At 47.5% G+C, this 60,948-nt stretch overlaps 3 protein-coding genes across 4 annotated transcripts; all 3 read right to left on the reverse strand.

Moving 5' to 3' along the window:
• Positions 1-16,265: 16,265 nt before the first annotated feature.
• On the reverse strand, positions 16,266-24,501 carry EDEM1 (ER degradation enhancing alpha-mannosidase like protein 1). The gene is made up of 12 exons (XM_075286261.1): positions 24,161-24,501; positions 22,297-22,369; positions 21,605-21,708; positions 21,102-21,273; positions 20,708-20,891; positions 20,153-20,327; positions 19,822-19,942; positions 19,575-19,745; positions 19,242-19,315; positions 19,066-19,162; positions 18,525-18,719; positions 16,266-17,948 (listed from the first exon to the last, which is right to left on the reverse strand). The coding sequence occupies exons 1-12, from the start codon at positions 24,484-24,486 to the stop codon at positions 17,859-17,861; spliced, it is 1,782 nt and encodes a 593-aa protein (XP_075142362.1). The 5' UTR covers positions 24,487-24,501; the 3' UTR covers positions 16,266-17,858.
• Positions 24,502-29,281: 4,780 nt separating this feature from the next.
• On the reverse strand, positions 29,282-42,664 carry ARL8B (ARF like GTPase 8B). Its single transcript, XM_075287391.1, has 7 exons — positions 42,312-42,664; positions 40,387-40,467; positions 39,997-40,070; positions 39,658-39,751; positions 39,116-39,183; positions 32,364-32,434; positions 29,282-32,287 (listed from the first exon to the last, which is right to left on the reverse strand). The coding sequence occupies exons 1-7, from the start codon at positions 42,432-42,434 to the stop codon at positions 32,238-32,240; spliced, it is 561 nt and encodes a 186-aa protein (XP_075143492.1). The 5' UTR covers positions 42,435-42,664; the 3' UTR covers positions 29,282-32,237.
• A 10,563-nt stretch (positions 42,665-53,227) lies between these two features.
• Positions 53,228-57,713, reverse strand: BHLHE40 (basic helix-loop-helix family member e40). Of its 2 annotated transcripts, none has more exons than XM_075287360.1 (5): positions 57,422-57,713; positions 56,380-56,449; positions 55,829-55,939; positions 54,831-54,942; positions 53,228-54,572 (listed from the first exon to the last, which is right to left on the reverse strand). In XM_075287360.1, exons 1-5 carry the CDS (start codon positions 57,484-57,486, stop codon positions 53,833-53,835), a joined length of 1,098 nt encoding a protein of 365 aa, XP_075143461.1. In that variant the 5' UTR covers positions 57,487-57,713; the 3' UTR covers positions 53,228-53,832. The 2 variants fall into 2 exon arrangements, with proteins under 2 accessions (XP_075143461.1, XP_075143462.1); XM_075287361.1 differs by having other exon boundaries at positions 55,829-55,936; positions 57,422-57,712.
• Positions 57,714-60,948: the final 3,235 nt, after the last annotated feature.

Below are 60,948 nucleotides of genomic sequence, written 5' to 3' on the forward strand. Positions count from 1 at the left end.
TTATATTCTTGTACATAGAGGGTAGTATTATAGTAGTTATATTCTTATACATAGGAGTAGTATTATAGTAGTTATATTCTTGTATATAGGAGGCAGTATTATAGTAGTTATATTCTTGTACATAGGAGCAGTATTATAGTAGTTATATTCTTGTACATAGAGGGTAGTATTATAGTAGTTATATTCTTATACATAGGAGGTAGTATTATAGTAGTTATATTCTTGTACATAGGAGCAGTATTATAGTAGTTATATTCTTGTACATAGGGGGCAGTATTATAGTAGTTATATTCTTGTACATAGGAGTAGTATTATAGTAGTTATATTCTTGTACATAGGAGCAGTATTATAGTAGTTATATTCTTGTACATAGGAGGTAGTATTATAGTAGTTATATTCTTGTACATAGGAGGTAGTATTATAGTAGTTATATTCTTGTACATAGGAGTAGTATTATAGTAGTTATATTCTTGTACATAGGAGTAGTATTATAGTAGTTATATTCTTGTACATAGGAGTAGTATTATAGTAGTTATATTCTTGTACATAGGAGTAGTATTATAGTAGTTATATTCTTGTACATAGGAGTAGTATTATAGTAGTTATATTCTTGTACATAGGAGGTAGTATTATAGTAGTTATATTCTTGTACATAGGAGTAGTATTATAGTAGTTATATTCTTGTATATAGGAGTAGTATTATAGTAGTTATATTCTTGTATATAGGAGCAGTATTATAGTAGTTATATTCTTGTACATAGGAGCAGTATTATAGTAGTTATATTCTTGTACATAGGAGTAGTATTATAGTAGTTATATTCTTGTACATAGGAGGTAGTATTATAGTAGTTATATTCTTGTACATAGGAGGTAGTATTATAGTAGTTATATTCTTGTACATAGGAGTAGTATTATAGTAGTTATATTCTTGTACATAGGAGTAGTATTATAGTAGTTATATTCTTGTACATAGGAGTAGTATTATAGTAGTTATATTCTTGTACATAGGAGTAGTATTATAGTAGTTATATTCTTGTACATAGGAGTAGTATTATAGTAGTTATATTCTTGTACATAGGAGGTAGTATTATAGTAGTTATATTCTTGTATATAGGAGCAGTATTATAGTAGTTATATTCTTGTATATAGGAGTAGTATTATAGTAGTTATATTCTTGTATATAGGAGGTAGTATTATAGTAGTCATTCCCCTATTTTGTACATTTTCTCGGTTGTTTCTCCACAATCTTTATATCATGAAACATTTGTAGCTTTTTTTTTTCTTATTTTTTGCAAGCTGTAGAAACAAATATTTTATGGACTTTGCTGCTTCTTGTGGTTTTATAGTGCGGTATAAACCTCTCTGGGATGTTCCTACAAACGAGGGAAAAGCCTCTTTTATTTTGCGCGGTTACTTGTCATTAGCAGTGAGGGGATCGGCATCTCTGGCTGCGTGTGAATAATTTATAGAACATACACGGTGACAGTTTGGCGGTATCAGTGAGCGGCGCTCGGATCCTCCCCGGGGAGTCGGACGCTTCTAAAGACACAGAATTTATATACAATACAGTAATAATAACAGTGTGGAGTCGGCACAAAAAGCTCATTGTCTGAATAGCGGCCAAGGAAATCCCGGTGACTTCAGGAAAAGCTACAATTAATCCTTCCACCAGGGTGGGGGTCGGTAACTTTTGGCGTTCCAGCTGTTGTATAACTACAACTCCCAGCATGTATATACTTATTTACTGTACTTGGAACCTTCATAGAAGTGAATTGAGTTTGCTGCGAGTTGTACAATGTGCATGAGATTGGCCGAAGGGTCTCTAAACAGGCTGCAGGCAACCAGAGACCTGACACTAGGGGGCGCCGCGTATCCTCACACAGTAATATCATCAAATCCTCCTAGAGATGCAAATTTATGGGGGTCATTTTCATATGCCCCGCCCCCTCATTGCTTCAAACTATAGACTGGTTAGCAGACACAGGGTTCTTACCTTGCTCTGCCCTTTTTCTGAATGACGTTACCTGACCCAGCTTTCCTTATCTTCTGAATTGCAAATCTCCCTGATACATAGTGATACATCCCAGACTATGACTGAGCAGATAGGCCATTCAGGACGCTAGGAAAGCTGAGTGTGGATCTCTGTAAATGGCAGCGTATTGCGTCTTACCTAATTTTCTCAGTAAAAGATGTACACACACAGCTCACACACAGAACACAGCGCTCACACACACATTCAGCGCACACACTCAGCGCACACATACACATACAGCGCACACACACAGCGCACACATACACATACGGCGCACACATACAGCTCACACACAGCACACACACACGGCTCACACTCAGCGCATGCACACACAGTGCGCGCAAACACACAGCACGCGCACACACGGCACGCACACACGGCGCACACACACACATTCAACGCACACACACGGTGCTCACACACACATTCAGCGCACACATACACATTCAGCGCACACACACAGCGCACACATACACATACAGCGCACACACACGGCGCACACATACAGCTCACACACAGCACACACACACGTCTCACACTCAGCGCATGCACACACAGTGCGCGCAAACACACAGCGCGCGCACACATCTCACACACACAGCGCACACACGGCACGCACACATGGCGCACACGGCGCACACACACAGCACGCACACACATACAGCTCACACATAGCACTCACACATAGCACTCACACACACGCGGCGCACACATACAGCTCTCACACACAGCGCACACATACAGCTCGCACACAAAGCTCACACACACACACACATACAGCTCACACACGGCGCACACACATACAGCGCACACACATACAGCTCACAAATAGCACTCACACACACAGCGCACACATACAGCTTGCACACACACAGCGCACACACACACACACAGCTCACACATGGCGCTCACACACACAGCGCACACACACAGCGCACACACACGCACACACAGCTTCCAATACCTTTTACCTTTGCTCTTATGCAATAAAGAGATAACTTGTATCAGGGAGTTTAATGGTTTGTGACTTCAATTCCCCGCCAGGGAATAAATCTCTCTCCCTGTTTATCCACTGTCAGATCCATCCTGCTCGCTCAGGCGGAAGCCGAGAGTGTGACCTGTCCTCTTACCTATCATAAGGAGGGACACAACCCAATCTAGAGGCTTCAGATGTGCACGGGGCCTTACACTGAAGCCGCAGTGCAGAGAATGGACAATCGCTTAGATAACAATCCCCACTATTATTATTCTCTGCTGAGTGACTGGATTCAGGCCGCCATCATCCTACAGAAGCTATGGCTCCCTTCCACCACCAGCCTTGTAGATTTACACTATATCGGCTCATTTGCACCTAAGTGAATCAGACACTGGTTCCTAAAAGACGTCCAACCCCCTCCTTCCTTCCCCTTTCCTTCCTTCCCCAGCCTCCTTAGAGGTCCGTGAGGGTGAGGCCCGCTGAGGTGTGAGGTCTGCTGTACCTCCTCTACCCTGCTCCATCCTCCAGTTGTTCCATATTCAGCAGGTGGATACAATGTAACAGTCACACTCAGTAAACATGATATGACGGGGACCTTCGCCTCATCAGTATTTTAGGGACAGCGTCACGTGGGATCTGCTCAGACGCCTCCGCTCAGCTGCAAAATGTCCCCAGAAACTACAAAAAGTGTTAACAAGTAAGAATGTCACATATGTGAAAAGAATCATCACGAGAAGATCCACAAATACAATGATGGCTTCCTGCAATCCTTCTCTGTCATCCCAGACAGACTGGACGGTGATGATGTGACATTGGCTGGACATTGGGGGTGGTTGTCCTGGAGCCCCCCAGATTCTTGTGTCACTTACCCTGGGGAGGCCGGGCGGTGCGCGGGTAACCTTGTGCCCTGTTACCATGTGGATGTGACACCTGCCATCACCTAGTACTTACCTCCATGTGGTGCTGCCCCCTAATGGCCGTAGCCCCTACAGCAGGATAATGTCGAGGAATAAGGAACAAGACGAAGATGACGCTGGTGATGGATCCAGATTCCCAGATCTCTATCCTGTCAATCGTGTCCGATCCATAGAGACATCACAGGAACCTACAGCGGTCTAGTGCGGTCCCGGCCTCGACCAGAGAGGGCGCTACACGCTACATCATATGATTCATTATGGCTCCTCGGTCTCTCAGGGTGATAAATCTGCAATAATACGGGACATCTGGAGGGGGCGCTAATATTTTTACAAATGACTGTAGAATAAAAGTGATGCTATAAACCCACCGCTATAAATATCGCTCTGACACGCCGATAATGGCGACTTTTGATTTATAGCTCCAGGTCGATGAGCGGCGCCAGTCATAAATTCAGAGGCTAAGAGGCAACTTTCCCTTTAAGATGCAGAAAACCCAACTTGCCACCTGTAATGACTGGTCTCGCTCACACCCAAAATATATTGTTTCCTTATATAAGAACTTGTAATAAGATTGGAATTTCCACCTGAAAGCAGAATCCGTCAGCGCCTGCGCGGCCGCGAGACGGGTAGAGGGGAGGAGCCAGGTGATGGACGCCATAATTAGAGGGATTTACAGCTTGGACTTGCCCTGGTGCATCGGGGGCCGCTGACAACCTGCTGAGGGGAAAGAAACTGCGTGACAAGACTATAAATGAGAGCAGCGGAGCAAACAGCCATGGCTGACGTTCAGAAGTCCAGGAAAGCTAGGTGACAACTGTGTGAGAGCTGGAAGAACCATCTTACAAACCACCCAGCTTTCCTAAAGACCTGAGGGGCAAATCTGTCTGTCTCCCCGCTCTTCCAGTCTCTAGAACTGAGATAGCATCCTTTGTATCACTGCATTCTTATCAGGACTCTAGGAAAGCTGGGTGACTACTCCTTATCCCCGCCATATTAGTTGTCATCCAGCTTTTCCCAATGTGCATAACAGACGAGTACACCCTAAGACGCCGCCTGCCCCCGTCCTGGCCCTAACCTGCTGCCCCCTGAAGCCACTCCCACAACGAGTCTGATACAATATGGATACATTTATATTCCACTAGTGATACAATGTTGCATCTACATCCGGCACCAATCACATGTAGATCTGCACATATAAAGCATGTGGCGCGTTATCTGCGTGTGAGCAGAGGACTAGAGGGACTACTACCCCCAGCAGACATCTACATCCCCCCAAGTCCTGGCTGTGGGGCTGGTATTGCACAGGCCTCCTGCACCATCTAGTGGTGATATTGTAAATTACATGGACCTGTAGGAATCAGAAAATAACAACTAGACAAAAAAAAAAAAAAAAATCCCAGTTATATAAATCTCTGCTTCGTCCTCTCTTCAGGTCTGCTCTGCTTCTGGGAAAGCTGGGTGGAAGCAGACAGTGAGACTATAGCCCAGCTACCCCATGGTGCACAGCGATAGGAGAAGGGAATGTGTTATTGCAAATCTATAAGTTGGGAAGGCTGGGGAGCATCGTTATTGAGGGCTGTAACAGTGGCCATATTGGCCGTCACCCAGCTTTCCCAGAGATAGATAACACCACCATATCACTTCAGCCTTTCCACAGGCGCCCCCGGATGACCCCAGTTCATTTACTGCTGGCTGCTGGGAATTTAATAACCTCTCCAAGAGAGCATTGCTGAATTATTCACACCCTCCAACTATCTCACCTCATAAATAATGGATTTTCCTGGATCTCTCCGGCCTGGAAGGAAAACTCCAGAGCTTCTGGGAAAGAAATAACAGAAGGAAAAGATCAGGAAGCGGCCGACAGTATACACTGTATATATGTAACCCTCCAGCTGTTGTGGAACTACAACCCCCAGTAAGTGCTCACAGCCTGGCCAGGGTATTAAATGGAGAATGTGAAAGCAGTGCCCCCTAATGGTGGTGATATTTCCCAGCGCCCCCTGGTGATCAGCTCTAGATAATTCCCAGCGCCCCCTGGTGGTCACCTCTAGATAATTCCCAGCGCTCCCTGGTGGTCAGATCTAGATAATTCCCAGCGCCCCCTGGTGGTCACCTCTAGATAATTACCAGAGACCCCTGGTGGTCACCTCTAGATAATTCCCAGCGCCCCCTGGTGGACAGATCTAGATAATTTCCAGCGCTCCCTGGTGGTCACCTCTAGATAATTACCAGCTCCCCCTGGTGGTCACCTCTAGATAATTCCCAGCGGCCCCTGGTGGTCAGATCTAGATAATTCCCAATGTCCCCTGGTGGTCACCTCTAGATAATGTCCAGCGCTCCCTGGTGGTCACCTCTAGATAATTCCCAGCGCTCCCTGGTGGTCACCTCTAGATAATTCCCAGCGCCCCCTGGTGATCAGATCTAGATAATTCCCAGCGCTCCCTGGTGGTCACCTCTAGATAATTCCCAGCACCCCCTGGTGGTCACCTCTAGATAATTCCGAGCTCCGCCTGGTGGTCACCTCTAGATAATTCCCAGCGCCCCCTGGTGGTCACATCTAGATAATTACCAGCGCCCCCTGGTGATCACCTCTAGATAATTACCAGCTCCCCCTGGTGGTCACCTCTAGATAATTACCTGCGCTCCCTGGTGGTCAGAGCTAGATAATTCCAAGCGCCCCCTGGTGGTCAGATCTAGATAATAACCAGCGCCCCCTGGTGGTCAGATCTAGATAATAACCAGCGCCCCCTGGTGGTCACCTCTAGATAATTCCCAGCGCCCCCTGGTGGACAGATCTAGATAATTTCCAGCGCTCCCTGGTGGTCACCTCTAGATAATTCCCAGCGGCCCCTGGTGGTCAGATCTAGATAATTCCCAATGTCCCCTGGTGGTCACCTCTAGATAATTCCCAGCGCCCCCTGGTGATCAGATCTAGATAATTCCCAGCGCTCCCTGGTGGTCACCTCTAGATAATTCCCAGCACCCCCTGGTGGTCACCTCTAGATAATTCCGAGCTCCGCCTGGTGGTCACCTCTAGATAATTCCCAGTGCCCCCTGGTGGTCACCTCTAGATAATTACCAGCGCCCCCTGGTGGTCACCTCTAGATAATTACCAGCTCCCCCTGGTGGTCACCTCTAGATAATTACCTGTGCTCCCTGGTGGTCAGAGCTAGATAATTCCCAGCGCCCCCTGGTGGTCACCTCTAGATAATTCCCAGCGGCCCCTGGTGGTCAGATCTAGATAATTCCCAGTGTCCCCTGGTGGTCACCTCTAGATAATTCCCAGCGCCCCCCTGGTGATCAGATCTAGATAATTCCCAGCGCTCCCTGGTGGTCACCTCTAGATAATTCCCAGCACCCCCTGGTGGTCACCTCTAGATAATTCCGAGCTCCGCCTGGTGGTCACCTCTAGATAATTCCCAGCGCCCCCTGGTGGTCACCTCTAGATAATTCCCAGTGCCCCCTGGTGGTCACCTCTAGATAATTACCAGCGCCGCCTGGTGGTCACCTCTAGATAATTCCCAGTGCCCCCTGGTGGTCACCTCTAGATAATTACCAGCTCCCCCTGGTGGTCACCTCTAGATAATTACCAGCGCCCCCTGGTGGTCACCTCTAGATAATTACCAGCGCCCCTTGGTGGTCAGATCTAGATAATTCCAAGCGCCCCCTGGTGGTCAGATCTAGATAATAACCAGCGCCCCCTGGTGATCAGATCTAGATAATAACCAGCGCCCCCTGGTGGTCAGATCTAGATAATAACCAGCGCCCCCTGGTGGTCAGATCTAGATAATAACCAGCGCCCCCTGGTGGTCAGATCTAGATAACTCCCAGCGCCCCCTGGTGGTCAGATCTAGATAACTCCCAGCGCCCCCTGGTGGTCAGATCTAGATAATTCCCAGTGCTCCCTGGTGGTCAGATCTAGATAATTCCCAGTGCTCCCTGGTGGTCAGATCTAGATAATTCCCAGCGCCCCCTGGTGGTCAGATCTAGATAATAACCAGCGCCCCCTGGTGGTCAGATCTAGATAATTCCCAGTGCCCCCTGGTGGTCAGATCTAGATAATTCCCAGTGCTCCCTGGTGGTCAGATCTAGATAATTCCCAGTGCTCCCTGGTGGTCAGATCTAGATAATTCCCAGTGCTCCCTGGTGGTCAGATCTAGATAATTCCCAGTGCTCCCTGGTGGTCAGATCTAGATAATTCCCAGCGCCCCCTGGTGGTCAGATCTAGATAATAACCAGTGCTCCCTGGTGGTCAGATCTAGATAATTCCCAGTGCTCCCTGGTGGTCAGATCTAGATAATTCCCAGTGCTCCCTGGTGGTCACCTCCAGATAGTCGGCTTGCTCCTGGCACTATCCTTCCCACACAGGACACCGCAGACTCCTCGCACGGATTCTTCTCTCAGATATTAATAATTCAGGAGATTTTTTCCGTCTTTTCACTGCTGTAAACACAACATTGCCGGAGGATGTGATCGATGGAATCACCTGACCCCAGACGTGTCACTAAACCAGACAAGCGGGGCGAGATCAATGACAACTCCCTGGTGCCCCAGCTGTCAGTTCAGGTTGTCAGAACTATGGCTAAGTGGAGACTGACAACCAGTGAAGAATTGTCACTGCCCTTCCCCCACTACTACACATTTGCTACAATGTTCAGGCTGGACAATGTATCCAGATTGTTCTTCCCTGCACTGATACATTGTAACAAGCCCTGCAGCTGTGGAGCAGGATGAGGTCTGGGTAGTATTTAACCCCTTATCCACTGGCAGGGAGATCATGTGACTATTATTAGACTATTATCTATAGACAGTGATGGCGCTGGTGGAGAGGGCCGGACAGGGGGTCGTCGCTGGGGTCTCGGCCAAGTCAGCTCTTCTATCACACACGGCCCCTCCATTACATCCTATAGATTACTCCATATATTTAGCTTTTTTTTCCCGCATTCACTTTAGGTTGATCGTCCACATCAGCGATAACGTAAACCATCTACAATGGAGGAAACGCCGCGCTCCGAGCGCGATCAATACTCCGAGCCATGAATGCAATTAAAAGCAGACAATGGTGAGTATTGGCAGCTGGAATGTCCCGGCCGCTGGCACTCACTTTGTTTCACTGGAATGTAATACAATGACGATCGATTACACATTGGTGGTGGCGTCACCAGAGTCTGACTAATGGGGAACCTGCCGCTACTGCAGCGCCATCTACAGGCAGGAATAGATCACTGCAGGATACTGAAATATAGTGCACGAGAGGGAGACAAGACACCGGGCTGTATTCTCAGTGATGTCACTGCTCTCTAGTATACGGATAGGCTGTATTCTCAGTGATGTCACCGCTCTCTAGTATACGGATAGGCTGTATTCTCAGTGATGTCACTGCTCTCTAGTATACGGATAGGCTGTATTCTCAGTGATGTCACTGCTCTCTAGTATACGGATAGGCTGTATTCTCAGTGATGTCACTGCTCTCTAGTATATGGATAGGCTGTATTCTCAGTGATGTCACCGCTCTCTAGTATACGGATAGGCTGTATACTCAGTGATGTCACCGCTCTCTAGTATATGGATAGGCTGTATTCTCAGTGATGTCACTGCTCTCTAGTATACGGATAGGCTGTATTCTCAGTGATGTCACCGCTGATCTCTAGTATACGGATAGGCTGTATTCTCAGTGATGTCACCGCTCTCTAGTATACGGATAGGCTGTATTCTCAGTGATGTCACCGCTCTCTAGTATACGGATAGGCTGTATTCTCAGTGATGTCACCGCTCTCTAGTATACGGATAGGCTGTATTCTCAGTGATGTCACTGCTCTCTAGTATATGGATAGGCTGTATTCTCAGTGATGTCACCGCTGCTCTCTAGTATATGGATAGGCTGTATTCTCAGTGATGTCACCGCTCTCTAGTATATGGATAGGCTGTATTCTCAGTGATGTCACTGCTCTCTAGTATACGGATAGGCTGTATTCTCAGTGATGTCACCGCTCTCTAGTATATGGATAGGCTGTATTCTCAGTGATGTCACCGCTGATCTCTAGTATACGGATAGGCTGTATTCTCAGTGATGTCACCGCTAATCTCTAGTATACGGATAGGCTGTATTCTCAGTGATGTCACCGCTCTCTAGTATACGGATAGGCTGTATTCTCAGTGATGTCACCGCTCTCTAGTATACGGATAGGCTGTATTCTCAGTGATGTCACCGCTCTCTAGTATACGGATAGGCTGTATTCTCAGTGATGTCACCGCTCTCTAGTATACGGATAGGCTGTATTCTCAGTGATGTCACTGCTCTCTAGTATATGGATAGGCTGTATTCTCAGTGATGTCACCGCTCTCTAGTATACGGATAGGCTGTATTCTCAGTGATGTCACCGCTCTCTAGTATATGGATAGGCTGTATTCTCAGTGATGTCACCGCTGCTCTCTAGTATATGGATAGGCTGTATTCTCAGTGATGTCACCGCTCTCTAGTATACGGATAGGCTGTATTCTCAGTGATGTCACTGCTCTCTAGTATATGGATAGGCTGTATACTCAGTGATGTTACCGCTCTCTAGTATACGGATAGGCTGTATTCTCAGTGATGTCACTGCTCTCTAGTATATAGATAGGCTGTATTCTCAGTGATGTCACCGCTCTCTAGTATACGGATAGGCTGTATTCTCAGTGATGTCACTGCTCTCTAGTATATGGATAGGCTGTATTCTCAGTGATGTCACCGCTGCTCTCTAGTATATGGATAGGCTGTATTCTCAGTGATGTCACCGCTCTCTAGTATATGGATAGGCTGTATTCTCAGTGATGTCACCGCTCTCTAGTATACGGATAGGCTGTATTCTCAGTGATGTCACCGCTGCTCTCTAGTATACGGATAGGCTGTATTCTCAGTGATGTCACTGCTCTCTAGTATATAGATAGGCTGTATTCTCAGTGATGTCACCGCTCTCTAGTATACGGATAGGCTGTATACTCAGTGATGTCACCGCTCTCTAGTATATGGATAGGCTGTATTCTCAGTGATGTCACTGCTCTCTAGTATACGGATAGGCTGTATTCTCAGTGATGTCACTGCTCTCTAGTATATAGATAGGCTGTATTCTCAGTGATGTCACCGCTCTCTAGTATACGGATAGGCTGTATTCTCAGTGATGTCACCGCTGCTCTCTAGTATACGGATAGGCTGTATTCTCAGTGATGTCACTGCTCTCTAGTATATAGATAGGCTGTATTCTCAGTGATGTCACCGCTCTCTAGTATACGGATAGGCTGTATTCTCAGTGATGTCACTGCTCTCTAGTATACGGATAGGCTGTATTCTCAGTGATGTCACTGCTCTCTAGTATATGGATAGGCTGTATTCTCAGTGATGTCACCGCTGCTCTCTAGTATATGGATAGGCTGTATTCTCAGTGATGTCACCGCTCTCTAGTATATGGATAGGCTGTATTCTCAGTGATGTCACCGCTCTCTAGTATACGGATAGGCTGTATTCTCAGTGATGTCACCGCTGCTCTCTAGTATACGGATAGGCTGTATTCTCAGTGATGTCACTGCTCTCTAGTATATAGATAGGCTGTATTCTCAGTGATGTCACCGCTCTCTAGTATACGGATAGGCTGTATACTCAGTGATGTCACCGCTCTCTAGTATATGGATAGGCTGTATTCTCAGTGATGTCACTGCTCTCTAGTATACGGATAGGCTGTATTCTCAGTGATGTCACTGCTCTCTAGTATATAGATAGGCTGTATTCTCAGTGATGTCACCGCTCTCTAGTATACGGATAGGCTGTATTCTCAGTGATGTCACCGCTGCTCTCTAGTATACGGATAGGCTGTATTCTCAGTGATGTCACTGCTCTCTAGTATATAGATAGGCTGTATTCTCAGTGATGTCACCGCTCTCTAGTATACGGATAGGCTGTATTCTCAGTGATGTCACCGCTCTCTAGTATACGGATAGGCTGTATTCTCAGTGATGTCACCGCTCTCTAGTATATGGATAGGCTGTATTCTCAGTGATGTCACCGCTCTCTAGTATACGGATAGGCTGTATTCTCAGTGATGTCACTGCTCTCTAGTATATGGATAGGTTGTACAGTTATGGCGAAAAGTTTTGAGAATGATACAAATAGTAATTGTTACAAAGTCTACTGCTTCAGTTTTCCTAATGGCAATTTGCATATACTCCAGAATGTTATAAAGAGTGATCAGCTTAACAGCAATTACTTGCAAAGTCAGTATTTGCCTAGAAAATGAACTTTATCCCCCAAAACACATTTCCACATCACTGCAGCCCTGCCTTAAAAGGACCAGCTAACATCGTTTCAGTGATTGCTCCAGTAACACAGGTGTGGGTGTTGATGAGGACAGGGCTGGAGATCAATCTGTCATGATTAAGTAAGAATGACACCACTGGACGCTGTAAAAGGAGGCTGGTGCTTGGCATCATTGTTTCTCTTCTGTTACCCATGGTTATCTGTAAAGAAACACGTGCAGTCATCATTGCACTGCACATAAATGGCCGAACAGGGAAGAGTATCACAGCTAGAAAGATTGCACCTCAGTCACCAATCTATCGCATCATCAAGAACTTCAAGGAGAGAGGTTCCATTGTTGGCAAAAAGGCTCCAGGGCGCCCAAGAAAGACCAGCAAGCACCAGGACCGTCTCTTAAAAGTGTTTCAGCTGTGGGATCAGGCTACCAGCAGTGCAGAGCTTGCTCAGGAATGGCAGCAGGCAGGTGTGAGTGCATCTGCACACACTGTGAGGCGGAGACTCTTGGAGCAAGGCCTGGTCTCAAGGAGGGCAGCAAAGAAGCCACTTCTCTCCAGAAAAAACATCAAGGACAGACTGATATTCTGCAGAAGGTACAGAGAGTGACTGCTGAGGACTGGGGTAAAGTCATTTTCTCTGATGAATCCCCTTTTCGATTGTTTGGGACATCTGGAAAACAGCTTATTGGGAGAAGAGGAGGTGAACGCTACCACCAGTCTTGTCTCATGCCAACTGTAAAGCATCCTGAAACCATTCATGTGTGGGGTGGCTTCTCAGCCAAGGGAATCGGCTCTCTCACAGTCTTGCCTAAAAACACAGCCATGAATAAAGAATGGGACCAGAATGTCCTCCAAGAGCAACTTCTCCCAACCGGCCAAGAGCAGTTTGGCCATCAACAATGCCTTCTCCACCATGATGGAGCACCTTGCCATAAAGCAAAGGGGAGAACTAAATGGCTCAGGGAACAAAACAGAGATTTTGGGTCCATGGCCTGGAAACTCCCCAGATCTTAATCCCATTGAGAACTTGTGGTCAATCATCAAGAGACGGGGGGAGAAACAAAAACCTACAAATTCTGACAAAATGCAAGCATTGATTGTGCAAGAATGGACGGCTATCAGTCAGGATTTGGTCCAGAAGGTGATTGAGAGCTGCCAGGGAGAATTGCAGAGGTCCTGAAGAAGAAGGGTCAACACTGCAAATATTGCAACGCTGCAGTAACTCCTTCTAACTGTCACTATAAGCTTTTATTACTCAGAATAGGATTGCAATTCTATTTCTGTATGTGATAAAACCATCTGACAACACACAGAAACCAGAGGGAGCAGATCATGTGACAAGAGGAGATTTGTGGCATTCTCAAAACTTTTGGCCATGACAGTCAGTGATGGCGCCGCTGCTCTCTAGTATACAGATAGGATGTATAGTCAGTGATGGCGCCGCTGATCTCTAGTATATGGATAGGCTGTATTCTCAGTGATGTCACCGCTGCTCTCTAGTATATGGATAGGCTGTATTCTCAGTGATGTCACCGCTCTCTAGTATATGGATAGGCTGTATTCTCAGTGATGTCACCGCTGCTCTCTAGTATATGGATAGGCTGTATTCTCAGTGATGTCACTGCTCTCTAGTATATGGATAGGCTGTATTCTCAGTGATGTCACCGCTGCTCTCTAGTATACGGATAGGCTGTATACTCAGTGATGTCACCGCTCTCTAGTATATGGATAGGCTGTATTCTCAGTGATGTCACTGCTCTCTAGTATACGGATAGGCTGTATTCTCAGTGATGTCACTGCTCTCTAGTATATAGATAGGCTGTATTCTCAGTGATGTCACCGCTCTCTAGTATACGGATAGGCTGTATTCTCAGTGATGTCACCGCTGCTCTCTAGTATACGGATAGGCTGTATTCTCAGTGATGTCACTGCTCTCTAGTATATAGATAGGCTGTATTCTCAGTGATGTCACCGCTCTCTAGTATACGGATAGGCTGTATTCTCAGTGATGTCACCGCTCTCTAGTATACGGATAGGCTGTATTCTCAGTGATGTCACCGCTCTCTAGTATATGGATAGGCTGTATTCTCAGTGATGTCACCGCTCTCTAGTATACGGATAGGCTGTATTCTCAGTGATGTCACTGCTCTCTAGTATATGGATAGGTTGTACAGTTATGGCGAAAAGTTTTGAGAATGATACAAATAGTAATTGTTACAAAGTCTACTGCTTCAGTTTTCCTAATGGCAATTTGCATATACTCCAGAATGTTATAAAGAGTGATCAGCTTAACAGCAATTACTTGCAAAGTCAGTATTTGCCTAGAAAATGAACTTTATCCCCCAAAACACATTTCCACATCACTGCAGCCCTGCCTTAAAAGGACCAGCTAACATCGTTTCAGTGATTGCTCCAGTAACACAGGTGTGGGTGTTGATGAGGACAGGGCTGGAGATCAATCTGTCATGATTAAGTAAGAATGACACCACTGGACGCTGTAAAAGGAGGCTGGTGCTTGGCATCATTGTTTCTCTTCTGTTACCCATGGTTATCTGTAAAGAAACACGTGCAGTCATCATTGCACTGCACATAAATGGCCGAACAGGGAAGAGTATCACAGCTAGAAAGATTGCACCTCAGTCACCAATCTATCGCATCATCAAGAACTTCAAGGAGAGAGGTTCCATTGTTGGCAAAAAGGCTCCAGGGCGCCCAAGAAAGACCAGCAAGCACCAGGACCGTCTCTTAAAAGTGTTTCAGCTGTGGGATCAGGCTACCAGCAGTGCAGAGCTTGCTCAGGAATGGCAGCAGGCAGGTGTGAGTGCATCTGCACACACTGTGAGGCGGAGACTCTTGGAGCAAGGCCTGGTCTCAAGGAGGGCAGCAAAGAAGCCACTTCTCTCCAGAAAAAACATCAAGGACAGACTGATATTCTGCAGAAGGTACAGAGAGTGACTGCTGAGGACTGGGGTAAAGTCATTTTCTCTGATGAATCCCCTTTTCGATTGTTTGGGACATCTGGAAAACAGCTTATTGGGAGAAGAGGAGGTGAACGCTACCACCAGTCTTGTCTCATGCCAACTGTAAAGCATCCTGAAACCATTCATGTGTGGGGTGGCTTCTCAGCCAAGGGAATCGGCTCTCTCACAGTCTTGCCTAAAAACACAGCCATGAATAAAGAATGGGACCAGAATGTCCTCCAAGAGCAACTTCTCCCAACCGGCCAAGAGCAGTTTGGCCATCAACAATGCCTTCTCCACCATGATGGAGCACCTTGCCATAAAGCAAAGGGGAGAACTAAATGGCTCAGGGAACAAAACAGAGATTTTGGGTCCATGGCCTGGAAACTCCCCAGATCTTAATCCCATTGAGAACTTGTGGTCAATCATCAAGAGACGGGGGGAGAAACAAAAACCTACAAATTCTGACAAAATGCAAGCATTGATTGTGCAAGAATGGACGGCTATCAGTCAGGATTTGGTCCAGAAGGTGATTGAGAGCTGCCAGGGAGAATTGCAGAGGTCCTGAAGAAGAAGGGTCAACACTGCAAATATTGCAACGCTGCAGTAACTCCTTCTAACTGTCACTATAAGCTTTTATTACTCAGAATAGGATTGCAATTCTATTTCTGTATGTGATAAAACCATCTGACAACACACAGAAACCAGAGGGAGCAGATCATGTGACAAGAGGAGATTTGTGGCATTCTCAAAACTTTTGGCCATGACAGTCAGTGATGGCGCCGCTGCTCTCTAGTATACAGATAGGATGTATAGTCAGTGATGGCGCCGCTGATCTCTAGTATATGGATAGGCTGTATTCTCAGTGATGTCACCGCTCTCTAGTATACGGATAGGATGTATAGTCAGTGATGGCGCCGCTGATCTCTAGTATATGGATAGGCTGTATTCTCAGTGATGTCACCGCTCTCTAGTATACGGATAGGATGTATAGTCAGTGATGGCGCCAATGATCTCTAGTATTTAAGTAATAAACAAACACCAAATCAAAATGCAAATAATTTTAATATAAGACTCTGTTTTACATTTAAAAAAAAACAAAATCAAACACTTTATAAAACAGACTGGATTATCCCTGAATACTTCTCTTACGTGAAGGTTCAGCCACTGACACCAAACATTCTGTTCCGATTTTCTGTTAGGTATGTAAAATAGATGTTGCAGCCTATTGTTCTGATCCCGCCACTAGGGGGCGCTCACTATATTGCATATGTTGAACTCCATAATAACACAAGTGCTTACCATATACAGAGCGCCCCCTAGCGGTGGCTGCAGGTAGGGTTATGCAGCAGGATTGGAGCCCCAAACAAGATCTATTCGGGACAGAACGGGCTGCGATGTCAGACGGCGAAGCTTCACGGTAAATGACGGCAGTGACACTGCTCAGGCACTCGAGTGACCGCACACACTCACCCACCACCACGGCTAAAGTCCTATAGAAAGGCCCGGGGGTCTCCGACCAGCAGACGACGTCACACACAAGATTTCCTCCAAATGTCAAATTGTCTTTAAAAAAAAAATAAAATTTTCTTTTGGAAATAAATCCAAAAAACAAACCCAATGCAGGGAAGAACCAAGATGGCGGCCGGGCGCGGTGGCGTCACATAATACACAGGGCTGACCGCTGGGTCATTTTGGCAAATTATTAAAAAATAAAATAAACGAATGGAGAGAAATGTCAGACGGGACGGAAGTCCGGGACCATAAAGTGCAGCCTCCGAGCAGGCGTCTGCGGCATCCATCTCCAGACCTCTGCTGCCTGTCAGTGAATGGCAACGTCCCCGTACCAAGAGCTGAGGATCTGTTACAATTGTATCCAGTCTGTCCGCTAAACCGTCCAGACTGATACATTGTAACAAATCATCAGTACAGGATGTATTTCAGGCGACGTTCACATCTTGAGGTTAAAGGTTATCTGTTTTGGGTTTATTTAGAGTAGGTCATCAGTATGTGATCGGCGGGGGTTCAACGTCCAGGACCCCCACCCACTACACCGCTGATGTCATTGCACTCAGTTGTCACATGGTACAGGAGCAGCTCAGTCCTTGTCAAGTAAATGGGACTGAGCTGCAATACCAAGTACAACCACTACACAATGTCCGGCGCTGTGCTTGGTGAGTTGGGGCCGCTCTATTGGGGTCCTGGGTAATAGATCCCACCCATCACACCTTGAGGTCTTATCCCAAGTCCCAGAAACCACAAGAACATTCCCATTCACTGAACGAGAGCAGAGATGTGAGCAGGGACGATGAAGCTGCAGAGCGTCGCGTCATAGCAGGATGAGGCCTCATGTAAGTAAAACCGGATGGAAGCGTTGTTAGGCGTTAAAGGGGAGCTCCACCTTTAATGTGACCTCACCTTTGCCTTTGATTCCCATCATGCTTTGCAAAGAGCCTAATGATCCCCTTTGGTGATTTCTGGGGATCCTATGGGGTCAGGGGTCAGCGAGCCCCCACAGGGGGACAATTCAATGACAATGTAAGAAGAGATTGCAGCAGCTTCGGAAGACACGGTGTGAAGTTCTCACAGTCCCTGAGGTTCATGAGGGGGGTCCCAGGCACGGAGCAGACGAGCCCCCCGCCCAATGTCTGTCACCACCCTGAGGCATCGGTCAGGTGGAGGACTTGGCGCTAGAGCAGGCCGACCATCTGATCTATCTGCCGCATGTAGACACTCTTCAGGGGTAAGGAGTATCTGCGCTCTGCCGGAACTCTGTAACACTGCAGCCGAGAGAGAAGAGATACAAATCACGTGACTTATCTGCTCCACCATGCTTTACCCTGCAGCTGCAATGACCCTCAACATGCTTTACACTGCTGCACTGCTCTTCATTAGGATGCAGCTGCTTGTGGTTGTCTATAGCCCCTTCCTCTTTGATCTTAGGGGTATTGATATGTCCTCTGATGCTTTATATAGAAGCACTGCTCTACTGGGGGTCCAACTAAGCTGCATCTTCTCATGTCCCATTGGAACTTCTGGCTGTTACGGTCTCATCCTCCATGCTTTACACTGCGGCTTTACTTTTTCAGTAATAAGAAACGTAAGAAGAGCTGCCTGAGAACCCCCGAGATCTGATAGACTCCTACTAAACCCCCCCGTGAGCGCCCCCTACAGCAGGGTAACTAACCTTCAGGACTCCAGCTGTTGTCAGCTACAACCCCCAGCATGCATACTGGCTCTGCTGTACTCCCAAAGAAGGGAATAGAGCATGCTGGGAGTTGTAGTTTCACAGAGCCTGAGCCATGTTTGATGGGCAGAGACGTCCTCCATATCTTACACCACGTCCTATCACTTACGTTGGTGCTGGCATTGGCCGCTCGGAGCTTCGTCTGGGACAGTTTCTCGGGGCTGACTTGTGCTTTCTGCTCCGGGGTGAAGATGTCTTTCCAGGCATTGTTCCTAAAACGAGGGTCAAGTGGGATCAGGTGCCCCTCGGTGGTGAAGAGAAATTTGCTGCCTGTCCTGTGCACTGGGTTTTCTTCATCAAACAGCTGCAAGTAGAGAAAATGAGAAGGTGAAACGCCAGGGTGTGGGGCAGAGAACGGGGGGGAGCGGGACGGGGTACAGGAGAGAGCGAGAGCGGGACGGGAGACAGATGAAAGTGGGACGGGGGACAGGTGTGAAGGAGAGTGGGACGGGGGACAGGTGTGAGGGACAGTGGGACGGGGACAGGTGCGAGGGAGAGCGGGGCGGGCTCATAGCAGGGTCATCCTCGCCTCCATCCTACTACAAAAATACTCAGTCCAGATCCAGATTTAGGGATTTTCTATTTAAGTGAACCCAAAATCTTAGAAAACCCAAATTGCCAGCCCCGGGAGGAGCGAGCGCCGCGCTCACCAGGAAGAGATATTTGCAGGTTTCGCTCAAGAAGAAGCTTTCCATGCGATCCTCCTGAGACTTGTCAACCACATGATGCAGCGTGGCATAACCGCATCTGCAAGAAGTCGTCAGAGGATAAGTACAGGAGTAGAGGCGACTGTCCTGTAAGACGGGCGGGGGCGCCGTGCACTTACTCAGCCTTGGCGTGTTTCTCCAGGCTCAGCAGAATATCCATCCCAACATGGAGGTAAAAGGGATTCTTAGTGGCCTAAAGAGAGAGCAGAGGGCTATCAGAGGAAAGGAACTGGCCAAAAGGGGGCACATCCCAAAAATAACTAGGCTTTCCCAGAAATAAGCAGCACCAGAAGTGGCAGCAGTTATATATCACCCCTCCCCCCTTCATAGAAATAGCAGGGCCAAGCTGAAGGGCGGACTACCAGGAGTCCATTGGAATCTATAGAAATGTCTATGTAGTGAGCACCCCCTAGTGGTGACTGTATGACATGACCCCATAAATGAAGCGTCACCTGGTACAGCAGGTAGGTGGACTCCACCAGTTCTGGTCTCAGAGGGTAGAAGGAGACATCGGGCGCCTGGAGCTGCCAGTTGTACCTCTCGGGCAGGGCTCCGTAGCGCTTCCAGATTGCATAGTAAAAGGCGTGAAGGCAAATGGCGTCTTCTATGTCCCCTTTCAAAACCTACATAAAAAAGAGAGAGACCCGCTGCAGAGCTGTTCTGAAGAGCTTACACTCACAACACAAGGAGCGCGGCTACCTGCAGGCCGGGGAAGAACGCCTGGAGAGAGTCTATCCACGTGTTCATGATCTGCCCATTGAACATGTTCACGTTGACGTAGAGCGGAGGGTCGCCCTCGCCTTCATTACACGATTCCCGACTGGGGAGAACAGATCATTTATAGCGTCATATAAAACCACACTTGTACTCTATTCACATCTAAAGCTGCATTGCACCTTAGAGCTCTCTGCTGCCTCCTGCTGGTGCCTTGTGGATGTGCTTACACTCAGCACAGTATCTTACGGCAGTGCAGTAAAGGGCAGGAATTTTTCTGCCCCATATTTGCCCCTTCTCGCCGCTCCGTACGTACCCTCTCCGAAGGTGGTGCTGGATGCTTCTATAAGCCTCATTAAACATGTGCAAATCTTCATCCTCCCCGAACAGAATGTAAGACTTCAGAAGATACTCAAAGAAGGAGTCCAGGCCGGCTCCCAGGCCGCTCTGCTTCCCCACCCACTGACCCGTCTGGATGTCCACCACGTTACCTGGAAGCAAAGAGCAAGGTAAGGGACAAGGAGAAATGGGAGCATCAGTGGGGTCACAACGACCCCCTAAGACTATACGGGTGACAGTGACGCTGCTAGGACTGGGCATGCAAGACACAACTCCCTGCACCAGCGGCGCACTCTGCGACTAACTGTATTCACAGACCAAGATGGGAACTAAGGCAGAGGAGACACAACCTACTCCTATACACACAGGTGTGTTACTGTGTGAGGCCTAAAGGGGGCGCTATAACTAGAGGGAAGTGAAAAACTGGGGATCCAATGATGTCTGGCCAGATGCGGCTGGAAGAAGTCATCATGGTGGTCTGGGTTGGATGGAGATGAAAAGTTGTGAATGGGCCCCCGAGACTGACCCTTACCCAGAAGGCCGGTGTTGTTGTTGCGGAGGTTCCACAGAGCTCGTACAGCACGGCGGGCCACCCACTCAAAGGTGGAGTCTCCAAGAAGCCGGCTGAGGATCCCAAACTCCACCAGGAGAGATCCAGCCCCGGCGGTGCAGGTCTCGTTCAGGCTGTCGGTAGGGACCCCCTTCTGAAGGTTCACCTGGACACAAGGCAAGCGGACACAACAGTCAGAGGACAAGTATACAGGACGGGGACAGCTGCCAGGGGGCTCGGGCATGTGCATGGCCTATATGGGACCCCCCGCCTATGGGGTCTGCACAGAGCTGCGCTGGGGACAAGGATGATGGCGGTTATCTCTGTATAGACGGTGTTCTCCACCCCTCCCCCATGTAGCAGCCCCATCACCTACTCGTGGATAAGGCATTCCCGTCCTGGTGTTTTCGAAGGCCGGGAGGAGGCGGACGGCGAGGTCGTGCGCCATGTGCAAGAGTTCATTATCATAACCGCTGATCGTCATGTTGCCGAAGGGCTGCTTGGCGTCTGTCAAGATGATATGTGCGGACAGGAGGCTCCCCAAAATCCTGCAAAGGTGATGGGGGGAGATTCAGTATCATGAGGGGTACACAAGATAAAAATCTTACACTCCAATCACATCCAGAGCTGCATTCCAATTGTACTCAATCCCTATTCTCTAATCACATCCAGAGCTGCATTAAGACTTCTTCTGGTATTCCCTTTGCTCTCAGACTGCAGAATGTCGTCCTCAGTGTCATCCTCTGATGGGTCGGACTGTATATGGATAATAAAGCTATGGGTTTACAAAGTGACTTACTACAGACTGCAGCTCTGACAGTGACTGGAGCATAGGACATGATGTAACTGAGAAGGGGTCACCAGGACTGAATGACTTACCTAATATTCGCCTCAAACACCTGCACGGTGGAATCCTTGTCAAAGGTGACGGTGTCGATCACCAGGCGCACGGCTCGCTGGAACTCGCTGACGTTGCCCATGACCTGAAGACAGAAGATGCTTCATATAAAAAGGACTGCAAGTACTGCCAAAGAAAGCTGCAGCCGGCCGCAGGCTACATAGCTCAGTGCTGCCCCCCGCAGGCGTCACTGATGGAGTTGTGTGCTTGGAGTGCAGCTCCACTTCTCTACTTCACTTTATACTTTGCATTTACTCCAGTCACATCCAAAGCTGCACTGCAGATGCAATATCTGACCAATCCCGCACAGTCAACTCCAGCTGTTCTGAAACTACAACTCCCAGCATGCACACTTACTCGGCGGGTTCTTGGAACTCCCATAGAAATAAACAAGGCATGCTGGAAATTGTAGTTCCTCATGTTACAGACACACTGATCAGTGCCGCCCCCTGCTGGTCCAGGCCCTATATAGACATCCTCTGCTGTCCGTCAGCCCAGAGCCAACTGATGCCAAGTAACAGCTTTGGAGGTGACCAGAGTAGACAATGTGATCGCCACTTTGACAGCAGCAGTGGAGGTGACTGGAGTAGATACACTGTAACAGAAGATCAGCAGCGCAGAGTATTTACAGCGTTAGAGGAGACTTGTGACTACAGCTCAGTGGGTAACTCACCGCCAGGGTGTCCAGGGCATCGATCAGGGTAAGAGAATAATTCCCCAGGACATCATTGATGTTAAGGTTCAAACTGAAACAACATAGTCAAAGGGATTAAAGGGGCGCGGAGGGCGGGAGACCCCCCAGAGGGCGGAGCAATGACAACCACTCATACAACACAGCTCGGACCACTGCTCTGTGGGCAGCACGGTGGCTCAGTGCTTAGCCTTGCAGCGCTAGAGACCTGGGTTCAAATCCTACCAAGGGCAACACCTGCAAGGAGTTTGTATGTTCTCCCCGTGTTTGCGTGGGTTTCCTCCGGGTTCTCTGGTTTCCTCCCACACACCAAAGGCATACGGATAGGGAATGTAGATTGTGAGCTCTGTATGGGACAGCGACTGACAATATCTGTACAGCGCTGCGGAATAGGATGGCGCTATATAAGTATAATAAAGAAATAAATTATAACAGTTTTGCTTTGCTGCACTGCAGGAAAATCACCAACAACAGAACTGACTTGAATACAGGGCACCAGTACCCGGCTGGGGGGGGTGTGCAGGGGTCCTATAGGTGTAAAAATAACACTGCCCCCTAGTGTCAGCACAACAAAGTAACAGGTGACTGCACTACTGGCAATGGGATCCTCAGAGCAGACATTATACTGGGGCCCCTATGGACAGCTGCTGCAAACAAGTATACATCTGTGCTGGAGTCTGTCAGTATACAGTCTCCCATCTGTCAGGTGTATATATGTATACAGTCAGTACAGTCTCCCATCTGTCAGGTGTATACAGTATATAGGGGTGTATATAGTATATAGTCAGTACAGTCCCCCATCTGTCAGGTGTATACAGTATATAGGAGTGTATATACAGTCAGTACAGTCTCCCATCTGTCAGGTGTATACAGTATATAGGGGTGTATATAGTATATAGTCAGTACAGTCTCCCATCTGTCAGGTGTATACAGTATATAGGGGTGTATATAGTATATAGTCAGTACAGTCTCCCATCTGTCAGGTGTATACAGTATATAGGGGTGTATATAGTATACAGTCAGTACAGTCTCCCATCTGTCAGGTGTATATAGGGGTGTATATAGTATATATGTATACAGTCAGTACAGTCTCCCATCTGTCAGGTGTATACAGTATATAGGAGTGTATATACAGTCAGTACAGTCTCCCATCTGTCAGGTGTATATATGTATAGTCAGTACAGTCTCCCATCTGTCATGTGTATACAGTATATAGGAGTGTATATACAGTCAGTACAGTCTCCCATCTGTCAGGTGTATACAGTATATAGGAGTGTATATAGTCAGTACAGTCTCCCATCTGTCAGGTGTATACAGTATATAGGGGTGTATATAGTATACAGTCAGTACAGTCTCCCATCTGTCAGGTGTATACAGTATATAGGAGTGTATATAGTCAGTACAGTCTCCCATCTGTCAGGTGTATACAGTATATAGGGGTATTTAGTATACAGTCAGTACAGTCTCCCATCTGTCAGGTGTATACAGTATATAGGAGTGTATATACAGTCAGTACAGTCTCCCATCTGTCAGGTGTATATATGTATACAGTCAGTACAGTCTCCCATCTGTCAGGGGTATACAGTATATAGGGGTGTATATACAGTCAGTACAGTCTCCCATCTGTCAGGTGTATACAGTATATAGGGGTGTATATACAGTCAGTACAGTCTCCCATCTGTCAGGTGTATACAGTATATAGGGGTGTATATACAGTCAGTACAGTCTCCCATCTGTCAGGGGTATACAGTATATAGGGGTGTATATAGTATATAGGAGTGTATATAGTATACAGTTAGTACACAGTCTCCCATCTGTCAGGCCTGCGGCTGCGGCTGTCACTCACGGGTTCCCGGTGTCCGGCCCTCGGCCCCGGCACAGGATGGGGTTCAGCTCGTCCTCGGGGAAGGCGTGTCTCATGTAGTTGTCGTAGCCGAAGGAGAACATGCCGCGCGCCATCTCCCGCATCTCCCTGCGGAGCCCGCTCGGGAAGGAGCTGTACCTGCGCCCATAGTCATCACCGAGGTGGAAGCGCCCATAGGACGTGCGGCACACCGGCCCCGGCCTGGCCGACCTTACCGCCCGCACGACCCCTGAGGAGATGAAGCCCCGCAGAGCGTGCAGCCCGAGCCGGAGCAGGAGCAGCCCCAGCACCGCCGACCACCAGCGCATCCCTGTCCAGACACTTCCGGGACGAGCCACGCCCCGCCGTCTGATAGGCCGCTGAACTGGACAGGACACACCCACGGCTGAACCGAGAGCTGATTGAGTGAATCTGATCATGTGATCTCCTTTGTAACCAATCAGGAGACAACATGTCAGAAAGACGGGCACAGCGGCATCACGTGTCCATAGAGACGCTTCCGGGACGAAAGCGAAACTCTGCCCTTAAGTCGTGTTTACATTTCTACAGCCCACGTGATTGGCCAGGTGTCACTCCCGGCTCCGCCAATCACGTGACACCACGGAGCGGGTCTGAAGTAAACTACCGTACACATGGGGCGTTAGAGGCACTGCATGCGTTATGGTAGCGGCCCTGATACTGAGACCCGAAAGAAGCAGCAGGGGGCGCTGCTGGAGACACCGCTGAAGAAGGAGGGACTGACTATAGCAAAACCAAGTGCCTCAGTGAAGGGTTACGGACTGTCAGCGCTCTGCACATCCGGTGTCTCATCTTATACATTGTATCTATTTGTAACAACTTTCTACTTAATTATCTATTAGAATCCATAAAAAGGCACCTCGTGTTCTGTGGATGTCACAGAGCATGCCCACTACACCCTGTCATAGAGGTCAGTAAGTGATGGTCACAGAGCATGCCCACTACACCCTGTTATAGAGGTCAGTAAGTGATGGTCACAGAGCATGCCCACTACACCCTGTCATAGAGGTCAGTAAGTGATGGTCACAGAGCATGCCCACTACACCCTGCCTATAAGTCATTACGTGATGGTCCTAGCCAGTGCTGCCTGGCCCAATAGAGAACAAGAAGAACCTCTTATGGGCCCAGGTTATAATATGACAATGGTCCAGTAGAAGACACACAAATTTGGGCACTATGGCCTATATGGTAAGTGACAATGTGAGGGAGACGGCCAAGGGTGGGAATAGTCCTGAGCCCGGGCATCAGCATGAAGGCCAACGCTGCCGGACAGTGCTGCTCTGTAAGGGCACTCGTCTTCCAAAGGACAGAGAACCCACAGGCCTAGTGTAAGATACAAGAGGGGCCCTACCCACAGGTTACCGGGGGAGAAGGAGGAGGCCAGGACTGAAGGGGGAGAAGGAGGAGGCCAGGGCTGAAGGGGGAGAAGGAGGAGGCCATGACTGAAGGGGGAGAAGGAGGAGGCCATGACTGAAGGGGGAGAAGGAGGAGGCCAGGGCTGAAGGAGGAGGCCAGGACTGAAGGGGGAGAAGGAGGAGGCCATGACTGAAGGGGGAGAAGGAGGAGGCCAGGACTAAAGGGGGAGAAGGAGGAGGCCAGGGCTGAAGGGGGAGAAGGAGGAGGCCAGGACTGAAGGGGGAGAAGGAGGAGGCCAGGACTGAAGGGGGAGAAGGAGGAGGCCAGGGCTGAAGGGGGAGAAGGAGGAGGCCAGGGCTGAAGGGGGAGAAGGAGGAGGCCATGACTGAAGGAGGAGGCCAGGACTGAAGGGGGAGAAGGAGGAGGCCATGACTGAAGGGGGAGAAGGAGGAGGCCAGGACTAAAGGGGGAGAAGGAGGAGGCCAGGACTAAAGGGGGAGAAGGAGGAGGCCAGGGCTGAAGGGGGAGAAGGGGGAGGCCAGGACTGAAGAAGGAGAAGGAGGAGGCCAGCAGTGGTCAGAAGATGGGGGAGAGGAGGAGAACATTGTAGGAGCAGGAGATTGGAGGGGAGAAAGATCAAGAGATGAGTGGAGAGGCCACAAGACCACCAGTGGAAGGCCAGGAGTTAAGCTGTAAATATGAAATATGTCATAACGCCCCCTAGTGGGTGGAGTCTTGCAGATATGTGGTGACTGCTCTGTGCTCATTGCCGTTGTCTGATCTTAGCCTATTCCAATGTGGCTGCTTACTGGGACCCAGAGACTCATCTGCTGTGCTGTGCCGCCCTGTCATCTCCTAATTATTTGTGTGCGGGGTAACGTTCGCCATGGAAAATCCTGCTGCACAATCTCGTCTTCCATCTTCAACGGCGGCAGATTTCAGATTTTCTGCAGCAAATTTGCATCTGAAGCCGCAAAGATTTATAGCTAAATAGTCCGCAATGTAACGGATTACTACTCTCATCATGTGTCCTGTGTGCAGCCGCTGATGGATCCAAGGAAGTGTACAGGGGTGAGGGGATCAGGCGCAGTCTGTCATATCCACAAGGCCCTACTAATTGGGGTTGCTGCAGATAAGGGGAACATCGAGGCTTTATCATTTGTAGCTCATGAAGGCCGAGATGATGAGAGAATTGTATCAGGGTGACAAGAGCCGGCACACCACCGCAGATAGAAAGACAATCTATTACTATCTGTTATCAGCCATGTCAGGAGAGGAGAGACCGACTGTAGGACAGGGGAATACAATCTATTACTATCTGTTATCAGCCATGTCAGGAGAGGAGAGACCGACTGTAGGACAGGAGAATACAATCTATTACTATCTGTTATCAGCCATGTCAGGAGAGGAGAGGCCGACTGTAGGACAGGGGAATACAATCTATTACTATCTGTTATCAGCCATGTCAGGAGAGGCCGACTGTAGGACAGGGGAATACAATCTATTACTATCTGTTATCAGCCATGTCAGGAGGGGAGAAGCCGACTGTAGGACAGGAGAATACAATCTATTACTATCTGTTATCAGCCATGTCAGGAGAGGAGAGGCCGACTGTAGGACAGGGGAATACAATCTATTACTATCTGTTATCAGCCATGTCAGGAGAGGAGAGGCCGACTGTAGGACAGGGGAATACAATCTATTACTATCTGTTATCAGCCATGTCAGGAGAGGCCGACTGTAGGACAGGAGAATACAATCTATTACTATCTGTTATCAGCCATGTCAGGAGAGGAGAGGCCGACTGTAGGACAGGGGAATACAATCTATTACTATCTGTTATCAGCCATGTCAGGAGAGGCCGACTGTAGGACAGGGGAATACAATCTATTACTATCTGTTATCAGCCATGTCAGGAGAGGAGAGGCCGACTGTAGGACAGGGGAATACAATCTATTACTATCTGTTATCAGCCATGTCAGGAGAGGAGAGGCCGACTGTAGGACAGGGGAATACAATCTATTACTATCTGTTATCAGCCATGTCAGGAGAGGCCGACTGTAGGACAGGGGAATACAATCTATTACTATCTGTTATCAGCCATGTCAGGAGAGGAGAGGCCGACTGTAGGACAGGAGAATACAATCTATTACTATCTGTTATCAGCCATGTCAGGAGAGGAGAGGCCGACTGTAGGACAGGGGAATACAATCTATTACTATCTGTTATCAGCCATGTCAGGAGAGGCCGACTGTAGGACAGGAGAATACAATCTATTACTATCTGTTATCAGCCATGTCAGGAGAGGAGAGGCCGACTGTAGGACAGGGGAATACAATCTATTACTATCTGTTATCAGCCATGTCAGGAGAGGAGAGGCCGACTGTAGGACAGGAGAATACAATCTATTACTATCTGTTATCAGCCATGTCAGGAGAGGAGAGGCCGACTGTAGGACAGGGGAATACAATCTATTACTATCTGTTATCAGCCATGTCAGGAGGGGAGAGGCCGACTGTAGGACAGGGGAATACAATCTATTACTATCTGTTATCAGCCATGTCAGGAGAGGAGAGGCCGACTGTAGGACAGGGGAATACAATCTATTACTATCTGTTATCAGCCATGTCAGGAGGGGAGAGGCCGACTGTAGGACAGGAGAATACAATCTATTACTATCTGTTATCAGCCATGTCAGGAGGGGAGAGGCCGACTGTAGGACAGGAGAATACAATCTATTACTATCTGTTATCAGCCATGTCAGGAGAGGAGAGGCCGACTGTAGGACAGGGGAATACAATCTATTACTATCTGTTATCAGCCATGTCAGGAGAGGAGAGGCCGACTGTAGGACAGGAGAATACAATCTATTACTATCTGTTATCAGCCATATCAGGAGAGGCCGACTGTAGGACAGGAGAATACAATCTATTACTATCTGTTATCTGCCATGTCAGGAGGGGAGAGGCCGACTGTAGGACAGGGGAATACAATCTATTACTATCTGTTATCAGCCATGTCAGGAGGGGAGAGGCCGACTGTAGGACAGGAGAATACAATCTATTACTATCTGTTATCAGCCATGTCAGGAGAGGAGAGGCCGACTGTAGGACAGGGGAATACAATCTATTACTATCTGTTATCAGCCATGTCAGGAGAGGAGAGGCCGACTGTAGGACAGGAGAATACAATCTATTACTATCTGTTATCAGCCATATCAGGAGAGGCCGACTGTAGGACAGGGGAATACAATCTATTACTATCTGTTATCAGCCATGTCAGGAGAGGAGAGGCCGACTGTAGGACAGGGGAATACAATCTATTACTATCTGTTATCAGCCATGTCAGGAGAGGAGAGGCCGACTGTAGGACAGGAGAATACAATCTATTACTATCTGTTATCAGCCATGTCAGGAGAGGAGAGGCCGACTGTAGGACAGGGGAATACAATCTATTACTATCTGTTATCAGCCATGTCAGGAGAGGCCGACTGTAGGACAGGGGAATACAATCTATTACTATCTGTTATCAGCCATGTCAGCAGGGGGCGACTGTAGGACAGGGGGATACAATCTATTACTATCTGTTATCAGCCATGTCAGGAGAGGAGAGGCCGACTGTAGGACAGGAGAATACAATCTATTACTATCTGTTATCAGCCATGTCAGGCTATACCTGCCCCAGGCTCACCCACCCCCCTATATATGAAGCATGAGGCGCAGGCAGGGGGTCGTCTACCAGTTTTATTAGTATCTACGACTCACCAGTGTGCAGACTCCCAGCTGAAAAATGGATTTAACATCCTCATCGCCATAAATAAAACACATAAAGCTTTTCCATTTAAAAACAAAAGTGCTGTACAGATAAAATAGCCTAGAAAACCCCCTCAGTGTCAGTGATGGCGGGCGGTGCGGGGGAGGGAAGGGTGCCATTCACTAAAAATCAGCTTTAAGTCTATTTACAAGGCAACATAAAATCATATTACATGCAGCGGACGATGTCCACAGAACCAGGGAGGGGGCGCCACTGTGAAGACCGGAGCACGAGAACCTAACCAGGGGACACGACAACGTTCTGCTAATTTCTAACAGACTTCTGCTTGCAGGCCTACTCTCTCCGCATGTTTCGTGCATTATGGTCTATAGGGGTCCGCAAGTTTCCCAGGTAATTGCTTTTCTATTCATATAGGTTTCCATTCGGGGGTGAGGGGGGGTCCCCAAGCAGACTCCCTAAACGGAAACCCAAACGCAGATGTGAACTAGGCAATACTTCTCAGCGCTGAGGGTTTGTTACAATGTTTCAGTCTAGGTCCTCTTCTTTCCAGATAGTTTGTAACAATGTATCAGTGGAGCTAAAATGTATCATTTTGTAATCCAGAGGATTTTCTAGACTGGATACAACTGTAACGAATACTCAGCTGTGAGCAGTGTCAGGCTGGTTTTACAATCACACATGACGTAACCGACTCGCTCCGAAAAGTGGCCACCGACGGATCGGGGACTTCTGCCAAATCAGCCTCAAGTAGGAGAACATAAGGCACAAGACAGAACCGATCACATACATGGAGGACTCCAGGGCCATATAGAGGTAGCAGAGCGACCCCAAAACTTATACCATCCATACAGGACACCTGTAGGGCGCAGATGGATAAATCCCAATGGGAGCTCAGTCCTTACATTACGATGGAGACAGCCTGGAACTAACAGCGAGGACGCCGAGATATAGAAGCCATCTGCAACCGGCAGGGGACACTCCCTTTAAGGACATTGTATTTGACATGAAGTTGGGGACAGAAAACAATGCAATACAATGAGAAGGCCCTGCAAACAGCCCCTCATATCTCAGCTTCCGTGTGGGGACCCTGTAAACATGGGGTTGGACTTTCTTCCAGGTTGCAGTCAGTTCTGCGGTGCTCATAGCTGGGTCTTCCTTTTAACTCATGTTCAGATGCAGCAGATTTTTTTTTTGGAAAGTCCTGCAACCATCCCATTCATGTTAATGGGCCCATCTGGAATCCATGTGCAAGGAGCCAAAATAAACCTGCTTACATGTACGGAAGTCATTTTTGCTGCCTTTGCAGACATTAGCACTCAGGCTTCGAGAAGCTGCGCCCTCCTGCCACTTATACCATATACATGACAATGTTACATCTGGCGCCCCGGGACATGGGGTACACTTGTGGCCCTCTTTATACTAAAGGCCGCAGTGACTGATGAAGCAAGAACAAAGACATCAGAGACCGGGCCATGAGTGTCGTAATAGTCGCAGGAAGGCGCGTTTCATCAGAGTTGAAGGAACTTCACTACTTTGCTTTCTTATGGACTGATCTTGCACTGCAGGTCTCCCTACTCCTATCACATCCAGAGCTGCATTCACAATTCTGCCGACCACCTGTATAACTAAGCTGAGCTCCAATGGTCTGCCAGGCCAGGCAGTGACCAGTAGACCGGCAGACTTATGAATGCAGCTCTGGATGTGACTACAGAAATGTTGCAACTCTAGACCAGTATATTATTATGAAACATTCAGCTGCAGCTTTAGGTCGGAGCCTCTCTAGGCAGCGCCAGGTCTGTGCAGGTCCCCAATTTTCACTCACCTACATCATGTCTGAGCATTTACCCGTCCCGGGTCTGTGGAGATCGTCTATTATTAATCTCAGGCACAAGGAAAAAGGCAAAAAATGAGACTGTGAATAGCAGCAGTGTGTAGAGAGCGAAAGAGAAGGCTCCGAGTATGGTGGCGGCAGCAGCTACAGTGCCGGGGGGTATTGGGGGGGATGTAACAGGCGGCGCGCGGGGTAAGGGCATGGAAGACGGAGCTGATCAGGGCCCCTCACAAGTACCAAGTGGAAGGACGTACAGAAGGATTTTCCGCAGTTCAAGCCTCTATCTCCCGATCTTGATTGTTCTGCCGACTGAGGGGGGCGCAATGCTCTGAGCGGAACGCGCTGCTCTGCAACCACAGCCTGGAGGTGGACGGGCGGGAGGGGAAGAGGCTGACCATGGCGCCGCAGTGATCGATAACTGTTCACATGACTGATATTGGTCCTCACGCTCCATAAAGTCTTTGATATCATGATTGTTGGGATTTAGGGGGTTCACTTTGCGCCCCCCAATCTGCTTTGGCATCTTTACATCAATGATGGAGAAATCCAAAAGAATGGAACATCTAGAAATCCACCCGCTGAACGATGGAAGGGTCCGACTGTGTGATGATCTCAGGAAGAAGCTGGCCAAGGACTGGAGGAATGAAGACAGGGGGCAGCAGCGAGCAGATATGAAGGCACATCTGTGTGTGGAGGGCAAGGCACCCCCTGGTGGTGGCAGGTGGACGGGCATGGAGACCATCGCAGGACCCTCTGCAGAAACATATGTAGGGTTACCAGGGTGGGTGCAGACGGGCCGACCTCGCCAAGGAGGAGGACATGGGGTGCAGCAGTGTCATGGAGGAGGGCGGCAGGGGGACGTATTTAGCTTGAGTGTCGAGCAGAGGCCAATGAGGATCGTACGCTATGGTAGAGCGGGAGACGAGGACATGATCCAGGCTGGGGAGCAGCAGCACATCCTCAAGCAGGCGGCACCGCAGCAGGCCCTCCACTTCCACATCTCAGTGTGATGTCCCCAGGGCAGGGAGATAGAGAGCAGGTCCTCGGGGCAGGAATATAGAGCAGCAGGTACAAGGACTCTTAGCTACGGCGTGACTTGGAGTGCTGGATCAGCCACTGTAGGGTGATATCTGAGGAGAGAGACGCCAGGAGGTGAGAGGCCGGAGTGTGAGGAGCGGCGAGAGCACCACAGCAACAAGGACTTACCTATATTATCCTTCTCTTTGCAGGAAATGGAGTAGCAGCAGATTTCCCGATCCTGGATCATCGCCAGGTGCCTGAGAGGAGGAACAACAGTCAGAAGAATCACCGAGACTGCATAGTCTGTACAGCACCAAGCCGAAGCCAGTCTGATAATACAGAATATACTAGGACCGAACTGAAGGTGGCGCTATCATGACATGGACAGGGGAATATATGTCAGGAGAGGCCGACTGTAGGACAGGAGAATACAATCTATTACTATCTGTTATCAGCCATGTCAGGAGAGGAGAGGCCGACTGTAGGACAGGAGAATACAATCTATTACTATCTGTTATCAGCCATGTCAGGAGAGGAGAGGCCGACTGTAGGACAGGGGAATACAATCTATTACTATCTGTTATCTGCCATGTCAGGAGAGGAGAGGCCGACTGTAGGACAGGGGAATACAATCTATTACTATCTGTTATCAGCCATGTCAGGAGAGGAGAGGCCGACTGTAGGACAGGGGAATACAATCTATTACTATCTGTTATCAGCCATGTCAGGAGAGGAGAGGCCGACTGTAGGACAGGGGAATACAATCTATTACTATCTGTTATCAGCCATGTCAGGAGAGGCCGACTGTAGGACAGGGGAATACAATCTATTACTATCTGTTATCAGCCATGTCAGGAGAGACCGACTGTAGGACAGGGGAATACAATCTATTACTATCTGTTATCAGCCATGTCAGGAGAGACCGACTGTAGGACAGGGGAATACAATCTATTACTATCTGTTATCAGCCATGTCAGGAGAGGAGAGGCCGACTGTAGGACAGGGGAATACAATCTATTACTATCTGTTATCAGCCATGTCAGGAGAGGCCGACTGTAGGACAGGAGAATACAATCTATTACTATCTGTTATCAGCCATGTCAGGAGGGGAGAGGCCGACTGTAGGACAGGGGAATACAATCTATTACTATCTGTTATCAGCCATGTCAGGAGAGGCCGACTGTAGGACAGGAGAATACAATCTATTACTATCTGTTATCAGCCATGTCAGGAGAGGAGAGGCCGACTGTAGGACAGGGGAATACAATCTATTACTATCTGTTATCAGCCATGTCAGGAGAGGCCGACTGTAGGACAGGGGAATACAATCTATTACTATCTGTTATCAGCCATGTCAGGAGAGGAGAGGCCGACTGTAGGACAGGGGAATACAATCTATTACTATCTGTTATCAGCCATGTCAGGAGGGGAGAGGCCGACTGTAGGACAGGGGAATACAATCTATTACTATCTGTTATCAGCCATGTCAGGAGAGGCCGACTGTAGGACAGGGGAATACAATCTATTACTATCTGTTATCAGCCATGTCAGGAGAAGAGAGGCCGACTGTAGGACAGGGGAATACAATCTATTACTATCTGTTATCAGCCATGTCAGGAGAGGAGAGGCCGACTGTAGGACAGGAGAATACAATCTATTACTATCTGTTATCAGCCATGTCAGGAGGGGAGAGGCCGACTGTAGGACAGGGGAATACAATCTATTACTATCTGTTATCAGCCATGTCAGGAGAGGAGAGGCCGACTGTAGGACAGGGGAATACAATCTATTACTATCTGTTATCAGCCATGTCAGGAGAGGCCGACTGTAGGACAGGAGAATACAATCTATTACTATCTGGTATCAGCCATGTCAGGAGAGGAGAGGCCGACTGTAGGACAGGAGAATACAATCTATTACTATCTGTTATCAGCCATGTCAGGAGAGGAGAGGCCGACTGTAGGACAGGAGAATACAATCTATTACTATCTGTTATCAGCCATGTCAGGAGAGGCCGACTGTAGGACAGGAGAATACAATCTATTACTATCTGTTATCAGCCATGTCAGGAGGGGAGAGGCCGACTGTAGGACAGGAGAATACAATCTATTACTATCTATTATCAGCCATGTCAGGAGAGGAGAGGCCGACTGTAGGACAGGAGAATACAATCTATTACTATCTGTTATCAGCCATGTCAGGAGAGGAGAGGCCGACTGTAGGACAGGAGAATACAATCTATTACTATCTGTTATCAGCCATGTCAGGAGGGGAGAGGCCGACTGTAGGACAGGGGAATACAATCTATTACTATCTGTTATCAGCCATGTCAGGAGAGGAGAGGCCGACTGTAGGACAGGGGAATACAATCTATTACTATCTGTTATCAGCCATGTCAGGAGAGGAGAGGCCGACTGTAGGACAGGAGAATACAATCTATTACTATCTGTTATCAGCCATGTCAGGAGGGGAGAGGCCGACTGTAGGACAGGGGAATACAATCTATTACTATCTGTTATCAGCCATGTCAGGAGAGGAGAGGCCGACTGTAGGACAGGGGAATACAATCTATTACTATCTGTTATCAGCCATGTCAGGAGAGGAGAGGCCGACTGTAGGACAGGGGAATACAATCTATTACTATCTGTTATCAGCCATGTCAGGAGGGGAGAGGCCGACTGTAGGACAGGGGAATACAATCTATTACTATCTGTTATCAGCCATGTCAGGAGAGGAGAGGCCGACTGTAGGACAGGGGAATACAATCTATTACTATCTGTTATCAGCCATGTCAGGAGAGGAGAGGCCGACTGTAGGACAGGGGAATACAATCTATTACTATCTGTTATCAGCCATGTCAGGAGAGGAGAGGCCGACTGTAGGACAGGGGAATACAATCTATTACTATCTGTTATCAGCCATGTCAGGAGAGGCCGACTGTAGGACAGGGGAATACAATCTATTACTATCTGTTATCAGCCATGTCAGGAGAGACCGACTGTAGGACAGGGGAATACAATCTATTACTATCTGTTATCAGCCATGTCAGGAGAGACCGACTGTAGGACAGGGGAATACAATCTATTACTATCTGTTATCAGCCATGTCAGGAGAGGAGAGGCCGACTGTAGGACAGGGGAATACAATCTATTACTATCTGTTATCAGCCATGTCAGGAGAGGAGAGGCCGACTGTAGGACAGGGGAATACAATCTATTACTATCTGTTATCAGCCATGTCAGGAGAGGCCGACTGTAGGACAGGGGAATACAATCTATTACTATCTGTTATCAGCCATGTCAGGAGAGACCGACTGTAGGACAGGGGAATACAATCTATTACTATCTGTTATCAGCCATGTCAGGAGAGACCGACTGTAGGACAGGGGAATACAATCTATTACTATCTGTTATCAGCCATGTCAGGAGAGGAGAGGCCGACTGTAGGACAGGGGAATACAATCTATTACTATCTGTTATCAGCCATGTCAGGAGAGGCCGACTGTAGGACAGGAGAATACAATCTATTACTATCTGTTATCAGCCATGTCAGGAGGGGAGAGGCCGACTGTAGGACAGGGGAATACAATCTATTACTATCTGTTATCAGCCATGTCAGGAGAGGCCGACTGTAGGACAGGAGAATACAATCTATTACTATCTGTTATCAGCCATGTCAGGAGAGGAGAGGCCGACTGTAGGACAGGGGAATACAATCTATTACTATCTGTTATCAGCCATGTCAGGAGAGGCCGACTGTAGGACAGGGGAATACAATCTATTACTATCTGTTATCAGCCATGTCAGGAGAGGAGAGGCCGACTGTAGGACAGGGGAATACAATCTATTACTATCTGTTATCAGCCATGTCAGGAGGGGAGAGGCCGACTGTAGGACAGGGGAATACAATCTATTACTATCTGTTATCAGCCATGTCAGGAGAGGCCGACTGTAGGACAGGGGAATACAATCTATTACTATCTGTTATCAGCCATGTCAGGAGAAGAGAGGCCGACTGTAGGACAGGGGAATACAATCTATTACTATCTGTTATCAGCCATGTCAGGAGAGGAGAGGCCGACTGTAGGACAGGAGAATACAATCTATTACTATCTGTTATCAGCCATGTCAGGAGGGGAGAGGCCGACTGTAGGACAGGGGAATACAATCTATTACTATCTGTTATCAGCCATGTCAGGAGAGGAGAGGCCGACTGTAGGACAGGGGAATACAATCTATTACTATCTGTTATCAGCCATGTCAGGAGAGGCCGACTGTAGGACAGGAGAATACAATCTATTACTATCTGGTATCAGCCATGTCAGGAGAGGAGAGGCCGACTGTAGGACAGGAGAATACAATCTATTACTATCTGTTATCAGCCATGTCAGGAGAGGAGAGGCCGACTGTAGGACAGGAGAATACAATCTATTACTATCTGTTATCAGCCATGTCAGGAGAGGCCGACTGTAGGACAGGAGAATACAATCTATTACTATCTGTTATCAGCCATGTCAGGAGGGGAGAGGCCGACTGTAGGACAGGAGAATACAATCTATTACTATCTATTATCAGCCATGTCAGGAGAGGAGAGGCCGACTGTAGGACAGGAGAATACAATCTATTACTATCTGTTATCAGCCATGTCAGGAGAGGAGAGGCCGACTGTAGGACAGGAGAATACAATCTATTACTATCTGTTATCAGCCATGTCAGGAGGGGAGAGGCCGACTGTAGGACAGGGGAATACAATCTATTACTATCTGTTATCAGCCATGTCAGGAGAGGAGAGGCCGACTGTAGGACAGGGGAATACAATCTATTACTATCTGTTATCAGCCATGTCAGGAGAGGAGAGGCCGACTGTAGGACAGGAGAATACAATCTATTACTATCTGTTATCAGCCATGTCAGGAGGGGAGAGGCCGACTGTAGGACAGGGGAATACAATCTATTACTATCTGTTATCAGCCATGTCAGGAGAGGCCGACTGTAGGACAGGAGAATACAATCTATTACTATCTGTTATCAGCCATGTCAGGAGAGGAGAGGCCGACTGTAGGACAGGGGAATACAATCTATTACTATCTGTTATCAGCCATGTCAGGAGAGGCCGACTGTAGGACAGGGGAATACAATCTATTACTATCTGTTATCAGCCATGTCAGGAGAGGAGAGGCCGACTGTAGGACAGGGGAATACAATCTATTACTATCTGTTATCAGCCATGTCAGGAGGGGAGAGGCCGACTGTAGGACAGGGGAATACAATCTATTACTATCTGTTATCAGCCATGTCAGGAGAGGCCGACTGTAGGACAGGGGAATACAATCTATTACTATCTGTTATCAGCCATGTCAGGAGAAGAGAGGCCGACTGTAGGACAGGGGAATACAATCTATTACTATCTGTTATCAGCCATGTCAGGAGAGGAGAGGCCGACTGTAGGACAGGAGAATACAATCTATTACTATCTGTTATCAGCCATGTCAGGAGGGGAGAGGCCGACTGTAGGACAGGGGAATACAATCTATTACTATCTGTTATCAGCCATGTCAGGAGAGGAGAGGCCGACTGTAGGACAGGGGAATACAATCTATTACTATCTGTTATCAGCCATGTCAGGAGAGGCCGACTGTAGGACAGGAGAATACAATCTATTACTATCTGGTATCAGCCATGTCAGGAGAGGAGAGGCCGACTGTAGGACAGGAGAATACAATCTATTACTATCTGTTATCAGCCATGTCAGGAGAGGAGAGGCCGACTGTAGGACAGGAGAATACAATCTATTACTATCTGTTATCAGCCATGTCAGGAGAGGCCGACTGTAGGACAGGAGAATACAATCTATTACTATCTGTTATCAGCCATGTCAGGAGGGGAGAGGCCGACTGTAGGACAGGAGAATACAATCTATTACTATCTATTATCAGCCATGTCAGGAGAGGAGAGGCCGACTGTAGGACAGGAGAATACAATCTATTACTATCTGTTATCAGCCATGTCAGGAGAGGAGAGGCCGACTGTAGGACAGGAGAATACAATCTATTACTATCTGTTATCAGCCATGTCAGGAGGGGAGAGGCCGACTGTAGGACAGGGGAATACAATCTATTACTATCTGTTATCAGCCATGTCAGGAGAGGAGAGGCCGACTGTAGGACAGGGGAATACAATCTATTACTATCTGTTATCAGCCATGTCAGGAGAGGAGAGGCCGACTGTAGGACAGGAGAATACAATCTATTACTATCTGTTATCAGCCATGTCAGGAGGGGAGAGGCCGACTGTAGGACAGGGGAATACAATCTATTACTATCTGTTATCAGCCATGTCAGGAGAGGAGAGGCCGACTGTAGGACAGGGGAATACAATCTATTACTATCTGTTATCAGCCATGTCAGGAGAGGAGAGGCCGACTGTAGGACAGGGGAATACAATCTATTACTATCTGTTATCAGCCATGTCAGGAGGGGAGAGGCCGACTGTAGGACAGGGGAATACAATCTATTACTATCTGTTATCAGCCATGTCAGGAGAGGAGAGGCCGACTGTAGGACAGGGGAATACAATCTATTACTATCTGTTATCAGCCATGTCAGGAGAGGAGAGGCCGACTGTAGGACAGGGGAATACAATCTATTACTATCTGTTATCAGCCATGTCAGGAGAGGAGAGGCCGACTGTAGGACAGGGGAATACAATCTATTACTATCTGTTATCAGCCATGTCAGGAGAGGAGAGGCCGACTGTAGGACAGGAGAATACAATCTATTACTATCTGTTATCAGCCATGTCCGGGGAGGAGCGGCCGACTGTAGGACAGGAGAATACAATCTATTACTATCTGTTATCAGCCATTTCCACCCAGGTGACGGGGATCCCCTTGGCCCTATGATCTCTCCAATACATTACGTATCTCCAGTCTGTTATTACATTTTCTCGATCAGCTGCCGCTCGTCCAGCGCACTCGGGAGGTCCCTTTTATTCCCAAGAACCAGAACCTGTCAAAAGACAGAACATGAAGTCAGGTGATCACAATGCAGATGACCGGACACAACGCTAACCGGGTGCTGTGGACATTGACTGCTGCGGCAGGACACATGCTCGTCCACTGCTCCATTCAGTCTCCTCTTGGCATCGGTCTAGTGATTGGTGGAGGTCGGAGCCCTCTCATCTTTTAGGGGTCCAGTGTAGAAGTGATGAGCACTTTGGATTAGAATCCTTTACCCAATATATAACTCTTACTTAGTGTACACTGTATCATTTGGAGAAGAACTTGCCGTGGTCTTCCACCTACAGACGCTCTCCAAAAACTTGAGGAACCTATGGCAATAATCGAAGCTAAGCCTCGCCTTCCTGCCACGGGTTTGTACGAGATTAACCTCAAATATGATGGATACACCCAAGTGTGAGCCTTGCACCGCCATTTCTCTGCTCATTCAGTGATATGCTATATACAGTGTTCTGACACGTACCGGGATTCCCTGTAACTGCGGCTTGTCCAGCAGATTGTGCAGTTCATTACGAGACGCTTCTATCTTCTCGCCATCGGCGGCGTCCACCATATAGCTGCAGAGGAGAGAAGAGCACAGGGGTTAGCCTGGTGCAAAGGACAAGTGCGGATGAAGCAGTGATGATAAAATTAAAGGGGCGGCCGCTGGGCCCACAGATCAGGCTGCACACAGCAAAAGAGGGGAATTCTCCTTTAAATGGGTTCCACCCGCTGCATTCTATTCTAATTGTCCATAATGATGGGGCGTCTCCCTGTAATCCGCCCTCTAACACACAATGGAGATGTAGATGACGTAACTTACACTATGGCATTGACACCCCGACAGTAGCGCTCCCACATGCTGCGGAACCGAGGCTGCCCCCCAATATCCCAGATCTGAAAGGAGAAGAGGAAAATCCAAGAGAAAGAACAAAGAAGGGGCGACAAACAGGGGAACATTCAGGTCTCCTGTCAGTGGATGGAAACTTCTCACAGCTGAGAGTTTGTTACATTTGTATCCAGTGTAGGGATAAAGCATTTAGCAGCATGGCTGTCTGCGGATAGTCTGTTACAGTGTGTCAGTGAAGGTAACCTGGATGCAACTGTAGCAATCTCTCAGCTGTGAGCAGGACTAGAGGTCGGGGTGGTTTTTCGGCTTCTTCCATTCACTGACATGAGGCAGACATCTTACACTACCTTGGTGGGTCCTCACCTTGATGGTGACGTTTCCTTTCGTCACTTTCCTCATGTTGAATCCTACGGTCGGGATCATGTCCTCGCTGAACTGACCTGACTAGGAGAAGACACGAGGTGACCATTAGTATGACAGCGCCGCAGTATATGGTGCCACCACCTCAGCGCCGTCCTGCCATGACAATAGAGATGCTGCCAGCAGTCCTTAGACTGAGAAGGGCCTGAGCTACGGCATGCTGGGACTTGTAGTTCATTTGATCGGACTTTCTAGTTCAATGCATGCTGGGACTTGTAGTTCATTACATCAGTGATCTCCAACCAGGGGTCTCCCAGCTGTTAGAAAACTACAACTCCCAGCATGCCCTGCCTGCAGCCACAGGGTGGAGTCACTGCATGCTGGCATTTGTAGTTCACTGCATTCTGAGGGTCAGCGCTTTGCATGCTGGGCTCTATAGTCCATGGCCTGCTGGGACTTGTAGTTCATTTGATACAACTTTCGGTACTATTCCGTTATCGGGCCAGCAGTAGCGCAGTTCAGCACTAGCATGGGGACAGCAGCGGTCAGCAGTTCAGCAGCGAGAATTACAATGATATCCGAGGACTGCTGGCCCGATGCTTGTGCCCAGTAGCCAGTACATGAATGACCCCCCTCCCCCATCCTCCGAGTGCTGCCCCCCAGCTCTCCTTACATCTGCCCCGCACCCTCTACCCGCCACATGACTAGGCCTCATCTTGGCGCTGGTACCGAGACCAGAGACCGAAAGGAAAGACACCGGGGCTTAATCCAGGCCCTGACAAGGGACGCGCCGACGCCGACCATGGGAACGGGGAGCTACGGCGAGCCAGAGGGACAAACTTCTGCAGCTTCTGGCGACTAGCTAGTAGTGTTTGTTGCTCAGGATTTACGGTGAGGCCTATTACGGGGAGAGGGTACGGGGCAGATGTAAAGAGAGCTGGGGGGAGCATTGGGAGGAGGAAGAGGATGGGGGCATTGATCGATGTACTGCCTACCACACACAAGCACGGCCTCTATCATCAGGCCAGCATCGGCTTAGTTGTGTGGCGGGGAGAGGGTACGGGGCAGATGTAAGGAGAGCTGGGGGGCAGCACTGGGAGGATGAGGGAGGCATCAGTGTAGTGGCTACTAGGCACAAGCATCGGGCCAGCAGTCCTCGGATGTCATTGTAATTCCCGCTGCTGAACTGAACTGCTGACCGCTGCTGTCCCCATGCTGGTACTGAACTGTGCTGCTGCTGGCCCAATAACAGAATAGTACCCAACTTTCTAGCTCAATGCATGCTGGGACTTGTAGTTCATTACATCAGTGATCTCCAACCAGGGGTCTCCCAGCTGTTAGAAAACTACAACTCCCATAGTCCATGGCCTGCTGGGACTTGTAGTTCATTTGATATGACATGCTGGGACTTGTAGTTCATCACATGTAAGACTTTCTACATCAGTGATCACCAACCAGGGGTCTCCCAGCCATTAGAAGACTACAACTCCCAGCATGCCCTGCCTGTAGCCTCAGGGTGGAGTCACTGCATGCTGGCATTTGTAGTTCACTGCATTCTGAGGGTTAGTGCCTTGCATGCTGGGCTCTATAGTCCATGGTCTGCTGGGACTTGTAGTTCATTTCAGCTCAATGCTTGCTGGGACTTGTAGTTCATGTGATATGACATGCTACATGCTGGGACTTGTAGTTCATGTGATATGACATGCTACATGCTGGGACTTGTAGTTCATGTGATATGACATGCTACATGCTGGGACTTGTAGTTCATTACATCAGGGGTCTCCCAGCAATTAGAAGACTACAACTCCCAGCATGCCCTGCCTGCAGCCACAGGGTGGAGTCACTGCATTCTGACAGTTAACTCCTTGCATGCTGGGCTCTATAGTCCACGGCCTGCTGAGACTTGTGGTCCCCCCGCCCCTTCTCACCGCTATGACATTGACAAAGGTGGTCTTCCCGGAGTGCTGCAGCCCGACCAGCGTCAGCTCCATCTCCTCCTTCCAGAAGAGAGAACGGAACCAATCCAACAACCGAGACAGGAGGGACATCATGGCGGCGGCGGGCAGGGGGCGCTCTGGGGGCTGCGGGGGCCGGAAGACACCGGGACTCACAACACAGCAGCCTCTTCACCGGAAGCGGAAGTGTCAGCGGCGCCGGAGCTCGGCCGGAGCCCTCTGGCGGCAGCGCGCGGTACTACAAGTCCCATGATGCCCCTGCACAGACCTCCATGGCCGGGACTGCTGGGAAGTGTAGTTCTCTCACACCCTGGTAAGACACGTGGCCGAGCTGTTGTCCGTAGCCACCAGAGCCTGGAAAATAGGACAAGTCTGATTACTATGGCGACTGCGCCGTGATACATCCGCAATATTGCTGAACTTAACCCTTTAGGAGGGGCTGAGACTAAACCCTGAGCATAGGAAGGTAAATACCAGAGAAATCCTCAAAAACTGCAGAAAAATGTAAAATATGTAAGTTATTGGGATGATTTCTGATATGAGTCGTTGATGGCGCTCTCTCGAGTGGGGCTGAGCTGACCCGTCAGTCACACAGAGCGTCGGTGCCCAGTGCTGCCCCCTGTACGTGAGCGCCACCTAGTGCTCCTCAGGCGTGCAGCCCCCTTGTATTTGGGCCATTCACCCCAGCCCCTCTCCAGACCGTACAAGACATTGGGCCTGAGGCAGTGGGAAGTCGGCCGGTGTTCACATTGGAGTCTTTCCAGGAGATTCGCTCTCACTGTCCTGCATTTGCAGCTTTTCCCTCCTCTGGTTTCAGTTTTTAAACATCGGACGCCATTATAGTGAGTGGCCCCCGATCCCCGCGTGTAGCCGCGATGTTATCAGTCTGGTTATTGTTCTGATCCTCCTATAACGTGAATGTAGCATCAAGGAAAACCCAAAAGTCGTTATCTCAGAAAATGAGAATATTATATAAGAGCGACTGTAATAAATGATGTCGCCCAATGACAGTGTGTCCGGTAACTGCCCCCGATACTTGGTGGGGGCTCCATGAATGACGTCATCAATGCGGCCATGTGTCCTGTAGGGATCGGCCTGTGACCGCAGGGCTCGTGTTGTGGACGCCCAGGGTGTATGATAGCCGCCTTCACCTCGTCTGCATTGTTGGGTCTGGGGTCTCTCATAGGTTCTCTATGCACAGGGATACTGCGCTTATTACACCAGGGCTCGGTACATTTGGCAGTATGGACAGGGGCCAAGTCCTGCTATATAATGACAATTCCATCTCTATAAATCTTGTGGGCAGAGGAAGCCTGAAGTGCTGGAGACGCTGCAAGGACTTTGGTCTTGATAAAACCCAGTGGACCCCCCAGCAGAGAACATGGCCCCCAAACCATCAGAGATTGTGGAGACGTGACACTAGACCTCCAGCAGCTTGGATTGTGTACAGCGGCCTCTCCAGACTCCGGGACCAAACACATGAAATGCAAAATTTACTGAAATCTGAAAACCCCACCGACCACCGAGAACAGTCCAGAACTTTCTCTCCTTGGCCCAGGTAAGAGGCTTCTGACCTTGTCTATGGGTCATGAGTGGCCGGACACATGGAGGTGACGCTTGTAGCCCCCCATGTCCTGGATACGACATCTATGATACACCTTCACTCCTTTCCAATCTCCCCCAAAATTTTTGAGTGGCCTCTTCTTAACACTCCTCTCTCGGCTGCGGTTATCCCGGTTGCTTGCGCACCTTTTTCTACCGCACTTTTTCCTTCCTTTAATCTTTTATGTATCACAGATATCGGATTCTCAACTAATCTTACTGGATCTTCCGATCAGTCTCTTCTGTGCAGGGCCATTTGTAGCCGTGCGGCAAATCCCTCCATATGTAAGACCTCGGAATGACAGGGGAAGACAATCTGCTCATGTGAAGAAGTCTGTGCCTTGTACCTGTATGTAATTCCCATGTGAGAACAGTAGAGGGCGCTCTAGACCCAGGTCTCTGCCATCTCCCCTTACCGGTATATGACGCAGGTCCCTGTATCTTGTTATCCACCCCCAGATGTGAGTCACTGCAGACTCCTGACCCCCTACCCAGGATAAACAGCCCGCAGCCCGTGTCCCTGAGCGGCCAAGAAATATGGGCAATGAGCCAGGCCTGTGCATCAAACACCGTCACCTGCAAAGGGCGGCCCTGCACGTCCAGCTGTTCCAGAACTACAGCAGCTCCTTATTTCATGTTTTATATCATATATTACAGATACATCCCCGACAACCTGGGCCAGGGGTCTCATATGTTACAGATACACCCCCGACAACCTGGGCCAGGGGTCTCATATGTTACAGAATACATCCCTGACAACCTCATATGTTACAGAATACACCCCTGACAACCTGGGACACTTCCTTATGTTCCTGAGCTTCTGAGCACCCCGGACGCCCCTACAAACAATGTTCTCAGGTCAAGTATCAGGAATTTGTCTGCAGAGTCCAAGAAAGGGGGGAACTGAATGTCTGGTCTGGGGTCTATAATGGGGTAAATTGGGACATAGTCGGGTCTGTAAACAGGGGGGGGGGGTCGGGTCTGGGGTCTATTCACAGGTTGCGGTTCTGCAATCACGGCAGCTCGAGCCTCGTGTCCAGATTTTGAGATCTTAAGGGTCTGGGTCTGGATTACTTTCCTTTCGGGGTCTGTATTTCAGGGGTCGTGTCTGTATTCGTAGGGATTAGGGAAGGGCCAGCCACAGATATTGTCATCTACTCAGCTTTTCCAGAGTCCTGAGTGGCAAACTGTCCTGACTATGCAGTAACCTAGGAGGGAGTAGTCAGATCGGACACCCGGAGGTTTGGTAAAGCTGGGTGCGTGACCGCTGCCTGAGCCATAAAGGAGGCCATATTGGATGTCACCCATCTTTTCCAAGATAACAGCCCAGCTGTCTATAAATCTGCAGAATCGGTGATGTAAAACATCCGCTGCGCCTATTAGTCACCGCCAAAGTTATGAAGTTCACGAGATAAGATATTTATGACAGGACGACAATCATTTACCGCCCTCCGAGGGTGTAGATTGTATAGGTGAGTCCCCGGGCGCTGTGATGGGGCCACTCAGCTTTCCATGTAAATCAGTATTGTTGTCCTTACTATAATGCATGCGTGTCAGTCTTCACTGTAGTCCTGCCATTCTATTCATGAGACTGAGCCTACACGCTGCAGACATGGACTTCTGCTACCTCAGGCATGGACTATCCCTTTAAGTAAACTTGTGGCCTTGACATTTGCAGCTGTTTAGCCTCACCATGGCGTCTGCTTCCTGCGTCACTTTCTCCACATTTTTCAAGATCTCTGCTTGCTGTCAGCAAATCCGAAGTTCATGATTAAGTCAAGAAGCTAAAACCTGTCCAGACCGAGTCCTGCGTACACAGCGGAGGTGCAGGGACAGGCGCCCCGGGGTCCGCACCTTGACATTACTGTTATATAATAAAGCGGAGTAAATCGGGTCACGAGAAGCCGCCCGGCCCCCGACACACCCCGGGGCGACGCTGTTTATAAGTGACAGAGATCTCTCATCAGCCGACTACATTCCAGCCCCCGGCCCTGCTGATCCTTTACATCAGCCCCATTTTATATTGTTCATTCCTACCATCATGTTTCATGTATAGGACGGACGATTTGTAGAAACCCTCCATTGGTTAGCACTCAGCTTTCCTAGAGTCCTGAATGGTATATTTGTAATCATACACTGCTCAACCACCTATCCATCTACTTCTGTGGGGCTGACGCAGATCATTGCCTACAGAAGTGAATGGAGAGGTCTGAGCAGGAGCATTAGTGACCCTCAATGGGTGCACCTGCAGACCTGGGGGGGGGGGGGGTCTCAGTAGTCAAAGATGAATGTATATAGTAGGAATCCCCTTCTAGTGTATCATGGTTTTCTATAGGACCGCGCTGCGGTATATACGGCGAGTGGCCGACGCGGTTTGTGCCATCTAAACAAGACCGAGAACCGCACTGTAGTGCTTGAGGCGATCTGTGGGGGCTACAGGGGGTCAGATCTAATATTGAGAGCCGATCCTAAGAAACTGAATGACCCCTGTAAGCCTCCAGAGCAGCGCTCTCTACTATACTGTTATATTGTGACATCATCTTATGGTTTTTCCTTAGTGTGATGTCACAAAGTAGACGGCGTATTTCCTATTGATTGTCAGGGAGGACAGGCCGGCCCCTTCTTGGGGTCTCTTATGTGATATCCATAGGATTGCCATACAAGTGTGTAACGGGATGGGCCGTACTCCTATAGGGATTATATAGGGAGGGCTCCAACCTCACAATCCACATGAAGGAACGTCTTCCATTTCCTCTAATAGTTCCAGGAATATTTCCCCTGTGAGAAGGCAGAGGAGACGTCACCGCAGCACAAGACGAGGCAGGACAGATGTGCCTGCAGCAGAATACCTGTCATGTCTGCCCCGGGGGACGCACGGCCGTCCTCCAGCAGATCCTCTGTTCCGATTCTTAGAATAAAAAGTCTTCCAGTGGAAAGTTCCCAACCGGAATAGCACAGGACGTGCGTAGTGAAAGTTCCTGGACCTGGAGGTGGCAGGGGAGCCGTAGATCGTGTCACACCGAGCACCTGTCGCCTTTCTGCAGTCTATCTGCGCCCCCCCCCCCTTAAAGATTCCCACAAGACGTTACAGACTTTCCCCTCCTTGTGCCATATCCTTCCAGTACTGACCTGCCAGAGCACTAGAGAAGAAGCCGGACAAGGCACAAGCTTTTCCAGTTTTAGACACGACAAGCCGTCTAATAATCAGGGGCGTAACTACCGCCATAGCAGCAGAGGAAGCTGCCACAGCGCCCGGGACATTAGGGGGCCCAGTGACAGCCACTACTGCTGCGTTTTTTGTTGTTGTTTTTTTTTTTTTTTCTAATAGGCCGTTATGGGCCCTATTTACTTGCCGATCCTGGCTGGGCCGGGATCGGCAAGTGACACTGCGGGCCCCAGAAAAACACTATCATTATACTCGGGGGGGGGGGGGGGGGGGGGTGTCTTTGCAGATCACTGTGCAGGGGCCACTAAGGGACATAATAGAGTGCGGAGGAGGGGGTCGGTCGAGGTCTTCGGTGTCGGTTGGGGGGGGCCATGTCAAAAGTTCGCCACGGGGCCCCACCATTCCTAGTTACGCCACTGATCTGTTTCCATTTACCTTGTCTGTGACTGATAAGCGGTGCCCATAAACCTGCTGTAACGCTTATCACTGGGGCTATCAATACAATGGGACAGGTACAAACCACTTACATAAGAGCTCGGTGTCACCGTGTTAGACAGGGCTCCAGCGTCTGCTTTCTGGGAAAGGGCGGGGTTTTGTTGTCTAATCTTAACCCTTTAATGATCATTAATGTTGGACGACTTTTTTTTTTTTTTTTTTGTCCTTGCCTTCCAAAGTTCACAACTTTATTTGTTTGCAGCCATAGTAATAGGAGGACTTATTTTTTGCACAATGAGAAGTACTTACCTTTGCTGCCATACTGTACAATGTTTCGGCAGGCTGAGCATGCACCCTACACCCCATACATTTTGTATGGGAGCACAAGAGATAGTAAAGCACAGCACTTGGTGCATGCTCGGCCTGCTGCTCCATCAGGATGCGTGAACCGTAGGGTTGACCGATCGGGATTGGAAAAGATCAGATTCCAATTGGCAATTCAGTAAATTCCGATCCCAATCTTTTCCGGTGGGATTGAGGTCAGAGGTTATCTCAAGATCGGCTCAATACTAAAAATTGACTTTTCCCATAGAGAAGCATTGACTAGGGTTGAGGATCGGGATCGGAAAAGATCGGCGATCGAGCAGATTTCACGATCGGGATCGGCTGGAAAATGATCGGAAATTGGATTTTAAAATCGATCCTGAAATCTCAAGATCGGCTCAGCCCTACCCCTACACTATTTATAGAGATAAACTTCTCAGATTGTTACAACCCCTTTAATATTTTCCACCTCAGAGATTAGCGGTGTCAGGAGAGAGGTAAAACCGCTGATCTCCGCATCTACATTAACATCAGACACATTTATAGCCAAATTTATCCAGCAGAAACCTCTCCCATCTCGTTACAATGAATCAGTCTGCAGTCCAGGCAGTTGAGCTCACAGAGCATTGTCCCTCTTCAAGGGTTAACGGTTGCATTTACAGACATGTGCAGTGTCCTAGGAGGAATGGTATGTGAGATATCAGGCTGCTTGAGCTGTGTGTGGAGTGTTTGGGTGTAGAGATAGACAGATATGAGGGGGCGAGGACTAGGTGACGAGACTGAATTCCCACACACCGAGGCCTCTCCACTGCTGAATCATTGTACAGACAAGTCTCCCATCATTGCTTTCCTACGAAGGAAGTGTCTCAGCCAGGGGTGGGGAGAAGGGGGGGATGAGGGCGAGGTCACAGAAACCCTATCACCCTGCTGATGGGCACAGCGCCAAGGCTTTCTCCCAGAACTGTGCCCATACAGGGATCTGCACACACTCACGTTTCATGAATGAGAGGGAAAGGTTAAAGCAAGAGAACAGCCTGTGACCAAGAGCCTGAGCTGTTTACCAAAGGCACATGCAGCCGCACACCTGCCCTGAGCCCATGAGCGCATAGTCTGAGGGCCCCACAACCTGGCACAGCCTCAGGCCTAATGTAAGAGACACCGGTATGTAGGGGCAGCCAAGGTAGCGCACTCTGTTTACCAGTCACGTACGCACAAGCCCACGCGATCGCTTACACAGAGCCGCCCATTAACCCTTTATACAGCTATTTCATGATGGTCATGCTCCTATGTACAAGAATATAACTACTATAATACTACTCCTATGTACAAGAATATAACTACTATAATACTACTCCTATGTACAAGAATATAACTACTATAATACTACTCCTATGTACAAGAATATAACTACTATAATACTGCTCCTATGTACAAGAATATAACTACTATAATACTACTCCTATATACAAGAATATAACTACTATAATACTACCTCCTATGTACAAGAATATAACTACTATAATACTACTCCTATATACAAGAATATAACTACTATAATACTACCTCCTATGTACAAGAATATAACTACTATAATACTACTCCTATGTACAAGAATATAACTACTATAATACTACTCCTATATACAAGAATATAACTACTATAATACTACCTCCTATGTACAAGAATATAACTACTATAATACTGCTCCTATGTACAAGAATATAACTACTATAATACTACTCCTATATACAAGAATATAACTACTATAATACTACTCCTATGTACAAGAATATAACTACTATAATACTACCTCCTATGTACAAGAATATAACTACTATAATACTGCTCCTATGTACAATAATATAACTACTATAATACTACTCCTATGTACAGGAATATAACTACTATAATACTACTCCTATGTACAAGAATATAACTACTATAATACTGCTCCTATGTACAAGAATATAACTACTATAATACTACCTCCTATGTACAAGAATATAACTACTATAATACTGCTCCTATGTACAAGAATATAACTACTATAATACTACTCCTATGTACAAGAATATAACTACTATAATACTGCTCCTATGTACAAGAATATAACTACTATAATACTACTCCTATGTACAAGAATATAAGTACTATAATACTACTCCTATGTACAAGAATATAAGTACTATAATACTGCTCCTATGTACAAGAATATAACTACTATAATACTACCTCCTATGTACAAGAATATAACTACTATAATACTACTCCTATATACAAGAATATAACTACTATAATACTACTCCTATGTACAAGAATATAACTACTATAATACTGCTCCTATGTACAAGAATATAACTACTATAATACTACTCCTATGTACAAGAATATAACTACTATAATACTGCTCCTATGTACAAGAATATAACTACTATAATACTACTCCTATGTACAAGAATATAAGTACTATAATACTACTCCTATGTACAAGAATATAAGTACTATAATACTGCTCCTATGTACAAGAATATAACTACTATAATACTACCTCCTATGTACAAGAATATAACTACTATAATACTACTCCTATGTACAAGAATATAACTACTATAATACTACTCCTATGTACAAGAATATAACTACTATAATACTGCTCCTATGTACAAGAATATAACTACTATAATACTACTCCTATGTACAAGAATATAAGTACTATAATACTGCTCCTATGTACAAGAATATAACTACTATAATACTACCTCCTATGTACAAGAATATAACTACTATAATACTGCTCCTATGTACAAGAATATAACTACTATAATACTACTCCTATATACAAGAATATAACTACTATAATACTACCTCCTATGTACAAGAATATAACTACTATAATACTACTCCTATGTACAAGAATATAACTACTATAATACTACTCCTATGTACAAGAATATAACTACTATAATACTACTCCTATGTACAAGAATATAACTACTATAATACTGCTCCTATGTACAAGAATATAACTACTATAATACTACTCCTATGTACAAGAATATAACTACTATAATACTACTCCTATGTACAAGAATATAACTACTATAATACTGCTCCTATGTACAAGAATATAACTACTATAATACTACTCCTATGTACAAGAATATAACTACTATAATACTGCTCCTATGTACAAGAATATAACTACTATAATACTGCCCCCTATGTACAAGAATATAACTACTATAATACTACCTCCTATGTACAAGAATATAACTACTATAATACTGCTCCTATGTACAAGAATATAACTACTATAATACTACTCCTATGTACAAGAATATAACTACTATAATACTGCTCCTATGTACAAGAATATAACTACTATAATACTACTCCTATGTACAAGAATATAAGTACTATAATACTACTCCTATGTACAAGAATATAAGTACTATAATACTGCTCCTATGTACAAGAATATAACTACTATAATACTACCTCCTATGTACAAGAATATAACTACTATAATACTACTCCTATGTACAAGAATATAACTACTATAATACTGCTCCTATATACAAGAATATAACTACTATAATACTACTCCTATGTACAAGAATATAACTACTATAATACTACTCCTATGTACAAGAATATAAGTACTATAATACTACTCCTATGTACAAGAATATAAGTACTATAATACTGCTCCTATGTACAAGAATATAACTACTATAATACTACCTCCTATGTACAAGAATATAACTACTATAATACTACTCCTATGTACAAGAATATAACTACTATAATACTACTCCTATATACAAGAATATAACTACTATAATACTGCTCCTATGTACAAGAATATAACTACTATAATACTACTCCTATGTACAAGAATATAACTACTATAATACTACCTCCTGTGTACAAGAATATAACTACTATAATACTGCTCTTATGTACAAGTATATAACTACTGTATATACTCGAGTATAAGCCGACCCCCCTAATTTTACGACAAAAAAACTGGGAAAACTTACTGACTCGAGTATAAGCCGAGGAGGGGGAAATGCAGCAGCTGCAGGAAAATTTCAAAAATTAAAATGGTGGGAGTTTTTGGGTGCAGTAGTTTCTAGATGCTGGGGAAGGGGAGGGGGTGTTTTCATTGTCTGTCTGCCCCTTCTCTGAGCTTGAGGACTGGGATTTTTTCCCCCTCTTGGAATGCAGCCTGGCTGTATATAGGGGATCTGCACCCTTGTATTCAGTAGACCGGGCACTCTCAAACACAGGGAAACCTCATGTGTCTGTATATCACAGTCATTTTCTACTTTTATATGTATTCTAGGGAAAGGAGGGGTTTAGAACTTTTATTTATTTATTTTTTTAAGCTCCTGTTTTCTACTATTTTATGGGAGATTCAATACTTTTTTTTTTTTTTTTTTTTTTGCTGACTCAAGTATAAGCCGAGGGGGGCTTTTTCAGAACAAACACTGTGCTGAAAAATTCAGTTTATACTCGAGTATATATGGTAACTACTAAGATACTGCTCCTATGTACAAGAATATAATGATTTCTTTAGCCATAAGTCTTAGATTTGTTTTTGCAGCACTTTTATTTACAGCCATTATGTATTTTCCTGTATATCTATAAATATTTCTTCCCTTTTGTTGCCTGGTGCAGATGTTTGCCCTTGATAATAGGTATTATATACGCCTTCCATATGACTATCTGTAGCCCCCCACTCTATGTGACTATCTGTCCCCCCGCCCCTCCCGTCTATGTCACCCCCTGTTCATGGCTCCTGCGTGTAATCCCCTTCTACTATTTCCATGGGGCCGGCTCTTTGGCTTCAGCACATGTGAAAGGTCTGTCAGGGAAAGTGCACACTCGGGGGTGTGAAGTAAGAGGAGCAAGGTGCAAAGTGAGGGCGGTGGATTGGAGTGCACAGTGTCAGCAGGCTGCTGTTGAATCTTTGCCAGTCACGTCTCATTCCAGGAAGCCGGGGATACATTTAGCCTCAGGCTGCACATGAAAGCAACATTCGGAAGCCTGACTGTGTCAACATGCAGAGGGTGACAGGGAGGTGACACTGTCAAAACAAGTGAAGGGGAACTGAGCTGTCTGCCTGACATCAAAGTGCCAGAAGCTGGCGGCCCCCACTCCTGCACTTAACCCCTCCCCTGCTGGGTTCCTGAGAAAGGCCCTATTGTTATGTGCACCTGGACCAGTGACTCACACACCTTGCCTACGTGTCACACTGACCCTGGGAGTGCGAGGGAGGGGGCGGCTGCTTGGACAGAGGCCACCGCTATCCTATCACTCTGCTTTTCCACGCCGTCTACATTAAAGGGCCACAAAATTTCACCAAATAAAGATATTTTTTATTTTTTCTCAAAAATATTAAATTTTTTTTCCCCTAAAGAGTCCAGATCTAATAGAAGAATATAAAGTGCTGCGTTCTGGAGCCTCGAGCCCCATCCTGTAGGGCAAGTCAAGCAAGAGCTGGCAGATTGGGGGGGGCTGAACAAGGTTCGAAGCCCCTTCAAGTTCAGTGCGGCAAGAAAGGTTCCTTTGCGTTTTCAAGGTCTTGCTTTAGCCGGGAGCGGAGTAGGCCGGGGAGTTATTTTGGACCAACTGCTACAGAACTCCAGGCCCAGACAGACTGCGGATGAAGAGCAACCAAGGTTGGGGGTAGGCCTGCTGGTTGGCTGGTTCGGCCAGATTTGTGGGACTAAGCTACCACCACACATCTCGGAAGTCCACATCACAAGACTGTCTCCTCCTGGTGGACTACCTGCCATGAGCCACCACATTCACTTCACCACCTTGCGGAGTCTTATACTGGTTGACCCCAGTATCTCTTGTGGAGTCTCATACTGGTGGGTCCCAGTTTCTCTTGTAGAGTCAATAACTGGGCGCCCCCAGAATGAACGTTTGTACAAGCAAAGTTTAGTCCTCCCCTCCTCAGTCTTTGGGGTCTGCACCCATGCTGGGTACCTGTTTAAGTGCTTGTAGTAAGGCAGAAGAGTCCATGGATGGCATGGCTGGGGAGTGGACTTGGGGGACGCCATCTTGACTCAGCAGTCCAGACTGGGGTAAGTTGGGGTATAACATAGGCATAGATCCTGGGTACCAACATTTTTCCAGCATGGGCAGATAGGCAGAGGGTGTAGGGGGTAGTAAATAAAAGGGGAAACAAAAGGGTGGATGAGCGGGGTAAGATCCTACTGATGAAAGGTCACTGCTGCAGTATCTGGGGTCTGCTTCAGCCGTCTCCAGCCTCGCCCTCTTTTTTGGAATTTCCTCTTGTTCCTGCTTGATAACCCTGTCTAGGGTCGGGGATCTCGAGGGGTCTTCCTTTACTGCACCCCCTTGTTCCTGATTGGAATCGACCTTATCCACTTCTCCCCCATACCCGCTGTCTGTGTCCGTGTCGGTGCCGCTCTGCTCTCCGGATTGGAGGGGGGCGGCGCGGCGGATCACAGGGACACAGTTGGTGGCTTGAGCTTTAGGGCTGGGTTTTTCGTCCTGTTTGGTAGCTCTGGACGGACTGTGGCTGAGATCGGAGGCCACACGATGGAGGTGAGCCACGAGTTCACGCTTCTCTCCTCCTTGTAGGAATCTTAGAGCTTCTTCTGCACAAAGCTGGAACCCAGAGCGAAACATCTCCTCTCCGGAGGTTTTACCGCTCACAGATGAACCACCTGGAAAAAGGAAATGACATATTATAAGACGCAAGCAAAACATAGAAGTGCAATGAGCTAGAAGCATCCTGAAACAAGATGGGGATGACCCTACAAGTCCAGGACCATGACTGCCATCCTTCACCTACAGTCCCATCATGCCAGTCTCAAGGACCCTTCACATCAGCAGGCAAGACATGACTGCCATGAAGCTCATATCCCACATCTGCCCTGCATTAGATGGCGAGCTCTCTGGTCTAGCGTAGATGAGATACTGACCTTTCTGAAGTGTCAGGATCTGCTGCTGCTGCTGCTCGATCAGGTTGGATAAGGACTGGACGTGTTTAAGGGTCAGCTCCAGCACCACGGCTTTCTCAAGATGTCCCAGTGTCTGTAGAAAGAAGATAAAGGATCAACAACCAAGACAAAGACCAGCAACAGAGTCAGGCCTTAACTCTTCTCACTATAGAGGGTCCGAGGAGCCCATGTCTGACCATAAGCTGTAGCGCTGTCATTACAGAACCTCCCCAATAAATATCGGTCCTAAAGTCATCATGACAACCAATATGTCCAACAGATAGTGCAGACATACTACATGTGCCCAGGGCCCACCTGAGCAGCTTCCTACTGTCTATTAGATGGCATACAATTCAGTGTCTGTGTCCAGCCTTGCCACACAGCTGGTCACTCTGCTTTCCCAGACTTCTGAATGACCAATCTTACTAAATCAGTAGGGATTTTAAGCAAACCTGCCATACGTCTGGGAAAGCTGGGTGACAACTGCAACAGCCACCATATTGGTTGTTATCTAGTTCCAGCAATCGCAATGTAGGATTTTTAATATCCTAACTGGACTGTGTAGGATTAATAATAATCTGACCACTTATTCTGGATGATCAGACATCTATAAGGAGCCTTTGTAAACTCCTTCCTTCAGATTGCAAGCTCTTGGGGCAGCCTAGGTCATTATTTCTTGCATTGCACAAGTTGTCGCCTTCTAACTGGTTCTTGTGAGGTCAGGCCTTCAGGACAATACAATGATTATATAATACGCCAGCTCCTTGTCACACGGCGCCCTAGAATCACTTTCATAATTGCAGGAGCGCAGAGCGCGGCGGTCACATGGGCGCGATACACATCCCATGGCTGTCACATGCACCAGCTATCAATGCATGTGATATTGCCTTTAGGAAAAACCCTTCTAATTCTGCAAAATCCTGAATCTTCAGGCCAGAGGCGACGGAGATTTCACTAACGTCTTTGGCGCAGTCTCTTACCGTCAGCTTGAGTTGCTCTGGCAGCAGGTCCTTGAGTTGGGAGATACATTCATTAATCCTATCACGTCTTTTCTTTTCAATAAGTCGGTGAGGGAGCTTGTAAGTTTCCTGCTAAGAAAAGACATATCCATGTCACGCCAATGTAGGACAGGCAGACTGAGTCACACAGCGCTCCCTAGTGCTCAGACTGGGTCATTGCACAGAAGCAAACATTACATGTGATGGTACACGTGAGACTCTAATCTTACACACCCCACTGAGAACATGTAGGCAAACGTGCAGACTGTCTGCGCCGCGCAGGCGACTAGCACACCGTGTACAGACACATTCACCAGCAAACTATAAAACCAAACAAGTCATAAAAAGCCATAGGGCTGATAAAGAAGGCTGGGACTCCCTGGATCACTCCAGCTGACTAATGCCACAAGGTCTATACACACATATATAGAAAACCACACACACTTATACATACACACACACACTACAAGCAAGTGCACAAATCACAAGCGCGATAGACCCCCAAGCCAAGACACAGTTGGAAAAGTTCTCACCTTGCCATCCTCACATCTCTTCACATTTTTCCTAGGTTTGAAAACAGGATACATATGGGAAAAATCCATCCTACAAGACAGAGCGAGGTCCAAGTCAAGGAAATGTAAAAGTACAAGAACACAGTAAGCAGGAACAATCTTATAATAGGACAGTGATGAGGAGAGTTCCAGTCCTGACTCACATTACTAATATGTATTCTTATCATATTCATTACATATGACTTGGCTACTATGTATTATCTCATGTTATATACAACACCTATAGGTGGCTACAAACCATAACTTTCTACTTAGTGTCAGATTCTATCCCAGCCATATACTTAGCTATAACCCTGCTATAAGGGCTACAATGTATCAGCTGATATTACTATATAATCCATATGGATTGCTACAACTTGGAGAGTCCTTCTATAACTATCTACCTGGAGTTACTGCAACTCTTATACTATATAGAGAGAGAGCTATAGCATATCACTGGGGGATCCTATATTCCTCCTATAATGGCTACTATGTGTCAGTGGAAGATCCTCTACATGTAACACTGCTGGATCCTATATCCCAGTCTAGATGTATCACCAGATCTTCCTACATCAGTCATCCATATTACTATAATGTAGTGAATCTGTGATCTCCATCAGGATTTCTGTAATAGGTCAGTGCAACTTTCGATAGTCTAGATTTACCCAACAATGTATCTATAGATATCACCCATATAACTACAAGGTGTAAGGTACTTATACTCCTAGAGATGTCTACAGTATGTCAGTGCAAGTGTCTAGATTTACAACAATGTATCTGTAGATATCACCCACATAAGTACAATATACTGAACCTATAGATTTCTACAAGGTGTCAGTACAAGTGTCTATATTCTAATGTAACAGCAATGTATTTGTCCTCATCCACATGGCTACAATGTATCCCAGGGAGATCCCATAGTCCACAGCAGACCACTATTGCCTCATGCTGTAGGTAAGGTTACTATTAGTTTTTGGCCACATTACAGATTGCAGTCCCATAGGTTTCCATGAACAGAACTTACCCAGACAAGGGGTTAGGTCTTTCCAGACAAGCAGGGGGAGGCTGGGCACTGGGGATTCTTTCCATGCCAAGTGAAGTTAGATCCAGTAAAGTGTAGGGCAGAGCAGATAGTCCATACAGCACAGGCTGGCTCTCCTGCACTAGTCCTATGGGCACAGGTAAGGAGTTGAGGTCAGAGTCTCAGTGTGAGCGCTATCTGCTGCTCTGCATGGATATGATGGTGTTATGAGCTCCAGCTTCTGGTTAAATGGATGGGAGGGGATGTAGTGAGCTGATTGGGGGGGGGTAGTGGTGTGTCCCTCCCTGTGACAGCAGCACGCCCAGTGCCAAGTGAACCAGCTGCTGCTGCTGTCATATGAAGCTCACGTGCTGCTCAATGCTGCATCTGTTCCAGGCACACAGGGGTGTGGAGCTGCAGACTAGTGAGTGCACACTCACAGCCACAGGACTGCCAAAGGACATGGTGTCACTGCAAATCCAGCACCGGCTGTGCCCAAGGCGTGTTTATGTACCAGAGGGAAAATAATAAAAAAAAAAAGGTACAAGAACAGATTAACACAAGTACATAAGCACAGGTAAAAAATAAAGTAAGTTCATGGCTCAAATTATAGAGAAAAATAATACAAATACATTGAACAAATGAAAAACAGGTGAAATAATCATTACCTATTCTAAAATGGTATTGTAATAAACTAGAAAGAATGTATCGAGACTAAGAAGCGTCCTGCAAATGTAATAGAAGAAATAAGAAAGAAAGATAAGAAAGATATCGGAATAGAATAAGAAACCGAAGAAACAAAAGGAATAAACAATAAATGTAGCAAAATAATAACAAGGCGGGAAGAAACAATGTGAGACTCAGGTGGTAAATCCAGGGCGGCTCACGAGGAGCTCCAGGCGCAGTCACGGGGATAACATGAGCTCTGGAGTCACAGGGAGGACACAGTCACATTTCTGCAGCATGGGAGCGGTAAACACAAGAAGAGGGAAAACCGGGGCAGATGGAGGCAAAACACGAGCTAATCCAATAATCCCACACAGACATTTCCTGACAATGGGAGGATTGTGACTGATATGTCATGTATGTGTGCGGGGTCACAGGTCGGCTAGGTCCAGTGACATGCTGGGGGTCCACAGTGACGTGGCGTGTATACTGCCGCACCCCCATAAATGATCATCGATGGCACCTGATAGGAGCTGAGTTATCAAATGTTCTCGATATTATCGCTTTTTAGTTAATGAAAATCCAACTTTGGTTCCCTCTGATCAGTCTTCTGTTTCTGGTTCTCCCGGGTTATCAGATTTCAGATTATATTATTCATTTACTGTGGAAAATGATTACACTATATAGCAACAGGTGGCTCACAGTTTGAGAAAGAATGCTGATTTCTTTTTTATTTAAAGTGTTGCTGTTATTGGAAACAGTCAGCAAGGTGTTGGGCATAGCTGAGTTGTTATAATACTGGGGGACAGTTTCCCTACATCAGTCTGGTGTAAATTTGCTCCGCTCCTCCTAGTCAATAACCTGCTGTCTATAGATTGTCTATAGTATCCTATGTGCACTGCTCCCCCTGCTCTATACCCTGCTGCCTGCAGATATGATACTATATACAGTGTGCACTGCTCCTCCTGCTCTATACCCTGGAGCCTGCAGATAGGATACTATATACAGTGTGCACTGCTCCTCCTGCTCTATACCCTGCTGCCTGCAGATAGGATACTATATACAGTGTGCACTGCTCCCCCTGCTCTATACCCTGCTGCCTGCAGATAGGATACTATATACAGTGTGCACTGCTCCTCCTGCTCTATACCCTGCTGCCTGCAGATAGGATACTATATACAGTGTGCACTGCTCCTCCTGCTCTATACCCTGCTGCCTGCAGATAGGATACTATATACAGTGTGCACTGCTCCCCCTGCTCTATACCCTGCTGCCTGCAGATAGGATACTATATACAGTGTGCACTGCTCCCCCTGCTCTATACCCTGCTGCCTGCAGATAGGATACTATATACAGTGTGCACTGCTCCTCCTGCTCTATACCCTGCTGCCTGCAGATAGGATACTATATACAGTGTGCACTGCTCCCCCTGCTCTATACCCTGCTGCCTGCAGATAGGATACTATATACAGTGTGCACTGCTCCCCCTGCTCTATACCCTGCTGCCTGCAGATAGGATACTATATACAGTGTGCACTGCTCCTCCTGCTCTATACCCTGGTGCCTGCAGATAGGATACTATATACAGTGTGCACTGCTCCTCCTGCTCTATACCCTGCTGCCTGCAGATAGGATACTATATACAGTGTGCACTGCTCCCCCTGCTCTATACCCTGCTGCCTGCAGATAGGATACTATATACAGTGTGCACTGCTCCTCCTGCTCTATACCCTGCTGCCTGCAGATAGGATACTATATACAGTGTGCACTGCTCCCTCTGCTCTATACCCTGCTGCCTGCAGATAGGATACTATATACAGTGTGCACTGCTCCTCCTGCTCTATACCCTGGTGCCTGCAGATAGGATACTATATACAGTGTGCACTGCTCCCCCTGCTCTATACCCTGCTGCCTGCAGATAGGATACTATATATAGTGTGCATTGCTCCCCCTGCTCTATACAGCGCTGCCTGCAGATATGATACTATATACAGTGTGCACTGCTCCCCCTGCTCTATACCCTGCCATCTGCAGATATAATACTATATATAGTGTGCACTGCTCCCCCTGCTCTATACCCTGCTGCCTGCAGATAGGATACTATATACAGTGTGCACTGCTCCTCCTGCTCTATACCCTGGTGCCTGCAGATAGGATACTATATACAGTGTGCACTGCTCCTCCTGCTCTATACCCTGCTGCCTGCAGATAGGATACTATATACAGTGTGCACTGCTCCCCCTGCTCTATACAGCGCTGCCTGCAGATAGGATACTATATACAGTGTGCACTGCTCCCCCTGCTCTATACCCTGGTGCCTGCAGATAGGATACTATATACAGTGTGCACTGCTCCCCCTGCTCTATACCCTGGTGCCTGCAGATAGGATACTATATACAGTGTGCACTGCTCCCCCTGCTCTATACCCTGCTGCCTGCAGATATGATACTATATACAGTGTGCACTGCTCCCCCTGCTCTATACCCTGCCATCTGCAGATATGATACTATATGCAGTGTGCACTGCTCCCCCTGCTCTATAATCTGCCATCTGCAGATATGATACTATATACAGTGTGCACTGCTCCCCCTGCTCTATACCCTGCTGCCTGCAGATAGGATACTATATACAGTGTGCACTGCTCCCCCTGCTCTATACCCTGGTGCCTGCAGATAGGATACTATATACAGTGTGCACTGCTCCCCCTGCTCTATACCCTGGTGCCTGCAGATAGGATACTATATACAGTGTGCACTGCTCCCCCTGCTCTATACCCTGCTGCCTGCAGATATGATACTATATACAGTGTGCACTGCTCCCCCTGCTCTATACCCTGCCATCTGCAGATATGATACTATATGCAG

Source organism: Leptodactylus fuscus, chromosome 9, assembly GCF_031893055.1.
Source record: "Leptodactylus fuscus isolate aLepFus1 chromosome 9, aLepFus1.hap2, whole genome shotgun sequence".
Classification (NCBI taxonomy): domain Eukaryota; kingdom Metazoa; phylum Chordata; class Amphibia; order Anura; family Leptodactylidae; genus Leptodactylus; species Leptodactylus fuscus.

Coding starts and splice junctions, on each gene's coding strand:
- EDEM1 (XM_075286261.1), bottom strand. CDS start 24,486: ATGCGCTGGTGGTCGGCGGTGCTGGGGCTGCTCCTGCTCCGGCTCGGG. Junction 22,370..24,160: donor GGGCCGGACACCGGGAACCC/GTGAGTGACAGC, acceptor ATGTTGTTTCAG/TTTGAACCTTAACATCAATG. Junction 17,949..18,524: donor CGGCCAATGCCAGCACCAAC/GTAAGTGATAGG, acceptor TCTCGGCTGCAG/TGTTACAGAGTTCCGGCAGA.
- ARL8B (XM_075287391.1), bottom strand. CDS start 42,434: ATGATGTCCCTCCTGTCTCGGTTGTTGGATTGGTTCCGTTCTCTCTTC. Junction 40,071..40,386: donor AAGGAAACGTCACCATCAAG/GTGAGGACCCAC, acceptor TTCTCCTTTCAG/ATCTGGGATATTGGGGGGCA. Junction 39,752..39,996: donor CGGGGTGTCAATGCCATAGT/GTAAGTTACGTC, acceptor TCTCCTCTGCAG/CTATATGGTGGACGCCGCCG.
- BHLHE40 (XM_075287360.1), bottom strand. CDS start 57,486: ATGGAAAGAATCCCCAGTGCCCAGCCTCCCCCTGCTTGTCTGGAAAGA. Junction 55,940..56,379: donor AGAGATGTGAGGATGGCAAG/GTGAGAACTTTT, acceptor GTCTTTTCTTAG/CAGGAAACTTACAAGCTCCC. Junction 54,943..55,828: donor CAGAGCAACTCAAGCTGACG/GTAAGAGACTGC, acceptor TTCTTTCTACAG/ACACTGGGACATCTTGAGAA.